This window comes from Podarcis tiliguerta (genome assembly GCF_965153285.1).
Source record: "Podarcis tiliguerta genome assembly, chromosome: 3".
Classification (NCBI taxonomy): Eukaryota; Metazoa; Chordata; class Lepidosauria; order Squamata; family Lacertidae; genus Podarcis; species Podarcis tiliguerta.
In genome coordinates, this window is record NC_139536.1 from 31,358,445 (window position 1) to 31,430,260 (window position 71,816).

Below are 71,816 nucleotides of genomic sequence, written 5' to 3' on the forward strand. Positions count from 1 at the left end.
GATTTGTTTGGCTTTTAATTTATTATTATTATTATTATTATGTAGGATAAAGGCATACCCTCCAATATTTCTCTAATGAAAATAGGGAGTCTTATTCAATAATGCAACATCAAAAAAACGAAGATCATGGCCACTGGTCCCATCACCTCTTGGCAAATAGAAGGGGAAGAAATGGAGGCAGTGAGAGATTTTACTTTCTCGGGCTCCATGATCACTGCAGATGGTGACAGCAGTCACAAAATTAAAAGACGCCTGCTTCTTGGGATAAAAGCAATGACAAACCTAGACAGCATCTTAAAAAGTAGAGACATCACCTTGCCAACAAAGGTCCGTATAGTAAAAGCTATGGTTTTCCCAGTAGTGATGTATGGAAGTGAAAGCTGGACCATAAAGAAGGCTGATCTCCGAAGAATTGATGCTTTTGAATTATGGTGCTGGAGGAGACTCTTCAGAGTCCCATGGACTGCAAGAAGATCAAACCTATCCATTCTTAAGGAAATCAGCCCTGAGTGTTCACTGGAAGGACAGATCCTGAAGCTGAGGCTCCAATACTTTGGCCACCTCATGAGAAGAGAAGACTCCCTGGAAAAGACCCTGATGTTAGGAAAGATGGAGGGCACATGGAGAAGGGGACGACAGAGGATAAGATGGTTGGATAGTGTTCTCGAAGCTACCAGCATGAGTTTGACGAAACTGCGGGAGGCAGTGGAAGACAGGAGTGCCTGGCGTGCTCTGGTCCAGGGGGTCACAAAGAGTCAGACACGACTAAACGACTAAACAACAACAACATTCCATAATGACGACAACAGCAACATTTTTATTATTTATATCTCAATTGCTGCAACCACTCTGGGCAATTTCCAACATAAATAAAAGCATAATAAAGTATTAAACATTAAAAAAAGCTTCCCTATACAGAGCTGCCTTCAGATGTCTTCTAAAGGTTGTATAGTTACTTAGCTCTTTGGCTCAGAGGGTGGGATGCATCACTCTGTACCCTCCAACATTTCTCCAATGAAAGTTTGAGACACCCTAAGGAAAAGCGGGACATTCTGGGATCAAATCAGAAACCGGGTGGGCTTCTGTAAATCTGGGATTGTCCCTGGAAAATAGGGAAAATTTGAGGGTCTGTAAGTGGAAACTTGGGTAAATGGCTGAGAAAATATATGTAAGGTAAAGGTAAAATGTAAAGGACCCCTGGGCGGCTAAATCCAGTCAAAGGCGACTATGGGGTGTGGCGCTCCTCTTGCTTTCAGGCCGAGGGAGCCGGCGTTTGTCCACAGACAGCTTTCTGGGTCATGTGGCCAGCATGGCTAAACTGCTTCTGGCGCAACAGGATTCGAACTGCCGACCTTCCGATTGGCAAGCCCAAGAGTGGTTTAGACCACAGTGCCACCTGCATCCCTTAGAAAATATATGTACATGTTTGCATCAACAGTTTCTGGGAATAAGATGAGGCCAATGTTATTGCTTGCTGTTCTTATATTTCCCTTATTATAGTGGAACAAAACATTCTTACCAATAGGAAAGAAAATAATACGAGATTATTATTATAGTTATTATTAAAAGAATTTGTAATTTCCTTTCAAAAGGCAGAGATAGGTCTTCTTTTTCTTGACAATACTGGGACTGCTGCCGAGTACTTGAGGCAGTTGCTTTGGTTACCACTCTGCTGGGCACAACAATCATCCTGACCCACCCCACTCTACCCCACCCACTCACCCTTTGCTTGCCTCATATCCAAAGAGAGAAGCAGAGGCAGATGCTATTCCTCCTGTTCAGACAGACTGTAATTGTACAGGTTGCTCTCTCTTCTCTCTTTCTGAGAACCAACTTGTGCAGCCAGCAATGAGTAATGTATTGTACTGACTATAAATGGTATGAATTGTGGGAGCTCTGACCATCCACTTTCATCCTCCTGGTTGCATCCTGAACAGTTGAGGGAGGAGAGTTATATACAGTGGTACCTCAGGTTACATACGCTTCAGGTTACAGACTCTGCTAACCCAGAAATAGTACCTCAGGTTAATAACTTTGCTTCAGGATGAGAACAGAAATTGTGTTCCGGCGGCCCGGCAGCAGCAGGAGGCCCCATTAGCTAAAGTGGTGCTTCAGGTTAAGAACAGTTTCAGGTTAAGTACAGACCTCTGGAACGAATTAAGTACTTAACCTGAGGTACCACTGTACAGGGGATATGTTTTCAGATAGTTTTAATTTATATATTATTTTGCAAGCTGTTTTGAAAAATTGGGGTAAAATGCCGACTAATTAATTAATTTGTTGCCTTTTACATATGTCTCACAAGGCAGGAGGAAGAGGAGGAGGAGGAGGAGGAGGAGAAGAAGAAGAAGAAGAAGAAGAAGAAGAAGAAGAAGAAGAAGAAGAAGAAGAAGAAACCATAGAAAATAAACACTAATATAAAGGACTTTTTCTCCAGCCATAAGAGACACAGAAATGATTCTGTTCACCTCTCATTGTATACAATATGCAAACTAGGAGGGATTCTGTTATCATCATCATTACTCATTGCATTTTTATACCACTTTATATTTTAAAGAAAAAAATGCAAAGTTGTTTACAACACATTAAAACGTCAAATGACACAATCCATAATGAAACAAATTCAAGTATCAAGAAAAATATTTCAGATCCATCTCTAAGTGACATTTTCATCCCCCATATTGATTTACCTACTTAATTTATAGAGTGCCCCATATCTAGGAAGCCAGTGTGGTGTAGTGGTTAGAGTGTCAGATTAGGACCTGGGAGATCAGGGTTCAAACCTCTATTCAATGTCATGATTCTTCATTCTCATGAATTCCTCTGTCATGGAAGCCCAGATCCATCTCCTTTGATTGGATGTTTTACTTGCAATACTGGTCATATCTCTTATCTATGAAATGTGGCAGCTTCCATCATAATTTGTTTCTGTTAGTAAAATCCAGAGCTAATGACAAGCAAAACACAGCAGCCTGCGACACTGCAAACACGTCTCCCAGTGTGTTCTTCTTTTTAGCTGTGCTGCTCAAAAAAGTCAGACAGAGGATTTACATACACACCAGTAAATAAATGGCTTTAATTCAAATTAGTTTCCACCAGTTAGGCACCCCCCATCTCAATCTGAAGTTGTATAGCCGTATACAGTGAACAGTTTCCTTGTAAAAGCAACTGCTGCATCTGCAAGATTGATTAAAGATACTTAGTAGGTACAGTCTGAATAATAATACAGGGCTCTTGTAATTGCTCACAGAGGCAGGACTGCAAAATGCCAAGTCTCAGGGCCTCTGCCCTCATTACGCATTGCTTGGGGAAGCCCTTAGTGGCACAATGGCCATGCCTGGCAGCTGCAACTGTCAACAGCAAAGATATTTCCCTACATTCAAAGGAGAAGATTCATCATTCTCCCTCTGCAAACAAAACAGGCTCACTGCATCTTCAGGGATGGAAAGGCAATCCCAGAAAGCATCAGGAAGGATTAGAGGTTCACAGGGAAAGTTCCAGGGAACTGTGAGCTCCTTTTTCTGATGCATAAGAGATTTAAACTAAATGTGTGTGTGCATGTATGTGTGAAAGTCCCTTTGAATTCTCTCCCATTTAGGATTGCCTTCCTTTTGAGAGGGAATCTCATTCATTTAGTACAGCAGTGTGGGAACTTGTGGTCCTCTGGATTTTGTTGGACTGCAACTCCCACCAGCTTCATCCAGTGTGGCTAATTGTGAGGGGTTGTGGAATTTGTAGTCCAGCAACAACTGGAGCCTCAGAGGTTCCCCATCCCAGATTTAGAGGTTTGCAAAGTTACAATAACACACACGGAAATGAAAGAAGGCCGTCAGTGAATCAGGTTCATGGATCCAGGATTGTACATCACCAGCAAATTAACAAAGCTCGAGATCCAGCATTATTCAAAGATCAGTGCACGTGTATAAGAGTTCTCACGTTACAGCACACTTGACTTCAACGCAGGAGATGAAGGCCCTGTTTGGGCATTCAGGCAACACATTCCTGTCCAAGAGCAATGCCCTGATTTTCCCACATTAGGCAGGGAGGTCTGAAAGGGTCCTTTCAGTGCATTCAGATGAGCACACTTTGCCTCCATGTGACTGGGAGCCCTGATCTCTTGGATGATTCGATCGATACCTAGCTGAACAGGGTTAGAAGCCCCCTTCAGGTCTTGGTGCTCAATTTGATAAGTTGTCCTGAGGGAATGAAGACACTGAGGGCTGGGCTTGTACACTGCCCCTTATCGCACATCACTTTGAATGCGTGAAGAGGGCTGTCAACAGATTATTAAGCCTCAACAAGGAAGGCATTGTGTAGACCAGGGACTTTCCACCAAAGTTTAGCTACTATGAAACTTAATTGCTGCTCTAGAACAAATGTCCAGACTGTGGGTTCACGAAACCAGTAGTGACTGGTGACTATTTTATTAAGAGGCCTAGAAAGGTCTTCATCCGGCCCTCCAAACCTGGCACAGTTTCACACAGAAAGTCAACAAAAGGACATTTTATCCATGTTCCAGTTTTAAAATAGAGCAAGATGAGTTTTTCTACACACTTTAGAAAGGTTAGCTAAGCAAATCCAAATGCTTGCCATATCATGAGTTGCTTTGACTTTTAGCTTACAGGCACTAAAAGGGACAGAAGGTTGCAAATGTAATGGAAGTAGATAACATGGTGGCCAAGGATATGGAGCTTTCCCTCAGCACAATACTTATCTGTCCTAGAAATGACTGCAACACTAAAATCAGAAACAGATGCAGAAGGCACACTTGCCAAGAAATCCCCTGTAACTAACTCATTTGGGTTTTAAAATCTTGCTAGAAGGCATAGTGTGTGCAAAGAGAGCCAGTGTGGTGTAGTGGTTAAGAGGGGTATCTCGTAATCTGGTGAACCGGGTTCGCATCTCTGCTCCTCCACATGCAGCTGCTGGGTGACCTTGGGCCAGTCACACTTCTTTGAAGTCTCTCAGCCCCACTCACCTCACAGTTTGTTGTGGGGGAGGAAGGGAAAGGAGAATGTTAGCCGCTTTGAGACTCCTTAAAGGGAGTGAAAGGCGGGATATCAAATCCAAACTCTTCTTCTTCTTCTTCAAAACCTTCAAATGATAGAGAAAGTAAAAGGGCCTGCCTTGGGGAGAACCTCAATCTATATTTCAGTCTTACATGCCTTTCAGAGACTCTGTGGAGACTAGTCTATTGGGGAAAACAGGGCACTGCCCCAACAACCTCAGTCTGCTCTCAGCTTGCCTTCTTACTTGCAAGCAATCCAGAGAGGGGCACAGCCTGTCAGCTTCCTCCTCTTTGGACTCAAGTGTCACTGTTTGGGAACTCAGCAGGGACAAAACGAGAATGTGTTGGCTCCGCCTGCCATTAACTCTGAGGACCATCCACCACTGAGGGCCTTTCTGTGCCCTTTCCCCCAGCTTTTTGTTAATTTAAATATTTATAATCCACACTTTCATAAAGTACATCTGGTTGGCTTACAACATACAAAAGGTAATAAAGTCAGACCATAAATACCCATAAAACACAAGAACACCAATAATATTTTAATGTCCTTGGCTCCCTGTTTCCTTTGTATCCTGCCTCTTAGCACCCTAGCCTCTCTGAAATCCTCTGAATTATGTGAAGACATAAACATGGCAAGCATTAGACCCTGTCAAAACTAAAACAATATACTGTATACAAAATTGTGCTTTGTATAATTTATTTTGAATGCTGGAGATTTGCTTTTTCTGTTATAAACATCTATTTTTAGATACAGTGCTCCAGAAGACTTGCCAACAATACATTGTGTTTGTGTGTGTTTTTCCTGACTGGCATAAAGAATTTTAATAAAGGGCTGCATGCTTTCTACATAAATCAATGTAAGCCTGCTGAAATGTGGAGCACTCCAGCTATGATGCACCAAAACATGTAAGTTTATTTGTGGTTGATTTTCACTACAGAAGTAATCCCATTAAAAGCAATCTAATTATTCTGTTTCAGAACCCAGCATCTGCTTGCCTACGTTTACAGAACCTGAGCAAAAAGGAAGAGCATGTAAGTTATTTTACACACTTCTGCGGATTTCTACAAGTCTCTAGACCTCATGAGGCAGCCAGAGTGAACCTACGAGGGCTTGAAGCAGAGGTGAGAGGTGCTTTTGCAAAACATGCTCCCAGTGCCTCCATATGCACTGGCTCTACTTCAGACCTTCCTAAGGTTCAGTACCAAGTGCTGAGAACACACACAGAATCCTCTCTGCAATTGTTATCCCCTTATGGGGAGATTCTAAACACACCTAGGAACCATTTTGCAACAGAACCTCTGTTTTGTTAGGATACAGTTTCCGTTTATTGGCCTGATCCTACATTTGAATGGCGCTTCTCATTTAGAATAGAACTGAAAGATGGACTTGGGTGTCACATTCATATGGGTGATACTGGACACCAAATCCGCAGCTCCTAACAATTTCATATAGGTATTAAAGAACGTTAGAGACATGATGTTGCCTTGCAGAACCCCATAGTAGAAATACCATGGGGCTGTGCAACAAGGACATAAGCAAGGAGCCTCCCTGTGCAACTCTCTGGTCCTGCAGATAAGAAAGGAAGCTTGCAATGCAATCTAGAAGGACACTATAGTCAATGACATCAAATGCTGTGAGATCAAGGAAAATCAATAGGGTTGGCTTCCCACTCCCCTTTTCCCAATAAAAGTCAACAAAAGGGAGTTATTTATTTGTTAAATTTGTAACCTACCTTTCCACTGAATGGTACTGAAGGTGGCTAACAGCAACTTTACAAAGACTGCATAATACAATACAATACAATACAATACAATACAATACAATACAATATAATACAACAGCAATGAAGAAGAAGAAGAGGAGTTTGGATTTGATATCCCACCTTTCACTCCCTTTAAGGAGTCTCAAAGCGGCTAACATTCTCCTTTCTCTTCCTCCCCCACAACAAACACTCTGTGAGGTGAGTGGGGCTGAGAGACTTCTAAGAAGTGTGACTAGCCCAAGGTCACCCAGCAGCTGCATGTGGAGGAGCGGAGACGTGAACCCGGTTCCCCAGATTACGAGACTACCGCTCTTAATCACTACACCACACTGGCTCTCGAGCCAGTGAAATTGACAGTGATAAAACAAAGGCAGGTAAAACATCAGTAAAAAACCCCAAACCCAATTATAACACATTTCCAAGTGGGCCAAAAGCCTATGTAATAATAATAATAAAATTTTCTATACAGCTTTGTTGTGTGGTCTATTCTGTATGAGGCTAGGGGGTTGAATTCAATGGGCTTCCCAGGAATACAATTTCACTTCAAAGTAGTTTTTTTATTAGATCCTGGAGCCACTCATTATATTATACATTGACATAATATTTTTAATGAGTTGAAAACTTAGAAAAACTCCTATAATAAATATGTTCATATGGAACCAGGGGGTGGGGGGAGGGAACTGCTGTCCAAATAGTCTAGCAAGACTTTTAAAAGTGTTGTCTCTAGCAGGGTGGTGTTACTTCAGGCAACGAAATATCTTAGCCTTGTGGTTGGGTGGAGATTGGAACGAGAGTCCCCTCAGGTTTAATCTAACAGTCTAACCACAACACTACACTTATAATTATTTCCTCAGGAAGCTTGACAATTATGAATCAAAGAACGACTAGAAACAATAATTAAGTTTCCTCCAGGGTCAGCTGCTTGGCATGTGATCTATTTAGAAAAGTAGAATGTGAAGGGAGATTCCGCCTGCAGGGTTCTTAATAGCTGCGGTTAGAAACAAAATCCTGAAAAATATATATCCCTTCTCACAGTGTGAGCAGGCACAGGAAACTGTTCAAAAAGGTTCTTAATAAAACATAAGCTAGTAGAATAGTTTGTTCCTTGGCTGGTTACATTTATTTATTGCATTTATATTCCATATTTTTTCTCCAAGCTCAAGATGGCATACATGGTTCTTCCCAGGGGGGGTTTCTGCCAGAACTCACCACAACTCAGTTCCAGCACCTCTCAGGTGGGCACCATTGCCATTATAACAGAACAAGGGAGGTGTTCATGGTGAGTTCTGGCACTGGTTCTTCCTTTCCTCGTTTAAACCCCACAACAACCCTACGAGGTGGATCAGGCTGAGAGGCAGTGACTGGCCCAAATTCACCAAGTGAGCTTCATGGTCATCCAGGTTCTCGGCTGGCACTACACAGTAAGTTGATTTTTTTAAAAAATTAAGACAGATAGATAAAACAGAAGCCATGCCACTGTGTAGCTGTAAGAGCGTGTGGGGAAATTAGTTTGTGAGTGAAATCTTCAACAAACTTGCAAGGAAAACTCGTTGTAACTCTCTGTAATTTACTTCTGAATATGCATGTTTAGGGTTGAGCTGTTCATCTGGGGAAATAAGTATCTGCCCAGTTTTTAAGGAGCAGTGTTTTGACCTCTAAGGCCTCTAGATTCAAATGCAAACTCAGCTTGCTGTCCTAAGCATTATTACTTGGAAGCGATAACATACCACCCTTTTAATTCAGTCCTCTGGGCAGTTTAAACTTGTCCTTAAAATACAAAATAGAAGGTACAGTAAACATGCGGCTTGCTTTTGAGCAAACATGGCTGAGATTTGCCCCGCATCCCTCACAAAACTGATATCCTCACAATTAGCTTATTGCATATCCTTAGGACCATACAATCAATAACTTTGTGACTGTATGCACTACATACCTCAACAAATACATCTCTCTCAGCCACGTGAATATGTTATTAATAGCATGGTGCAGTGGTGAGAGTGTTGGACCAGGCCCTAGAAGATCAGGGTTCAAATCAGTCGCTGCCTTTATGCCCAGCCTACCTCACAGGGCTGCTGTTGAGGACACGAGGTGAGGGGGGGGGCAGAACCAGGTTTTCCACCTTGAGCCCCTTGGAGGAAAAGAATAATAATAATAATAATAATAATAATAATAATAAATTTCATTTATACCCCACCCTCCCCAGCCAAGGCCAGGCTCAGGGCGGCTAACAACCAATAATAAAAATAAGTTGATTGAATACAACTTAAAAACAAGATTAAAATACAACATTAAAACATTAAAATGCAGTGTCATCACAGGAGGAGAAATGCAATCAACCAGCAGTGCTGATTTATAGACAGGAATTGCAGAAGGTGACAAAAGCATTGCATTCCCTTCTCATGCATCCGTAGCCGCGAGCCACAGATTCGGCCTCATTTCCCTACTGGGCTCCCAACGCGCTGCTGTTTATTTGCAGCGCAGACCTTTAAAAACGCACACACCCCAACAGAGGAAATACTGACGAGACTTGCTTCCCATTGGTCAGTTGCCGCCCTGCCCATCTTCCTCATTGGGCAGAAAGCTGGGCATTTCCTGAGCGGCAGCCGCCTGCGTCAATGAGAAGACGCGGCATTCCGAAAGCAGCCTTTCGAGAAAGAGAACGCGCCGGAGCCAATCAGGAGCGGAAGAGCCGTCGAAGGGGTTAAGGAGCCGGGCGGCCAGGTGAAGAAGTCCTGGAACTCGTGGCTTCGGGTCGCGGCAGAATCCGGCCGGCCGGGCGGCGCGACCCAGCCAGGTGAGGGTCTCGGAGGCGCGGTGCAAGCGAGCGCTTTCTGCCCGACAGCTCCCGACTTCCGGGCGTCTCTTTGGCTTTCAAGGATTACAGCCTTGGACTGAATCCGGTGCAAAGGGCTGCGGGCAGCAAAGTAACACCGCGATGCGAGTGGGTGGGAAGAAGAGGTCGCCTTAGGTAAGAGGGGAAAGGGTGGATCTCCCAGGACTCTCTCCCTGAGGGTGGATCCCTGCTATGGGCCTGGAGTGGGGAACGCCGGAGGGAACTGTGCCCTGCAGACTTCCCCTTTACCAGGGAGTGGTAAAACATTTAAAATGCCTCCCTGCTTTGAATATACAGTACTGTAGTTTGTGAAAGATGCCCAGCAAGCTCTTAGTGCAGAAAGATCTTCAGTGAGGGTGTTATTATTTCTGCCAGGCATAATCAAACTCGGGCCCTCCAGATGTTTTTGGGACTACAACTCCCATCACCCCTGACCACTGGTCCTGTTAGGGATGATGGGAGTTGTAGTCTCAAAACATCTGGAGAGCCAAGTTTGCCTATGCCTGATTTCTGCCATCAGTAATCTTTTGGGCGTTTTTGCATTGCCCTTTTAAATGAGCACTCCTGAATTCATCGTTTTATGTTTTTGTTTTCCTGTTCAAGGAAAGTGAAAAGTGTATTGCTGGCTGTTGTCTTAGAGGCACTTATCTGATCACAGTTATGGTACGCTATAGAAAGTGTTGTCTCCAGGGTGGCGTATGAGTTTAATTAGTTAATAGCAACAACAACATTGAAAATGTGAACTTAACTGCTGCTAGCCTATGACCAGGGTGGGTGCTTATCATTAGGTCAACTAGGCGGCTGCCTAGGGTGCAGACTTCAGAGGAGTGCAGTACTGTACTGACTTTTGAGGGGCACAGTTTTCTACAAATTAGTTTTTGTTATAATTTTCTGGTAAGATTTTCCTTTTACATTTTGAAGAATTTTATCATCTTTGTAGTACAGTAATTCATACATTAGATTTTAAAAAAATGTATATATGAAATAGATACAGTATATAGTATCAACAAAAAATCTACTGAAGCTGTACTTGAGGCTTGCAAAAATTGCAGAAATCATGGATGCACAATGGAAACGAATATACTGATGCTGAAGAACTGTGTGGTGAACTTACAGCAATAGCTTGAAGTCTTTCATAGCCTGTGCTGCCATAAAGAGTAATGGATGATGTGACTAATGTTTCTGTTGTTCCAGGGATCCTTCTCAAAATTCCATTGCCAGTGGCAAGTGGTGAACATAGTTTCTCATAGCTCAAACTTATAAAAACTTACATACACTCAACAATGTTGCAAAAGAGTTGGCTTGGCATGCATCAGCGCTTGACCTGAAGGAATTAGTGACAAAATGTGCAAAGAAAAAGGTGTGCACAGTGAAATTTTGATGTGCCTGAAATAAAAACTTTTAAGAGACTTTAAATTTTAACATCACAATTCACAAGCGTATTAAAAATGATTTGTGTGCTAAAATGTTTTCTTTTGTATCTGAGAACGATAATCAAAAGATAGTTGTATTGTTTATTCTTGCAATTTAAATGCAGGTCCCAAGGCAGCGTAAATTGAATTCATCAGTAACTGCATGCTGAGTTTGATTGTCATGGGATTTGGTACAAGAAATGATTTCTGTACTGCCTTTCTGCTCAGGCACCCAATGTGGTGGTTTATAATTTTAAAAATATTAAAACAAATACATAGTGTATAATGGGGGAGCTAATGGCACAAGCTCCCTGACCTCAGCTTTCTTGCCTCTGGGTATACAGACTTACTTTCTTAAGCAGGCCCAAGGAAGGTTGTAGGACTCAAAAGGTGTGGGGGAAAGCCCTGAGATATGTTAATGCTTTGCCATACTGGTCCCTTAATACCATGGCTTCAACTGAAGCAGCTGGATGCTTTGCCTTTGTCATTTAAGGTACTCTAAACAATAAACAAGGAAAATTGCATATTTAATCCTTACAAATTATAGAAGAAGAAGAAGAAGAAGAGTTTGGATTTGATATCCCGCCTTTCACTCCCTTTCAGGAGTCTCAAAGCGGCTAACATTCTCCTTTCCCTTCCTCCCCCACAACAAACACTCTGTGAGGTGAGTGGGGCTGAGAGACTGTGACTGGCCCAAGGTCACCCAGCAGCTGCATGTGGAGGAGCGGAGACGCGAACCCGGTTACCCAGATTACGTGACTACTGCTCTTAACCACTACACCACACTGGCTCTTATAATAGCTTTAGTTCTAGTATCCCTTTGTTAGGTTGAATAACTAATTGTGCTTAATAGTTCCGTTTTTAACTGAGTAGATTTCTGTTTCATACTTTTAAAAACATAATGACAATTGTGCATGTATAAGCTACTCTGCTATTCAAAAAACAAACAAAGCTGTTCATTACAAGAGTGAGCATGCACACACACACAATACAACAAGCAATGTTAATACTATATAGCGAGACTTCAGGATCTTTCCTTATTTAAAAGGTCTCTGGTAGAGCATCTGCTTTGCAGGTACTCTGATTCAGTCACCAACATAAAACATCAAGAATCCTGGAGAGGCACTGCTAGTTAGTGTTGACTAGGGCTGGGTGATATTTGGTTTTCAACATAGTGATATATCAGCAGCAAAACATCACAATATACCTATATCTCACAATGTCTGAAATAAGATGGAGTTATATAGAGGCATTGGCTGGCTTCATGTATTTCCCACATTGTGATTTTTGCACAGCATACACACACATCATGATTCACGATACAGTCATACCTTGGAAGTCAAAATGTTCGGAAATCAAAGGGTGGCTTCTGATTGGCTGCAGGAAGCTCCTGCAGCCAATCGTAAGCCACAGAAGCCCTGCCAGATGTTCAGGTTCCGAAGAACGTTAGCAAACCGGAACACTCACTTCTGGGTTTGCGGCATTCAGGAGCCAAAACGTCCCGAGTACCAAGGTGGTCAGGATCCAAGGTATGACTGTATATTGCCAGGTCAAAACTTCTCAAACCAATATCACATTATGGACTTCAAACTGGTTTCCGGCAATATATCAATATATAACCCAGCCCTAGTGTTGACAGTGATGAGCTGGATAAACCAATGGTCTGACTTGGTGTAAGGCATGTTCTTTCCCACAGGGCAACGGGGGGGGGGGGGGGAGGTGATTCAGCTTGTGCAGGTTGTGATAATTTCCTTGCTTGACCTTCATACTCTCATTTTCCACCTAACCTTGAGAATGTTTCCTTGGGTGTCAATCCTAACCATTTCAGGGAAAGCAAAGTACCTTTTAGAACAGTAACCTTGGCTCCTGACTCTCTAAAGATTGCATTGTTCTCACCTGGCACATTGTAAACAAGATGCCTTTTTTTGTTTTATAATGATATGCCAGCCGGTGTTGTGGGTAAATTAGCAGCTCACGATCCCAGCTGGGGACATAGCATGAAGTAGGGCTAAAAGTATGTAGATATAAAAGTTTAGCAATGGTGTGCAAGAACACCAGAAATTGCAAGTTGTGCAAAGGTTACCCAGAACAGATTGTGTTTTTGGGATACTGTTAATAATAATAATAATAATAATAATAATTTATTTATACCCTGCCCTTCCCGGTTCAGAAAACCGGGCTATGGGCAGCTAACAACAAATTTAAAACACTTAATTGATGCAACAAAAAACAGCATAAAACAATTTAGGTGGAAAATCCATCCAATAAACATTAGATGATCACCAGGGCTAGCTGGCTAAATTAGTCCTGTTTGGGCCAGCGAGGAGACCAGGGGAGAATTAGCTGTGGGATCCCAGAGCGGGGAATCTTCATAAAAAGGGGAGAGGGAGGGAAGGAAGGGGAATAAAAAATCAGGCTAAGTTCAGATTGAAAGCCAGGCGGAATAGCTCTGTCTTACAGGCCCTGTGGAAGGAAGTTAAATCTTGTTCTTAAATTTTGTTCTTAAAATTGAAAGGTGCTATTGTTGAGGATTTCCTGGGAGCCTTGTCACCTGCCCTAGGAGGAAGCCCTGTTCCTTAACTGTGTGGGAGTAGATTGCAGGAGCTCAGTGTGGAGGAAAAAGACTCCATTCATGCTTAGAGGTACTCATTTAGTCATACGCGTTTTTTCTTTTTTAAGGATGCATAGTCAAAGATGAGATAGGGTAATATTAAAGGAGCAGTGGAGAGAACTACAATATATTTTTTTCTGTTAAAAGTACTGGTAAGAAATGTGAGGACTGGCACTCAAAAAGGCCTATAAAGGAAGTTGGAAGTGGAGTGCCTAACTGTACAATCCATGCTTGTCTCACAGTTAGACCTGTTTGCCATGTGATTAGAGGAGCACAAGTGCTGGAAGAAACCCCCAGAGCCTGTAGATTTAAAGGACCATGTAAGTTCACAACAGGAGCAGATTGTGTCTACTTCTAAAATAACCACTCTGTAGATGAGCCCTTTTCATGCTCCACTTCTGTGCTAGTGCAGCAAATCTTGTCATGTTTGTTTCAGTCAACCTGCCTCCAGTGCGCCTTATAATCGCAAGCCACATGGGAGCTTGTTGGTCCCCTTGCCAATTGCTGCTAGTCCAAACAAACGCACATCATCAGCAGTGCGACACAACACACGCTTGAGCTCTTTAAGCATATGTTCTGCGGAGATATCATCTCACTTTTTGTTTTCCAAAGCTGAAGAAGACACAGTGATAGAATTGCGATGCAGGAATCTCAACTAAAGCATCCATGGCAGATAGCCATCCAACCTCTGCTTAGAAATCTCCAAGAAAGGAGAGTCTGGAATCTTCTGAGGGGGTCCGTTCCACTGTCAAAGAGCTCTTGCTGTCAGAAAGTTATTCCTGAGGTTTAGTCAGAATCTCCTTTCTTGTAACTTGAAGCCATTAGTTTGGGTCCTACCCTCCGGAGCAGGAGAAAATAAGTTTGCTCCATCTTCCATGTGACAGCCCTTTAGATATTTGACGATGGCCATCATGCCTCCTTTTATTCTTCTCTTATCCTGGCTGAACTCCCACAACCATTTCCAGAGCCTTGTTGATCATAAGATGTTTTGAACTAGAGGGGTGCCCTTGTCCAACTTTCCACAGTCCAACTAGACCCAACAGTGGAACAAAATCAAATGCATCTGGACCTGGGAAGGCAAAACTGACTCCATTTGTGAATTAAATGTCAAGCTTCACAACCTAGAAACCAGACTTTGCCAGCTGGGCGCCTTCCCATTGGTTTGGACTACATATCTAAAATAACCCAACACATGCTAGCTAGGGCTGATGGGAGTTGTAGTCCAAAACATCTTGAGGGCACTCATTGGTAAAGACTGCCCTAAGCCATACGTTGACATACACATAAAAGTACAAATTTGCATAGGGGTTAATACAGATTGGATTTGTATATATCAAATTCTAAAACTGGCTAGTAGTCAAGAGCAGCCAGTTCATACTCTACTACATCAGAGGAACTCTTGAGGCTGAAAGAGAAGCAACTAGCACAAGGCCAGCCATGGAAGAGATTTGTTTTTTTTTATTTGCTATTATTGAAGTATTCAAAGTTGGAAACTCTTGCTGGTCAACTGCAAACCATCCCAGTGCCTCCCCATCTCTTCCTTAGAGGAAGCTGAGTGTGAGTTGGGCTTATCAGATAACAGGGAACAAGTGTAAATATTTTATTTTGCTTGCTCTAGATTACAACATGAAGCAAGATAACAGGTAGAACTTAGAATAGAATCGAAGTTTCCTAATTCTAGGTAGATTTCAACCTCTGAAGCCTGGATTTCAAACTTGGGAGGCCCTGCTCAATGTTACAAAAATCCGTATCGAAGGATAGCATCCAGAGATTCAGAACCACTTCCAGCACAGGTGATTTTTCCTTCCCCTTGTGTGTGGTGATTATTATGTTCCAAAGTGTTCTCAGAAAGCTGTTATGAAGATATAGCCACAAATCAGCCTGGGCAGGGCGGATGCTGAACCCTGCGATGGGGTGGAGAGCGTGTATGTTGCTTCCCCACTGGCTTCCACCCTACCTTAGGCTCATAGGCTACTCAGAAGCTGGATCTAAATCCATTGGTGCAGTAGTGAGCTTCTTTCAGGAAACAAAAGGGAACAGCATGATGGCATGAGTGTGGCTGTGTATGGCAGGGGTCGGCAAGGCTTACCGGCCATGGGCTGGATCACTCCCATGGAAATCGTCCATGGGCTGGTCTGGCGCAGCGCGATGCCGGAAATCATGTCTGTGCATGTCCGCGGTGCCAGAAATTGCTCCTGCGCATGCCCAGGCACTGAAAATTGTGCCTGCGCAGGAACGATTTTTGGCGTCTGGACATGCGCAGATGTGATTTCTGGTATCTGCATGTGTGCAGATGCGATTTACGGCATGGCTCAGTGAGTCGCTGTGCTGCATTGCACTGGTTCAGTGCAGTGTGGGTGGGACTCGCTGAGTGGGCGGCTTGTGGCCCGGTAAAATGGTCTTCGTGGGCTGCATCCGGCCCATGGGCCACACCTTGCCTACCCCTGGTGTATGGCTCTGTCCATGCTGGTGCCCTTCAGTCCTGGAGGGCATGTTACCACTGCTTATGTGTATGGAAAACGTGACTGTGAACCATTCTAAATGGCCAACTTTCTTTGCAGTTTACTACTTTTCAGTGAATGAAGGTTTCCTTTCCCCAACCCTTGGTTTAAGTGTGTTTCTTTGATTGCAACTACCCATCCCTCCCATGCTGCCACAGGCATATCTAGGTGAGCATCAGTGGTTTTTCAGCAAAGGATCTTGCTTTTCTCTGAGAGGCAGGTGATCGGGGAAGGGAGATTGGGTGGGTAGTAAAGGTAAAGGGACCCCTGACCGTTAGGTCCAGTCGCGGACGACTCTGGGGTGGCGGCGCTCATCTCACTTTACAGGCCGAGGAAGCCAGCGTTTGTCCGCAGACAGCTTCCGGGTCATGTAGCCAGCATGATTAAGCTGCTTCTGGTGAACCAGAGCAGCGCAGAGAAATGCCATTCACCTCCCCACTGGAGTGGTGCCTATTTATCTACTTGCACTTTGACGTACCATTGAACTGCTAGGTTGGTAGGAGTTGGGACCGAGCAACGGGAGCTCACCCCATCATGGGGATTCAAACCGCCGACCTTCCAATTAGCAAGCCTGAGGCTCTGTGGTTTAGACCACAGCACCACCCGCATCCCTCTAGGTGGGTAGTAGTTAGCACATATTCCCCATCAAGACACTTGGAGCACATCTTGAACCTCCGGGATGTTGTCCGACTTTCCTTCCTTCAGGACATGGCTTATAAGAGCCACAGATGATCATTGCAGTGCAGAAGTGCCATTAATCCTTTTCCAAACCAGCCTGTCTATCTTTGGAACTGTGGAACTCAGAATTCCTATATTCTTTTGCCTTGAGGCTTTTCCAAATTGTTTTCCGTTACTTCTGCCAAAAAATGGACACCTCTCTCTGTGTGTCTTATATTTACAGTATATGTATATATGGATTTTTAAGTGGCACAAAATACAGTTCCAGAGTGGATTAATTTAGCATAAGGTGCACAAGATACCTGGATGCTTCCCTGTCTCAGTGCCTCTGAAAATGGAAAATATAATTTGGCATTGTTAGTTCTCGCTATATCTAAAAGAGTTTTAAAATCCTTTTTGTTTAGGCTGACCTCCTATCTTAGACTCTTAATTGATGAGCTTAAATTTACAATGTTTTTGTATTCAACTAAGTCCTAAGAACAGGTTCATTAATTTTGGTGGGTCTAAGTTAATCACATTCATGAACTTCAGTGGGTCTACTCTGTGTAGGACTCTGTGTTTTTTATGTTTTACTCTGCTGAAACTTACACAGGCGTCTTCCAACTTCGCTGACACCCACACTGAAAACTGTGAGAGGGGGCAGACAGAACAGGGGAACCCCCACTTGTACACCTCCAGAATGGAACCCCTGTGTAAGTGGGGATTCCCCTGAAGCTTTGTGCCGATACGTATAAAATGCCTAGTTTTTCTTCGTTTTAAATTGTATTGTGCTTTGATTATGTGTAAGTAGCCTTATGTGGGCTGTGCTCAAAAGAGATTCGTAGGTGTAATGATTTTGACTTTTTCTTGCCATTATCTCACGGCTCAACCTTTTGTGGGTCTCTGATATAGCACTGCAAGGTTCTCTGTGAAGGAGGAAGCATGATCACCTTCATGAACAACTCTGACAGCGAGGAGGAACCCTGCAACGAGAGAACGTCCTTGATGTCGGCTGAGAGCCCCCTTCTGCCTTCTTACCAAGATGACACACAAACACCAGAAGCAGGAGAAGCACTCACGCACAGGGTAGGTGTATATTCCACTTCTGGGAAGATGGAACACTTTGTAAAACCCTGATCTTGTCCTCTGTGCGGGTTCTTCCTTCATATGCCTTCCTGAGTCACTTATCTGTGTGGGGTTTTTTGCTTGTTTTTAAGCCTTAGAATGAGTGACATAAGGTGGAGACCATGTTCCTGTTAAGAGGAGCTGGTGAAGCTCAAATTCTCTAGAACAGAGGCGGTCTGGTGACCAAATGTAGCCTTCTGGACTCTTCCCCAGGCCACAGCCTTCACTAGCACTGCACCTTCCTCAGGTGTGTTTTTTCTGGCTGGAATGTCACATTCCGAATGTGTAATTAAATTGAGCAAAAGCGTCTTGCTTACCTGGAGCATCAAATTTTGTGTGTGTGTGTGTGTGTGTGTGAGAGAGAGAGAGAGAGAGAGAGAGAGAGAGAGAATGAGACAGAACCTCTGACTGTAGCGTGGTGGGAATGTAGCTTATAGTCCAAAAGGTAAGAGTCCCATCTGTGTTTTGCCTATGCTTCTGCCCATCGCTGTCATGTGACACACCCACCCTCCTCAAAAGATAGCCCACTAGGGAAAATGGACCTTTGTCTGAAAGAAGGTTCCTCATCCCTGTGGCAGAACATAGGCAAGCCCTGTGCACACCAAAGCCTCCTCAACCTCCAATCATTTGGGTGGGTTATTGAATGGAGGGATTGCTGAGGGCAAGGAGCACTGCCTGCTCCTTCTGTTTTCCAAGTTATACCCTGTAGAACAGGCATACGCAAACTCCGGCCCTCCAGATGTTTGGGACTACAGTTCCCATCATTCCTAGCTAACAGGACCAGTGGTCAGGGATGATGGGAATTGTAGTCCCAAACATCTGGAGGGCCGGAATTTGCCTATGCCTGCTGTAGAACATGCTTTCTTTCTTTTCTTATTTACATTTTGTGGGATAAATGAACTTGGGTAGGTTGGCAATTGAGCAGATGAGCAGAGTGGGATGGAGGCAGGGTAACTTGGGCGGACAACTGGTGATCCAGGTATAGGACCTGCCAGCTGCTAACCCCTGTTGCATGTTCTTCCTTTGTAGAAAGGGCGTCCCGGCAGCAGCGGGAGCTCCAACAAAACGGCTGATGGAAACGCGGCCGACACGGAAAGAATCGCCAGAGTGCTCGCTGCCGTGGATAGCGAGGAGGAAGAGCTGACCTTGAAATACGGAGCGAAACATGTGATCATGCTGTTTGTGCCTGTCACGTTGTGCATGGTTGTGGTCGTTGCAACCATAAAGTCGGTGCGGTTTTACACCGAGAAGAATGGACAGCTGTAAGTAGTCCGTGTCTGACTCTGGGTAATGTGATTGCCTCTAAGGCTACATCCAAACAAGCCTCCTTTCTTTTCATTTGATCTTTTGCTGTCCTCCTTTCTCTGCAATTGACCCTTTGCTATTCCAATACGAATCTCAATCCCTAGTTACTGGAAGGGTCAGCTCTGAGTTTAGTTGATGCACCTTGTTTCTGCCAGCTTTTCGTCAATTAGAGTTGGGGATTTGCATTGGCTTAAGTATATTGCTGAACCACAACACAACACACACGAAAAAGACATGCTATGCTTTTCTTGCAGGATTTATACCCCATTTACGGAAGACACGCCCAATGTGGGCCAGCGTCTCTTGAACTCTGTGCTGAATACCATAATCATGATCAGTGTCATAGTAGTAATGACGATCTTCTTGGTTCTGTTATACAAGTACCGTTGTTACAAGGTAAGGCGATGGCCTAAGATTTGCAAGCGATGAAAACAGACATACCATTTTAGCAGTCCTCACAATGGATCTTCTCAATTTGCCTTGTATACCTGTAAGTCAGAAACTGGTCATGTGTTTTTGCTCCTCCATTCAAGTGTATTGCTCCCATATATATATTTTTAAGGCTCAGAGATGTTTTTAAAAGCAGTTTAGATATATTTCTAGAGGTATCATCCATGAACAACTGGCAAACTTTCCAGGGAGGGAAGTGTGTTGGTGATGCCATATGCCAGGGTAGCCAACCTGGTGCCTAATAGATGTAGGATTTCAACTTGCATTAGCTTCAGCCAGCATGGACAGTAATTGAGGATGATGGGAGTTGTAGTCCAATAGCATGTCACCAACACCACATGGCCTGTCTGGTATAATAAGCACTAGCCAATAGATGCCTTCCACAACCAGCTTTTCTTCACTACAAACAGAAGAACATTGAAAACCTGCAGAATCATTTGATTTAGGCACTCACTTCAGGCTCTCCCTATGGTGAGAGCCCTTTCAGACTTTCCCCTTAGCTTTTATAATGCTATTTTAAGAGCCAAAGATGCATTGTGCTATTTCCAAAATTCTGCTATGATATTGCTGGGCAAGTTCTGTGCTTAGGCTCAGAATTAATATGCTAATTATCTTTTCGGAACCAGGCTTACTTCCATAAACGTATCTTTTAACCCTGTCTGCTTATTTCACTGTTTGGCCATAGTTCTGAGTGAGAAGGGTTGAACTGATACTGCACCTTGCATGGTGCAATGGTGATCATGCAGTTCCAAAACTCCCCTTCCAAAAATCTGGGGATTCTCATTCCTTAAATGAAAGGACTGATAACTTGGTCATAGGCAAGGAGGGAGTCCAAATTTTAGATTCAGCTACATGGAATGTATGGTCATCCAATAACTGGTATAATGTGGTTTTTGCTGGCAACCCTACAGATACTAAGAAGGTTGCAGGATACATCATTTTGTGCCTGTCCACAATACTTCAAATCGGTTTGGGTAAACAAGCCATTTCCATGGGATTAGACTGACATGGAGCTTTGAAAGAGTTTCTTCATGGCACATGAATCAATTTTTTTAAAGACAAAATGAAAGACCACTTCATTCCAAAATAGGTCAAGAAACTTGATTGTGTTGAAGCGTGAAATTGGTATTTTTAAAACAGGCCTGCACATTTTGTAACCCATCGAGCAAAGAGCAGCCCACCTGCCATATATGGTGGTCCACAAGGGACTTGATTAAACTGCCTGTCCTTGCTGTCTGCCTGGGATTACGAAAACAGAGCTTGGCAAGCTACAGTACATATCTGGTGGGCTCTGTCCAGCGGGGAGGTCAGAAATTGTACAGACCTCCTCTTTAAACAATCCCAAGTGCATCAAGGAGAATATCCAGCAGTTCATTATGAAGAGTGAGAAGTTGGGAGATGGCACGTCTTCAGAAGACACCAAAGAGTGCTTACGCAACAGCTTTTTCCCCTCTCTCTAAAAGGAGACTGCAACCAGTTGTTCATCTGGTTTATTAGTTATTTTGGATGACCTCCCAAGAACTTAATAAAGCTGAGGCACTTTATTAAAGAGAAGGTAATTGAATGTTGTAAGGATTTAATGAAAGAGCGGGAAGAAGCACTTGGAGAAAGCACAAACGCCTCTTTAGGTAATACATAGCAAATGCATCCCTTTGCAAAGAGTTGTGTTTCAACAGTATCTGGGTGATCCCTGCAGGCTTCCTAAGGGGCTGTGCAGTAAAGTCATATAATAGGAGGTTGACTTAGGCTAGTACAGGCATGGGGAACCTGCGGCCATCCAAATTGGCAAATTTCAAAAGAGAAGGGATCAGATTACCAAGAGAGGTTGCCACCTAGTTTCTATGAATCGGGTTTTGTTTGTTCTTTGTCCCCTGAACCAATAAACCAAATAGGGCATGTCAATTTCAGGCCACATTGGAGAAAAGTGCACCAAAGTACAACATGATGACACTGGCACCCAAGCAAGGAGGACACTAGGGTGCCTCTGAACTGAAGAGAATGTGGTGTGCCAAAGATTCTTGGGACCTGTAATAAGGAGATCTCTGACAAGTACTTTGGAGCAGAAAGATGGGAAACCTCCCAGATGTTGTTGGACTCCAGCTCCCATCAGCCCCCACCAGTGGTCAGGCATGATGGGACTTAGAGTTGAACAATACTTGGAGAGCCACAGGTTCCCTATCCCTGAGCAAGACACTGAAAAAACTCACGAATATACACTGACCTTTCACGTTTTTGCTTAAAGTCACTCTGAGCCAAAAGGTTACTATTCCCACACAATCCAGGGCTTTCTAGTTTCATCTTTCCATTTTTTGCGCTTCCTGATTGCTGCATCAGAAATGTTTCCATAAAGCAAACATGCCTTAAAGCCTGATGGATGGTAGGTGCATCTGTTTCATTGCTCTTGATGTTAACCGTAGCAGCATTTGAAGTCTGATATCAAGGAAGCCCTGGAAAGAGAAGGAACAAAATACCTCAAGAGGGAAGCCGCATGTTCAAAGTCTTTGGCACATAGGTTTAAGCCATGGTGTGCTTTAACCATGGTTTGTCCAAAGCCTGTTTTGTTTTCCAGCTGCTCTTGGCTTGGTGTTTCTGTGGTGTGGCAAGCGTTTGGGATAGGGTGGCCAAATGAACCATGGTTGTTGTGTTCAGGCGTAACTCTAAACTATACTTTGTTCAAGCTGTGGTTCAATAAACACCAAAAAAAGCAATGGCTTCGCATCATAGTCTGATGCTAAAAAACAAAACTATAGTTTTGGGTTGGATTCAGAAATTCAGACAAACCACACTTTGCCAAAACAAGCCATGGCTTCACGTTATATGCAAACCAAGCCATGGCCTGAGAAACAAGCAGTATGGTTAAGAAACTGGTTGAGGAGAGGAGCACTTCTTTGATAGATCTGTGCAAAGCAACCATGTGTACCACTGCCTTCTGTTTTAACAGTTCATTCATGGCTGGCTCATTCTCTCATCTCTGATGCTGCTGTTCCTCTTCACCTACATCTACCTTGGGTAAGTGTGAGTAAGTGCTGTTGATCCTTAGCAACTCAACAGGGCTAGGCAGAAGGTAGAGACCGGCCAATGACTGTCAGTAGATTAGCATGAGTTTCTGACTTCTGAATGTTTGATAATAATGAAAAGATTAGAATCCCTGATCTGTTTTACATCAGGGCAAAATCCTCATTACATTGTTTGTAATGTTGTCTTCAAGTGGTTACTTTGCGAGCCACCCAAAGTGGCTGGAGTAACCCAGTCAGATAGGCAGGGTACAAATAACATCATTCTTCTTCTTGTTATTACTTGTTTCCTTGACTAAACTTCTTTTTCGTTTTGTTCTGCAGTGAAGTGCTAAAGACCTACAATGTGGCCATGGATTATCCCACCCTGTTCTTCTTCATTTGGAATTTTGGAGCCGTTGGGATGATTTGCATCCACTGGAAGGGGCCCTTGCACCTCCAGCAAGCCTATCTCATCATGATCAGTGCCTTGATGGCTTTAGTCTTCATCAAGTATCTGCCTGAGTGGTCAGCCTGGGTCATTCTGGGAGGCATATCGGTTTACGGTACGTCTGTAATGGAAGAGACTTCCGGGTAATGGAAGAGATTTTCCGTTTTCTATTCCTCATCACATTCTTTAGCTAGGAAAAGGGAAACTCACAGGAGCTGGCCTAAATCGGTGTTTGTACCAGCAATATTTCATAGTCAGCTAATGGCCCCTTTTTCATGACAGCATTTTTCAGGGGGATGGCTGAGAGAGGAACCCTCAGGATAGTCCTGTCCACATTGATTAGCAGTGGCTTTCCAGGGTTCAACAGAGGACATTCGCTTTTGCATGCACAGCGAATTTGCACCTGGATGACAATAAAATAATTGACAATTTGTTTTTGTCCTTTTAATGGGCCCGAGATCTCCTTCTTGATACATCAGCTTCCTCTGCAAGCATTGCAGAAGGCTTCCTAGAAAGAAAACTGGAAAAAATATCAGAAAGATTGGTGCAGGGATTAGGGAATCATGATGAATGGAACATGTTGAGAAGCTCTGTTTATGTTTTTGACATGAACTGTCAACTGATACATTCCTTCTATATCCCTCCCCTGTAACTTTCTGTGAATGGAAGTAAAGAGGAGAGACCCATTGCTTTTTTGTTGTTTATTGAACCATGGTTTGAACCAAGTATAGTTTAGAGCAGGGGTTGGCAAGCTTTTTGGGTGGTAGGCCGGTTCACCACACCACAAACCTCCTGGTGGGCCGGAGTGCATGTGTGTGTGCATGCACGGCAAAGGGGGCTTCTCTCTCCCCCAGCCCCTCCCGTCCTCCTACCTACCTAGGGTGCTGCCGAGAGGCAGCGGTAGTGGAGGAATGAGCAGCCCAAAAGGGCTGCTTTCGGGCTGCTCTTTCTGACAACGACAACAGCCTCTGCTGCTCGCAAGGGCAAGCACAGGAGCCGCACTTGGCAGAGCAGCGGTGGCAGCGGCAAACAGCTTGCTCCAATGAGGGGCTGCTGAAAATGTGCTCAGCCAGCTCAGCCCAGCCGCATTCCTCCTCTCGGCCACATGCAGCCACCACTCGCCCATTGGCCAGGGCCTCAACCTTAGCAGCTGATTGGCTAGCAATTTGCTGCGCCAGGAGGAGGGAGGGAGGAGGTTCCGCCGTGGTGAGGGAGAGGGGGGGAAATGTCGGGGGGGGAGGCACATGCACTGCAGTAAAAAAAACACGGAATCCCCATGCCAATCCACAGAAACGGCCTTGGGCCGGTTCCAGGAGGCTCATGGGCTGGAAACGGCCCATGGGCGTTAGGTTGCCGACCTGTGGTTTAGAGTTACATCTGAACCCAACAACCATGGTTCATTTGGCTGCAGCTGCATCTACTTTTTAAGTGTAGGTTTGTCATTGACAAAACTACTCCCCCTTCTCTCCCTCTCCCCTCCCTGTTTTTCATCTACACCGAGTCTGTGTCTCTCTGAATCGGTCCCAAATGTTTGAGAAGGATCCAAGTTGCTTTAGGCTGTTTTGGAGGACAGCCACTTCACCCTAGACAAGGGTTAAATCTCTGAACTAACCCAGTTTCAGATTCATCTGAACCAAATGCTAGCTCCTCACCCCCTGGTTCCTTCCCATGCCTTGAGGTTGTTGTCCAAGGTCCCTTTTTCAAATTCTCCCACCCAATGAGGTTTGGAAAGTGGCCGTGTATGTCAGCACCTCTTCAGCATTGGCCCCGTGTCTGCAATGGTCTTCTTAGAGGTCCGCCCAATAAGTATCTGGCACTAGGTAAATACCTCTTTTGTTTTCCCAGGACTTAGTTTATTTGGTTGGGGTAGCATTGCAGTAGCTCTGATAATTTTTATTTCTCTGCTCTACTTCAATGCCATGGAGTTGTGTTCCTCTGCTTTCTGTTTTTCAAAGTGGTCTTTTTGACTTGATAGCTGTGTGTTTTTAATTTGCTGCTCATGATTTGATTTTTGATTATTTTATCTTGTAAGCTGCCAAGAGGGCATATCTATAAATAGAATAAATAGAACAACCCCTTACACTGCAATGACTGAACTACGTCTGCCGTGCATACTTAAAAACAAAAATAAGTAGGAAAAAATGACCTGCTGCTAAATGGCAGGAAAATGAAATACTTATGAAGTGATTTGGGATCAAATTGATTTCTCTCTCTCTCTCTCTCTCTCTCTCTCCCTCTCCAGACTTGGTGGCTGTCTTGTGCCCAAAGGGGCCACTCAGGATGTTAGTGGAAACAGCGCAAGAGAGAAATGAGCCCATATTTCCGGCACTTATTTATTCGTGTGAGTAAAACAAAGGGGGTGTAGGGGCATCCATTGCAGAATATACCCTGCAGTGTAGCAACATGGACTCAGGACCCCAATACCTCAAGGACCACCTCTTTCCATATGAACCTACCTGGACCCTGAGATCATCTTCTGAGGCCCTTCTTTGTGTGCCTCCTCCTCAAGAGGTGCGGAGGGTGGCAACACGAGAACGGGCCTTCTCTGCAGTGACTCCCCGTCTATGGAATGCTCTCCCCATGAAATTTCACCTGGCGCCTTCAGTATACACCTTTTGGTGCCAGGCAAAAACGTTCCTTTTTAACCAGGCCTTTGGTTGACCTGATTGACATCCTATGCCCTTTTAAAATGTGGCTCTTGGGGGGGGGGTGTTATTGGGTTGTGGTTTTTATTTTGATTACATATATTGTGGTTTTTATGTTGATCTTTTCTGTGAACTGCCCTGAGACCTTCAGGTATAGGGCGGTATATAAATTCAAACAATAACAACAAATACAGGAAACCTTTGATGCTCCAGATATTAGTGAACTACAGTGCCCATCAGCTCCACCAAGCTAATGGCCAGGGTGATGGGTGTTGTATTTCAGCAACATCTGGTGGGCCAAAGGTTCCCCAACTGCTATAAAGAGCCTGGAACTGAGAATGTGAAGTGCAGCTGTTTGATGAACAGGACACAGGTGTGGGCAGCCTGAGGTAGTTCCAACAGACCTTGACACCTGCACATAAGAGCAAGCCCTGCCGAGGGTGGCAAGCTTGCAGCTGCCACCAGAAAGGTGACACTTTCTCGGTTCCCTGGTTTGCACATAATGGGGGGAAATTGGCCTAATGTATGCTGTGCTATTTGTGCTTCAGCTGTTACAAAATGGTCCTGGTTGTCATCCATAGCTTCATAAACCATGGTTTGCTAAAAAGCTTCATAAATGGAATTGCTCAGCTTATGAAACTCTGGATAGTTGTCCAAACACAGCCAGCAGAAGTTCTACTTCAAAATGAAAAATCTGTTTTGGCTTAACAAAACTTTGGAAGCAGAGTATTTCTTCAGTTTGGAGAATTTTTTAAATAACAAACTGATGGATTGGGCAAAAGAGTTCCCACTGCACCCAATCTATGTACAGTGGTACCTTGGTTCCTGAATGGCTTAGTTGTCAAACAAATTGGCTCCCGAACTGCAAACCTGAAAGTAAGTTTGCAAATGTTTTTGGAAGCCGAACGTCTGACGCGGCTTCCGCTTGAATGCAGCCAATCAGAAGCCACGCCTTGGTTTTCGAATGGTTTCGGGCATCAAACGGACTCCTGGAACTGATTAAGTTCAAGAACCAAGGTACCACTGTACTGATGGGTAAATGTAACTACCTGCAACGCATTATATACAGTAATATGGAACATGGAGCTTCGTCATGTAGTATTTTCCTTTCTACTCTATAGCTACTATGATGTGGACTGTGGGAATGGCAAAACAAGACAATGCACGAAGGAGGTCTTCTGAAGAGACATGGGATCAAGGTGACCTATGCACTCTCTGTTTTGTTTTGTTTTTAAGTCTTCATTTGCTTATAAATAGTGTGTGAATTCATTCTGAAATATCTTGTTAGTTGGCAAAAACGGTGGATGTACTTTGCTGACTGAGACTCCTGGCTACTTTTGAAATTAGACGTTCTAAACTTCAGTGAAACAGTTAACACTGGCCATGAAAGGAGGGCCAATTCTGGCACCTCTTACAGCTTATGTGTGAGTGAGAATCTCCCAAGATTTTTCTCGGACCCAGATCTATTTGGCAGTGGGCTCAAGTACTGAGATCTGCGGATGAATCCCTGATTCTATTCCAAATGTTCCGGATGCTAGGATGCTTTCCATTAGGAGCAGGGTTTGCTGCTGTTGTGCTTTAAAAAAAACACAACTGTAGTCCCTTTTCTTTTCAAATGCTATTTCATCAAGTCTTTGTGGAGTTGGTATACCGTATTGGCCTGAATATAAGCCACACTTTCCCCCCAAATTCTGACTGTGAAAAGTTAAAGTATGGCTTATATTCATGACCTTATGGTGTATGGCCAAGAGTGTAGGGCAAACAGCACCAGGAATGTGGGGAAGCTGTGCCTGCCCCGCACATACTTCCCTGTCCTCTCCCCCAAGGCCAGGAAAGGAGAGAGCGAGGAAGGGGAAAGGCCATTGGCAACGCAGCGCAGCACAGCTCTCCCCCCCCCCCCCAATATTCAGCCAAGAGCAGTGAGGATTGGAGCAGTTTATATTTGGGTATTTTCCTTATTCCCCCTCCCCCCAATTTTAAAGCTGCAGCTTATATTCGGGTGCTGCTTGTATTCGGGCCAATACGGTATTAAGGCTGCTGCTTCTTTCAGCCTTCATCGATACAGTTCTGGTGTGTGTGTGTGTGTGTGTGTGTGTGTGTGTTTATGATACTTTCATTATTCTTGGTTTCACTTTGTGCTGTGAACTGCTTCATCAAATTAAGATGATAAGAGTGGTATATAAATATTGTATGGAAATCCTTGCTTGGAAAACAGTGAAATGTTTTGACACATACTGACTCTTCCTTACAACTGACCCGTAGGTAAGTCTGTAGAAGACTCCAGCTTATACGTGCTTGTGTGCATATATATCCAATAATTGTATGTACTGACGTGTTGCGGGTGGCTTTTGGTCTTCTCAGCAGAAGGAGCACAGAACCATGATGATGGTTGTTACACTGAGCCAGCCGTTCCTGACATGAGAAATTCAAGAACAGACCATCCAATTGATCCTCCCTTAGAGGAGGAGGAAAGTAAGTTGAAACCCTTTTATGGCCACTTTGCTGGTATTTACACAAAATATGAATTTGGACATTCTGTTCACCAGCTTGGTGTCTTCCACCTGTGTCTGGCTGATGGGAGTTGTAGTTAGAAACATCTGGAGGTTGGTGAAGCCTGCTCTAGTATATAGTAAAATATAGGAAGCTCCTTTCAGATTGAGTCCATTGGTGCCTATAGCCAAATGCCACCCTTTGGCTAGAAGCAGCTTCCAGGTTAGAGGTCTTTACTAGCCTATATTATCTGAAAGCTTTCAAATGGAGATACCAGCTACTGAACGTGAGATCTTGTACCTAAAGCAGCTCTGCTCTCTTTGGTCCTTTTGTACTAATTTATGCCAAACTACATGCCATGAATTGGAATGGAAAGGTTTGGGGCTATGGCAGAGTTCTTAACATCTCCCCAGCATTTTGAGTGTCAGTTTCTGCAGCAGCTGATAGTATTTTGGGGAGGGGATCATTTTGGTGATGAAGCTTATATCTGGGGGATGAAGGGGCTTGCTTTTATGATAGTGTGTGTGTTTGTGCTTTAAAGGATTTTTGTATTGTGCGCTTTTAGAAATGACTTTGACAGTTTGTGAAAAGTGTCTATGAAACTAAATTAAAAATTATTCCTGGGAGGAGTCTTGGAATGCATCTGCATTCCAATGCATTCCATTGCTTTTTCCACAATAGTTCTGTGTCCTGGAAATGCTACAAACACAAATCATTTGCTTTGTCAGAACAGATGGTGATGTTCAGTTAGGACTCACATGAGGCTGTGACCCCAAGGCTTCCCCTAATGATTTGTGTGGACATAATGTATGCCTGACCATGAACTGGATCAGAGACAGATTCAAAACTTTGGAGAATTGAAATCCACACTTCACTCCCCCCCCCCCCCAAAAGTTGAGTGCAACTCAGAGTAAGGGCTTTCTGTCTCCAGAACCCACCTTTAAAGCAGGAGTCGGCATCTCGGATGTTTTAGCCGGATTATCTTATAGGAAAATACCTTTTCTCTTGAGAAGTACCTCTCTGGCATGGCCAGTAACTGCATTTCTTAGTATGTCTTCTCAGAAGGAAGCCCTACCGAGTTTAGCAAGACTTACTCCAGTGTAAATGTGTGTAGGATTGAAGTGCTGTTAAACAATCTTGCACTGCTTCCTATGATGGCATCCAGTTTCTGGCAAAAGCTAAAGAGCGATGTCCTACCGACAAGCAGAAAAATGCACCCTTCTTTTTAAAAAAATTACCCTTGATAATGCTGGCACAGATCTGAAATGGATGTAAAGTATAAGAAACATGATCCAGTTTCTCTAGATTGGTGTTCTCTTTCCCCACCCACTAGAGAGCTGCCAATGCCGTGATGATTTTGGCCCCGATAATAAGCGGAGAATGGTTGGTGATAACGGCACTGCGTTTCTTGTCAGAATAGCAATTCCGCAGAGCTGACGGAATCCTTTCTTTCCCTCCCTTCTAAACAGGAGGCGTCAAATTGGGCCTTGGGGACTTCATATTCTACAGTGTACTTGTGGGCAAAGCAGCCGCCACTGCTAGCGGTGACTGGAATACAACTCTGGCTTGTTTCGTAGCCATCCTCATAGTAAGTGAAATCGATAGGTTATGTCTTGGTGTTATGCCATAAAGCCAGGCTAGTTGAATCGATTTCAGCTGCGGAAGATGCCTGCCCACACGGGGCCCACCCCCTAAAAGGTGAGAACTCACCCCACAAGAACTCGGCCATGTTGGCTGGGGTTGATGGGAGTTTGGCGATGGTTGATTGAATGATTCTATTTCTCTGTCACTTTTCATTCAAATAAATCCCAAAGCGGCTTACAAACGAAAGATAAAAATAGCATTATGGAACATCATGAATACAGCATAAATCGTATAAAATCTTAACAAATCATCAGTGAAACAATCACAAATCCCAATTAAAAGAATTCCCATCTATGTAACACTATTAAAAAAGCAATTAAGAAAAATAAGCTAAACATCACAGTTACACCAAAAATCATATTATAGGATTCACAAAATACGACAGCATTCATACCTATAAAACAATATTAACAACATTAACAAAGTAGCAACAAAACAAACAAAGACCTGTTGAGTTTGTACACTTGCTCTCCCCTCCACCATGACTCATAAACTTTCATTCTATTCAATGCATCAAAATATTTTCTACCTAGAAATTTGCACATTAAGCAAGGTAAGAGGGGGAGCTGTTGATCTCTTGAGGAGGTTCTCTGCAGTCCACAAAAGTTTATGCATTATAAATCTGTTAGGCCTCGTACACTTAAGCATAGCATAGACCTCAAGTATATGGCGGTGTATAGGGCAGTGTATGAATTGAAGAGAAAAGAATAAAATAATAATAAAATATGTGTGTTGGGATTTTGACCTTAGTCTTTTGAGCTACTGCAAGACACTTCCAATATTTTATCTATTGGTTTTTATCTCTTAAGGGGGCAAATAACCCGGCCTTCTTCTGAGTAACATTTTTCTCCTCCTCCTTAGGGCCTGTGTTTAACTCTTTTGCTGCTGGCAGTATTCAAGAAAGCGTTACCTGCCCTTCCCATCTCCATCACCTTTGGCTTGATCTTCTACTTCTCAACAGATTACCTTGTGCAGCCTTTCATGGACACCCTTGCAGCCCATCAGCTATATATTTGAAAAAAAAGCAAACAAAGCAGTGGTGATCTTCTCTGGAGTCTTTGCTGTGCAACAGGACATTTTCCAATAGATATGGTTTTTACACTTAGTGCCATATATTTTTCAGGAATCCTGGTAATAACACGTGTGCGAGTCTCTCCTGAGACTCAGTAGCCAGGTCCTTCGATTTCTGATGTGAACAATTTGACCGGGAGCAGGACGCACGCAGCCTGATCCGATCTGTGTTTACTACTGATCTCAGTTGGACTTGCTCCCAAGTCAGCTTGCATAGCATCGCAGTCCCGATAACCCTGAGACGCCTGGCCTCCTGCTTTAGTTTATCGTGTAAATGAATGTGAAAATGCATTGGTTATATTAGCCCAAGGTGAAACAAAATTCCTCTCCCAGGAGGTGAGCAGATGATGAATGTGAGATTCCAGTTTGCCAGAGATGTTGCAATCGTAGCGAAGAATAATCATGGTTTCGATGTACTGCTGCACCAGCATGCTTCCACTGGTGTAACAGGGCCTCTTGTTTCCTCTCCCCGCATCAGGTATCTCCAAAATCTGTGCCAGCCCTCCACAGCTGATTTTGAGGGTGAGCAAGGGGTGGTCTGGATGGAACAGGAAGTTCAGTTTCATATGCCCCTACAGAGCTGCAGCCCCATAATAATAGTACAGTATGCTTTTAAAAAATACTACAAAGCATCTAAATGGAATAAATGAGAGGGTATTTTTTTCTGAAAGGGTATTGGTTATATTAGCCCACGGTGAGAAAAATAATTCATCGGCTAGGAAGTGAGTAGTTGGAGAATTTAAGATTCCTGTTTACGCTACTAATTTGCAAAAAAAGAGAGTAATTATCATGGTGGTAGTTGTGCAGCACACTTTTTTTTTTTAAGTCTGTGAAAATGCTCCTTTAAAATAGGCATACAGCTAAAGTTCAGGGATTGTGTGGAGGCAAAACTGCACATGATTAATACGTTGCAGGTTTCCAAATCTCTGTTTTTTCTTTAATTGCAGCCGTGGAGGACGGGGTTGGAATTGCAATAGAGGGAAGTGGGAAGGTAAGGTTTATCCTTTCCCTCCCCAGCCATTATCATGGCAAAATTCAAGGGCTCCATGCGGCTGTAAGGCTTAAGAAAATAATCCCATTGGCACCAATGGGACCTCCTCTTCCTCCTCCTGTTTTATGCTAACCCTCCCAGCTGTGCCAGGGGTGTTTCATGGATTTCTTAGCAAAAACGTATGTGCCGCTTGATTGTAATAAAACCTCTGAGTGGTTTACAGGAAATATTAAGATGACCGTGAAAAGCATTTAGAAATAATTAAAACGAACCGTTAAAATAGATTAAAACAAATCAACATCTACATGTCGAGACATCTACCTGCCTAAACAAACGAAGTTTTAAGCATGAAAAAGAGTGCAGCAGATGCACCCGCCTGATGTCAACAGGCAGAGAGTTCTAAAGTTGTTGTGCGATACTCAAATGGCAGGTTTTTTACAGCTGTGATGCCTGTAGCAGTGCAGAGTCCATAGAGTGAAGTGGTTGAATGGGCACATACAGGGTGAAGTGATCGCACGAGTAAACGGGCCCCAAACCATTAAGGGCTTCATATACCGGTAGTTAAACCTTGAACTTGGCCTGGTGAAAAGGCCCTCCCCAGCAATGACTTTTTCAGGAAAGTCATTGCTGGGGAAGAAAAGAAGAAATCTAATAGCCCTGCTTCTCATGCTACCGCCCCAATAATTGTTGGGACTCCCGCACACCTGTCACTAAAGAAAAGCCAGAACTCTATTCAGTGTAATGTGTAGTTTAGCCCCATGGATGAAGCAAGGGTACAGGGCTTCTTCAGCTTTGCCACCAAAGCCCTTCCAAGGGAAGGAAGCAAGTGGACCTTCAAAGATAACGAGCTGCTTGCATGGGAGTTTCCCCACACTCTGGATTGTACACAGCAGGTCACATCAAGAAGGGCAGGAAGCAAGAAGCACAATAGATGTTTGGCCTGTCTTGCCCTCTTCTCAACTGAGCTGCCTGGGGAATTAGTGCTGGCTGGGATGGGGCTGCCACCCAGATGTCCTGAGCACATAAGTGTGGTGACACACACACACACACACACAAAATCAACATCTTTGTAAGACCCAATGATTTTTGTAGCACTGGTCAATGGGAGCAAGCAGATCAAACATAAAAATTGAGCTGCAGGGCCTTCAGTGGCAATGGGGAGCCTGTGGCCCCCCAAATATTGTTGGGGTGCCAGGTCCCATCATTCCTAACCGTTGGCCAAGCTGGCTGGGGCTGATGGGAACTGGGAGTCCATTCAGTATCTGGAGGGGACCACCAGTTCCCCATACAGCATACGTTTAGAGCCTCTAGCAGAGGGCCCAACTTTAAGTGGAGGCAAGTTGTAAATAACAGGGGGGTTAGTTGCCCTGTTGCTTCCCTCATACTTGAATTGGCAACCAGGCCAAAAAGCAGCCCGCATACAGCCTCTTGCTTTGCACTGTTCAGGAATGATTTGGGGAGAAGCCACTGATTGAGGCCAGGCACACTTCTTTCAGTTGTGTGGGGTGTGTGTTAAATGACTAACTTGGAAATGCTATGAAAATATTTAATGTAAGAGTGAACTATTTGGGGAATAATGTTTGTATCAAAACACAGGGATGAGATTTGAATCTGGTGTGCACATTAATCTAAATGAGAAACAGTTGGTGCTCATAATATTCAAGACTTCTTGCCCCGCAAATAGTTTATTTCTAACTTGGACTTCCTCCCAGGGACATTGGTTGTTTTAAGGTTTTGGTTTTTATTTTAAATCTGATCTGCTTTGCTTCCAAATATCCCCTTCTAAAAACAACGCTACTTACGTGATTTATCTGCCTAAGCAAAAGAAATAGCCTAATGAAGCAAAAGGGACTGAGACAGGTCAGGGGGAGGAGCCAATGTAAGAGACATTAAAGTGCAGCAGCTCCCATTGATTTCAATTTTGGAAGCTTGATGAATTGGATTTGTTTGGATTCAATTCAAATTGAGCTGATCTGAACCTTCCTTTGAAATTTAGAATGTGATTTGTTCTTCTCAGATTTTTGCAATGCAGTTCATAGCTCAAAAAAACTTACCAAAATGTGTTTTTTTAAAATTGTATTTTAGGATGAAATGCATACATTTGGGCAGAATAGGTGTACGCTTGCTCTTTTGTGTTCAATTCAGTGTTGGTTTTTCTTTAGAAATCTAAATGATAATTTGCAAAGGTGTACATTAATGCAGAAATGGGACCGAACAGACTTCTGAATGAATATGTGTAAAGGTGACATGGACTGTTCGTCCCTAGCTTCAGTGGGCTTGAGCAACAGGATTGCTTTATAGGGTGTGCCTGAAGTTTCCTTCTCTAAAAACTATAACAAGATTAAGTTTCAACCATTTTTATTTCCAAAACATATTTTAAATTGCTTACCTTCGAAAAGGCTATTAATTACATAGTAATATATTGATGAATGTTACATTTTTAAGACCGCTTGCAAATCCATACAGTATTTGCTTTTCCATTCATATATAAGCTGTTTCAAGGAACTTTGTAGGAGTTTATGTTTTAAAAAATTGATCTACTTTTTCTGTTTATTAAATGAGCTGCTTCTCAATACTCTGGTGCTGCAAACATGAAGGAAGAACAGTAAGTTGGTCATGAAAATATTTCCACGGTTATTTAATGTATTGATTTCAAGATTATGAAGTATATTCATGGGGCTACGTTTGAGCTTTGCCATGCGCAAAGGTATTGAGCTGATGTTTGCTTAATTGGTCTAGATCCTCCCCCCCCCTTTTTTTTGGTAGACTTTAAGCTGTCTAGCATGTACTGCACTTTTAGGTGCTTTTTGAAATATTCATTAATGCATCTGTCAGCTGTAGCAAGGTAGCAAATATTTTGTGGACTAGAGAAATCTTAATCACATATATGGTATGCACAAGCCAGAAATATTTACTTTCAAAATGTGGACTGATTTATCCCACAATGATTTATTGACTTCAATAGGATTTCTCTGATTATTCTTGGAACTGGAATTGAAATGAATAGTGATTACATGACAGATCTCTTTCCCTTTTATATTGCTTCTGATTTTCTTCATTATTTTTTTATACAGTTTTGCATGGATGATCAGGGGGTGGGCCAACAGGAAAGAATTCTACCTGAAATCTCTTTGAATGTAATTCTAGCAGATTAATTCTCGTCCTGGGACATGTGTGTGGCTGTATGTCTGTGTATTTGGTGAAAGGGAAACAAATATACTGCATATATACAGGAAATGCTTCTAGCTACATTAGGAGAACAACAGCAACCCTGTGTACTTACTGCAAATGCAATGTGTACAATAAAAATTATACTTACAAGGCAGCACTATTTTTTAAAAAGTGATTTACTTTCTGAAATACATCTCTCATGTTATCTGAATAAAAGTTGTGAAGAAGGTGTAGGAATTCTCTGAACATCTGCCAAAAGTTTCTCTCTCTCTCATTGAGCCTGAAGCTGTGGCCAGCAAGAAATTTTCCCTCTTTTGAATAAAGTAAGACAGTTCTCCATTCCACAAGATCAGTAGAATGAGATTTTTGTAGTTGGCCGCCAGAGGGCATTGTAACAATAGTGGATGTTTCTTCTCGGTGCTCGATATATAATATGTCAGATTTGTGTAGCACATTTTGAGCTTGAAGACATTTCACGTGTATCTCAGAAACCCTTAGGGGTAGCCAGCACGGTGCCCTCTAGCTGTTGGGCTTCATCTCCCATCATTATTAACCGTTGGAGATGCTGGTTGGGGCAGATTGGAGCTGTAGCCCAACAACATCTGGAAGGGCACCAGCAAGTTGGTGACCCCATCTTGCGACAACTCCCTCAGGCAGATTGGTGCTAGACTCCTATTTAATTTGGATAGGGATGAACATTGAGATAAGGCTGGGGCAAGAGTGATCGCGTTTGTTTCAAGTTAAAACAACCCGCCATTAGTAACAATGCAAAGCAGTGTCACAGAGATGGGTGGAAAGCATGGAGAGTTGATGAAACAAACGTTTCTAAGAGAACCCTGCACTGCCGATACCATAAAGCTAAATAACCACACATAGCATGACAAAAGGAACAAAGATGGTGGCCAAGGTATGTATGGTACATGCACACTGACAACTGGACTAGAAAAGGGGAAGCATTGTAGAAGGAAAGAACAAATGCTGAAGTACTGCAAATCCATAAGAAATTGCTCCTTGGGTAGAACATGAGACTCTTAATCTCAAGGTTGTGGGTTCAAGCCCCATGTCGAGCAAAAGATTCCTGCATTGCAGGTGGTTGGGCTCTCTCCATCAGCCTACACCTGCACACATTTTTCGTTGGCTTGCTTGCCTACCACCATACAAGAGAAATTTACATCTGCTTTAATCCATTGAGTAGCCTCCCCTAGGGAATGTACCAGTAATTCCTGCTTCCTCTCCTCACATGTAATGTCTTCCCTCCCCCTTGGGCTTTCTGAAGCCCTCAAATGTTATTCTGGTCCAGGTCTGCGTCCTCTCCAAGGAATGAGAGGAGGTGGTTGGAACTGAAGACAACTGAGTACCAGTGGGCTGTTTATCTTCCTGCCACATACCAGCAGGGGAGATAACAACAATTACAGCCTGTACAAATGCGGGCACAGTGTGCCTGCCTCTCTGAAGGTATCAATGCTCCACGCTATTTATGGTATGATATAAAGAGAGATATAAATAAACAGAGCCTCTGAAGTGATGGCAGCTGGAGGCATTTATATGCAGGCCTCTCTGAGCCAGGTAAAGTATTGGGACAACTGGGCTGGAACTTTCCTCAGACTTAGCAAGGCTTGAAGAAGCCAGTGTGGATGGACTGGCAACACAGAAGGACATCTTGGGATAAGGGACACGTCAGCCTGGGGCAAATGAGGTAACCCAGCAATGCTATGATAGGTTTCTTCTTCCTATGTCATACCCTATTTATAGTGAACTGTCTGCAGGGCCCTGTTGGGTTAAAAGGCAGCATATACATTTTAAACAATGTGTAAGCAAGACAACGGATCCCTCTATAATTCCTACAGGATGAACTTCATGTATCTGAAGCATGTATTAGGCAACAACTACATAGTCCATAGGGACGTGGGAGGCGCTGTGGGTTAAATCACAGAGCCTAGGACTTGCCGATCAGAAGGTTGGCAGTTTGAATCCCCGCGACGGGGTGAGCTCCCATTGCTCAGTCCCTGCTCCTGCCCACCTAGCAGTTTGAAAGCACGTAAAAGTGCAAGTAGAGAAATAGGTACTGTTACGGGAAGGTAAACAGCATTTCCGTGCACTGATCTGGTTCGCCAGAAGCGGCTTAGTCATGCTGACCACATGACCCGGAAGCTGTACGCTGGCTCCCTCGGCCAATAAAGCGAGATGAGCGCCGCAACCCCAGAGTCAGCCATGACTGGACCTAACGGTCAGGGGTCCCTTTACCTTTACTTTACACAGTCCTACCAGGTTTAGCGGATTCTCAATCCCAGTTCATATATCCTCCAGCTGTGTAAATCAAAACAGTTTCTCACTTAGAAAAGAGTTGAATAACACATCTAAATTATCTATATTTCCTAAATATATTTGTTGTTTTTAATCCTCTGTGCTACTCTCCACTAGATTTCTCTAGACCGTCCTTCCTTTATTCATCTATTGAAAATAACACCATTTTTAAAAATTATATCCCATGCTACAAAAAGGATTATTCAAGGATGTTTTTACAACACAACCCCTCCAAAATATAACCAACAGAGGTACAATAATATAAAAACTAATAATGGATAAACAGCATCTTAATTTATTCAGTCATTAATTTAATTTATACTAATTCCTTCTCACCCTTTAACCCCTCTTACATTTTGGAAAGGAAAGCATGCCCTAAGCCACTGTTTCTGATCAGACCAGGAAGAAAACATCCAAGACTCCAAAAACCACCTAAAAGTGCCTCATTCCTGACCACATGCTGTAGGGAAAAGGGAGATTCGGGTACCACCATTGGCTCTCACATCTTTCTTTGTTTTTGCTGACCCATTCCCCAGGAGTGGAAAACCTGTGGCTCTGCAGACATTGTTGAGTCACAGGCATCAGCATGCATTAGCTGTGATTCTTAGACTGCACGGAATTGGACTAGATTACCCTTAGGGTACCTTCCAATCTTAAGATTCTCTGGTTTTAAAGCACTCTTATACCACTTTAAGTCACGGAGAATCCTAGGAACCATAGTTGGTTAAAGGTGTTGACTTCACAGAGCTATAATTCCTATATTATATCATTTCTAGCAACCTTAGCAAGCTACAGTTCCCAGGAATCTCCATTACTGTACTGTTAAAGTGGGGTGTTTTAAATGTGTGTTGAATTGCTGTAGCCTAAATTCTTTTGAACTACATGTCCCATCAGCCCCAGCCAGCACAACCGATAGGAATGATAGAAAATGTACCGTAGTTCAACAACAACTGGAGGGCTACAGGTTCCTTAGCCTTGCAGTAACACAAACTGTAGCTTAACCCAGTTTTTAGCAGATTCTATTTTATCTGTAAAGCTGCCTTGAGTCACTGTGGCGCACATGAATTTCTGATGATCTGGAAGCACAGATGTGAATGTCCTTAGTTCGTCATTGGGTTGAACAAGGTTTTACTGTATTGAAACATGCAAGGTTTTCCCAGCATGTATGCAAGTAGATGTGCACATTCAGCATCCTAATTCATATAAATGATGTGTCAGTCAGCTGCAGGCAAAAGGGCAACTGTCTCACCCCCTTGCTGATTCATGCCACACACACAGTGCAGATTCATAGATTCCATTATGCCCAATATATATTTTCTTTATTTAAAAAGAAGGTCTTATTAACTTCCAGGTCACAATAAGCTAAACATAACTTACACCAGCTTGAAATGCAAAATCTGCCAGAAATAGTAGTGGCAGGCCAGGGATTTAAATGCCCGAACGACCAACTCCTCTGATTTCTTTGATATTTTAAAACCATACAATTATAGGGTCATCTAGTAGTCCAACCCTTTGCAATGCAGGAATTGATCGCAATCAGTGGATCTTTGGGACTGAAAAAACCGATTACAGCAGAATATTTTGTATCTGCGCGTGGCTTCTGGGCACAGGCATGTATCAAATGTTTCACAAGGCTTCTGCAGCACTTTGTTCAAAGTTCATACCAAGTCCAAACCAGGGGTGGGGAGAAGATTTACTTAGCATGTTAATAACCAATTTAGTATTTAGTAGTTTTGTGGATGCAAAAAACTACAACACAACTGGCAATTTGATGAGCAGTTGGGGTGGAGTGGGGAGAATCTTGACGAATTTCCTGTTCTGTTAAAGCTGTGTTCAGGCAGGAGTTTATTTTGGGGTGGGTTCCTCTTCACAACTGGATAGCTCATTCGGTTAGACTAGAGCAAGGTGCTGATAACACCAAGGTCAGATTCAATCCCTATATGGGACAGCTGCAGGAGGTTGGACTAGATGATCCTCAGGGTCCCTTCCAACTCTTCAGTTCTATGATTCTATGCATTTACCTGCTTTGCAGCATCTACATGACACTGTTGGCATTAAAATGCCAGCCTCCACTTTAATCTAGATTTACAATGCTGGGTGGAAATCCAGCAAAACAACAACCACAACTTGTTTCCAACTCCCCATCTGTGATCTGGCCCTTTACAATACAAAGTCCTTGTCTAGAATCCTCCTCAGAGCCAACCAGGTCAAGCTGGATTTATTTTGGAACATACAGATCTAGAGCTCAGCAGAAATGTTGTAGCTGGACAGAAGATTAGAGCTGTGAACTCTTTTTCGACCTTTGATTCCCTCAGGGGGGAAAGTTCAAGGTAAAAGGGGAGGGGAAAAACACCTGCCAAGATTTAGGACTTAGATTGGATTTGCAAAGGTTATCTCTGGAAGCAGCAGCTGTTGGCTTTGTGTCTTCCCCTTCCAAGAAGACTGACTTGTGCTAAAAAAACAGAGAAGTGGACAATATTCTTCAACGTGCAAAAGCAACCACAGTTTCAGTTCTGCTTCCCAAATCTTCGTAGGGTCGACCAGAACCTATTGATGACATATTTTGTTATATTCTGTCAAATGTGGCTTCAATGGACAGAGCTTTTTGCTCAGATTTACTAAGTTCCTTTCCGCATAGTCTTAAACTGTGCTTTAAGTTTATGTGTGTGCTGATTTTACCTCTGCAGCCAATCTATGCTGCAGTGTTGCATCCTAAAAGGAGTGGTTCCCTCCTTTGTTGTTGCTTTTGTTTGATGCAAACTACAGAAATCGCAGGGGCACAGATGAAACCACAGTGGGATAGCTGCAGCCAGACAACTTTTTTTAAAAAACTACACTGCAAGCCTGCATCAAACTCAAATTCCTATTCAGGTCTCTTGCACACTCCTTGTCTGCCATACCAGACCAGACCTCCTTGGCAGAATGTATGACTTATTTCAGATATTTGGAACTGCTTATGATTCAGTGTTCTCTCATTGGACCATGCCAATTCATGCTCAAGAGAGCCAAATCATAACAACCCCATCATGACTTCTCACCATCATTTGGCCAGCAATTCACCCCAACATTCCAACCATTTGGAAGTTTCTTAATGAATTAGCTGCCTAATGCCATGGTTGTGGAATGTTTCTCATCATCAGATAAACTTAAGGAGGACTAGTCTAAATACCACTATGCAGTAATTAGAGCTCCCCTTTCTCTTTTTATTCAGCTGCCAGCATACTTTAAGAACCTGTGACCTTGATCAAATCAGTTTGTGGCCAACTCATCATAAAACCCAACAGGCTTTCTTTCTCAATAGAACAAGCTTTGTAATGCAAAACTTCTGATTCAGCTCATCCCATCCGCTTACTGCTTCTCTCAGCCCACAACCAGCTACACAATTGCTGCTTTAGATTCATGTTGATAGGACACCACGGAAGCAAGCTGTTTTGTTATGATAGGAGAAGGCTCCAGCCGTGTGGTCTGTGTGTGTTTCACAGCATGGCCTAGAATTACAGGGCAAGATTTAGCATCCACTCCAAGCGCAGGTGGACTTAGGATTCAGGGTGGGCGCTTTCATATGCGTTAATACAACATCTCTCCCTTGCATGCCTAATAACAATATGGCACTTCCTCCCTCCTAGATGGTATTCCAACTCCAAGATGAGAGCTGATTGATATGGTCTGACTACCTTTCCAAAACCTAGACAGCATCTTAAAAAGCAGAGACATCACCTTGCCAACAAAGGTCCGTATAGTTAAAGCTATGGTTTTCCCAGTAGTGATGTATGGAAGTGAGAGCTGGACCATAAAGAAGGCTGATGGCCGAAGAATTGATGCTTTTGAATTATGGTGCTGGAGGAGACTCTTGAGAGTCCCATGGACTGCAAGATGATCAAACCTATCCATTCTGAAGGAAATCAGCCCTGAGTGCTCACTGGAAGGACAGATCCTGAAGCTGAGACTCCAATACTTTGGCCACCTCATGAGAAGAGAAGACTCCCCAGAAAAGACCCTGATATTGGGAAAGATGGAGGGCACAAGGAGAAGGGGATGACAGAGGACGAGATGGTTGGACAGTGTTCTCGAAACTACCATGCAATTGCTAAAGGCTTCTCTGATTACCTCCCTGACAGGAAGTTGCCAATGCTCTTTGGCAGATTTTGATGAATTTAGCAATGCTGGTGCTAACTCCTTAGCGCCACTGTGCCACTGTGTACATTAGGTGCGTATACAAAACAGAGTTGGCTTTGGAGCCTGCTCTGAGTTGCACATGTTCAGAGAGAAAGATAACATAGGCATGCAAAACAAAAAGGATCTTACTGGAACCAAGGCATTACACGGATGACTTACGTCATTATTGAGGTTTTCTTTGTCTATTTCTGGGTCTGTCCAGTCTAAAATTTAAAAGCAAAACCCACAGGCATCTAATCTAATAGAATATATCGTCAACAGAATGTTGGACTAAGTGGGCCCTTGGTCTGATCCAGCAGGGCTTTTCTTATGTTCGTGGGAACCGTGGGACATATGGAAGGGGGTTTAAGCAGGATCCCACTGGGTTTCTGAGGCGGCATATCCTGCTGCTGCACCCGTCACTGAAGATGTAGCTTGAATATGTTCTGTTTTGCCTCAGGCGGCGAAACAGGGTGGGTCGCCCCTGGATTTAAACACTTAATTTTGCTCTGAAGTTCTGATGAAAATTGCCTCCTCAGTAACTATCATTAGCCCCAGGGAAGTAGATCCCACTAACAAATGAAGCTCCCCTCAGGGCTAATAACAGCCCCTGGAATATGTATGGGGCGCCAGTTTAAAACTTCGCATTGAGATCCTCATTAGAAGTGGCTATATTTAATAGTTATTTAAAAATAAAAACTAAAAATGTAACTTCAAGCAACACATATAGGATCACAGCTAATTTGACTGTTTGCTACCACTTGTATTTCATCAAAATGTCTGCCCCCCTACTCTCCATCACCAGCTGGTCTTCAAATTTGGATCTCATGATGTGTGAGCTATTATGAAAGAAACTCTTCCTCCTCCCACCAGCTTAAGTGGCTATTTATTGTGGTATAGTGCCTGGATCTTTCCCTGTGCTTAACAATCACCACCACAACAACCACAGGAGGTTTGATCACAGGGAAGGAACATATCTGTCAGTCAGTGTAGCACTTCTGAGATTGCTGGACCCAAAGGCCTGACACAATATAAGGCAACTTCCTAAATCCCTAAAGTTTCTCTTTTTTTTAATGTATTGGTCATATGATGAATGTACTTCAGTTGGATCAGAGAATTATAAAAGGACCCTGAGGATCATCTAGTCCAACCCACTGTAATTCAGGAATATGCAGCTTCTCCCATACAGGGATCGAACCAACAACCTTGGCATCATCAGCACCACACTCTAACCAACTGAGCTATCCAGATATATTGGTTGACTCCAACATCTTGCTGTTGTGTTCTTATTTATGGATTTAAATAAAGCACTTACAAATAGACTCTTCTTTCACTCCAGAAAATCCAGTTCCAACCACCCTAGCCCTGCTTTAAAAAGAAAAAAAACACCAATGTAAACCCTCAGAATTCAACAATGAGTGTAACATTATAGGACAATAAATGTTGATGGTACACATTTCAACAGACTGTGTTGCAAAATGCTAAATATGTGGAACCTCCTTGTTTGCTTCCTTTGTCAGCAGGAGATGTGTTTCTGCCCCAGACTTGCTGTGGCTTGTTGTCTTCTTCATCTAGACTCACTTGTGGTCTCTCTTGTGTCATTCAGTTTGTATTATCCTGGGGTAAATCATCATGTGCCGAGAATATTGCAAATGCATGGGTGCATCCAGTTTGGAAGGAGTATGCATCCACATGCAACACATCAGTGATAAAGGTAAAGGTACCCCTGCCCGTACGGGCCAGTCTTGACAGACTCTAGGGTTGTGCGCCCATCTCACTCAAGAGGCCGGGGGCCAGCGCTGTCCAGAGACACTTCTGGGTCACGTGGCCAGCGTGACATCGCTGCTCTGGCGAGCCAGAGCTGCACACAGAAACGCCGTTTACCTTCCCGCTAGTAAGCGGTCCCTATTTATGTACTTGCACCCGAGAGTGCTTTCGAACTGCTAGGTTGGCAGACGCTGGGACCAAACAACGGGAGCGCACCCCGCCGCGGGGATTTGAACCACCGACCTTTCGATCGGCAAGCCCTAGGCGCTGAGGCTTTTACCCACAGCGCCACTCAGCTGGTGTCTATTGACACTGGTAGGGCAGAAGACCAGGATGCCTACTGTAGGTAGAGCCAAAGCCCATAACTGGCAAAGACAATAAATCAGGGGTCAGCAACCTTTTTCAGCTGTGGGCCGGTCCACTGTCCCTCAGACCTTGTGGGGGGCCAGACTATATATTGAAAAAGAATATGAATGGATTCCTGTGCCCCACAAATAACCCAGAGATGCATTTTAAATAAAAGCACACATTGTAAAAACACACTGATTCCCAGACCATCCGTGGGCCAGATTGAGAAGGTGATTGGGCCATATCTGACCCCCAGGCCTTAGGTTGCCTATCCCTGCAATAAATCCTAGTTTCATCTCCATCCTCCTTCCTGTCGAGGTCTGCAAGTGGTTACGCTGAGACAAAGAAGATGCTCACAGCCAGGGCCACCCCCTGGGCTGGTTCTTTGGGAGAAGGCAGGCACTTCTGGTTGAAGTCACTTTGAGTTCACCTTTGTGAAAAAAGCAAGCAAGCAAATAAATGGTATGAAAATCCAGATAGGAGAGCTGCATCAATTGAATACCTGAAGGAGCGTCTCCACTTCCATTGTTCAGCCCAGACACTGAGATCCAGCGCCGAGGGCCTTCTGGCGGCTCCCTCATTGCGAGAAGTCAGGTTACAGGGAACCAGACAGAGGGCCTTCTCAGTAGTGGCGCCCACCCTGTGGAACACCCTCCCTTCAGATGTGAAGGAAATAAGCAACTATCCTATCTTTAAAAGACATCTGAAGGCAGCCCTGTTTAGGGAAGTTTTTAATATTGAATGCTGTACTGTTTTTAACATTTGATTGGGAGCCGCCCAGAGTGGCTGGGGAAACTCAGCCAGATGGGCGGGGTATAAATAATAAATTATAATTATAATTATAATTATAATTATAATTATAATTATTATTATTAAATTGGGAATTATTGGATTTAGGGACAGCAGTAGTTGGAGGAGGGGGGCCTAATGGATGAGGGCGAATTAAAGTATATACAAGGGGTTCACTATCCACATTAAGCCAAGGTATGGATAGGGCCCTTTGACAGCCTTCTCCATGAATTGGTCTAATCCTCTTCCAAAGCTACCCAAGTTGGTGATCATCGCTGCCTCCTATGACAGCAAGTTCCATAGTTTAAGTATGCCCTGTGTAAATAAATTATTGTTTTCTCTGTCCTGAATCTTCCAGCTGCCTTGGATGTCCATGAGTTCTGGCGTCATGAGAGACGGAGAAAAGCTTTTTTATTGTTATCATGAATTATCAGTAATGTTCCATCTCAGAAACCATTTCCCTGATTTGCTTGGGACCTGCTGGGAATTATTTCTGGTAACAAGTTCATACCAAGCTTGACTGTTCAAGTATGACATATGTAAAACAATAACTTTATGGAAAAATGAACCAGTGCTTTAGTACATGAGATGGACCAATTAAATCTGCAATCCTCAAATAATATTGGATAATATATTCCACAAAGATATGTGGGACTACTCTTTATGCAAATAGTCTCAAGCCTGATGCTGTACAAATGAAGATCCAGCTGTTGAAACTCAGCCGTCAGGGTAAATGATCTTATGAACAAAGACAATACAAAGCTAAAGTCCAAATTCAACACACCAAAAGGTTAAGAAAAATATCCACTTAAAACAAGATGTCTGAATAATATTGATTCCAGCTGGGAGAAAAGAAAACCATTCAGCTATATAAAATACTGGAAATTAACTTCAAAAACCCTGACATGCAGCTCTGTGGATACAGAGACAGATGGGGAAACTTGGTATTTAAAGTTGATCTTTCTGAATGAAAGTTCTTTATGAAGTATGTCTAACCTATTGCTCTACAAATATTCCACTTAACACATGCATATCACACATACACAGAAAGATTGACAGAGGTGCATGACAACTCTCTATGGTTTGTTGTTATTTCTAGGCTGCAATCCTAAACCAACTTACTTGGGTGTAAACCCTGCTGAGTTCAAAGGGGGTTCCTTATGAGTAGACATGTACAGCATTGTACTGCAAAAATGTAAATGTTTGAATATTATTAAATACAAACAGTTTGAGATATAATGGCTTCTTGGATATATATTTACATTCAATCACAAAGGAATACAAACCAATATAACTGTAGGCAGAAGACACAACTGCTCTGAGATCATAAGCAAATTCCTTGTGTTTACACGTATTCTATAATAAAAGAGCAAATACACAAATACATTGTCCAACTTCTTATAATTCTAGCATATTGCTCCACAGCTTGCCATGTGTTCGTGGCAGTTTTCTCATTTGGTTGTCTCTCATTTGGAAAATGAGAATACAATGGTACCTCTGGTTAAGAACTTAATTTGTTCTGGAGGTCCATTCTTAACCTCAAACTTCTTAACTTGAAGCACCACTTTAGCTAATGGGGCCTCCTGCTGCCGCCGCACCGCTGCTACACAATTTCTGTTCTCATCCTGAAGCAAAGTTCTCAACCCGAGGTACTATATCTGGGTTAGCAGAGTCTGTAACCTGAAGTGTCTGTAACCTGAAGCGTATGTAACCCAAGGTACCACTGTATGCCAACCTGCATAAAAAGAGTTGGGGTCTGCAGTCATTTTAGCGACTTTGATTGGGCATATCAATTTATCTGCTAATGCAGGCATAGGCCAACTCAGCCCTCCAGATGTTGTGGGACTACAACTCCCATCATCCCTGACCACTGGTCCTGTTAGCTAGGGGTGATGGGAGTTGTAGTCCCAAAACAGCTGGAGGGCTGAGTTTGCCTAGGCAATGGTCGAAACATGACTATACTGTGCATCAGCTGAGAGTCTTTCAAGTATTCACCAACATCACACCATTTTAAGCCTGGCAGCAACCAAAAGGAAAGTTAGTAGTTCCTTACAGTGTTCGCTGATTAGTCTTTTTATTTTATTTTATATTTTCTAATTTATTTAGCTAGCTGACTGCCCATCTGAGTGGGTTAACCCAGCCACTCTGGGCAGCTTACAATCCTACTCCCGCCTGCCTACACCTGTGTGTGTGTGTGTGTGTGTACGTGCAGCTAAGGATTACACTTCAAGCATCTAATGAAGTGGATTCTGGTCCACAAAAGGACATGCTATTATACAATTATTTAAGGTGCCACAAGACTGTTTTATTTCAGAGAAGAGAGAAGGCGGCCAATGATCAAAACATCCCTTTGAGAATAAGACTGAGATACAAATGTAACAAATAAAATTAAAGTGTCGACTTTTATTTAGCTGTTGCAATCAACATGCTTTCCGTTTTAAACACGAATTCAGAAGCAGGGTGTTTGATAGCCCCAATAGTAGAGACCCAAAGGAACAATGCAATATTGACTTCATGTTTACTCAGAAGTAAGTCCCACTGAATTCAGTGGTTCTTGCTCGCAGGTAAGTACGGTCAGGATTGCAGCCTTATTTTATTGGCTGCCTGCTCTAAAAGTAAGTAATTGGCAAGTGTGGCAGAGAACTGGGAATTCTAGGTCGGGGCTGCATACTTTGGTGGCCAGCACGCTGGATGTCAAGCAGGGAAACTGATATTTGCTTCTTTCTGTGTGGCTATTTGTTTACGCTTCTCTGCGAAATGAAAACGAAGGGACTGCCAAGTCACTTTGTATACTTTTAAGCGATTAGTTGCAACATACATTTTTAACCCTTTTTAGGATTATTCTAAAAAAAGAGATTTAAAACCCAGGAACCTTTTATCTTTGCCTTTTCGCACCACACCATTTATCTTGCAAATTATCCGCCCTGCAGTTAACCCCATTAACACAGGAAACTTCCAAGCGTCTCCCCCCTTCCCTGTACCAACAAGCACTGCACTGAAATGCCCTGTGCAGATACGTGCAGGGAGACACGTAACTTCAGGGTGGCAGACAGGAGCTTTTGGGAAGGCGGCCTTTGTTAGACAGGGAGTCCGGGAACCCCAGCTTTGTCCGAGGGCGGGGACGACGCAGCACAACCCCGGGGGGGGGGGGAGGAAAGACGCGCTCGGCGGCAACAGCAACGTGCCCCGCTGCACATGCACACCGACCCTCCTCTCCGCTTCCATGCCCAGCCCTCCCGCCACCGCGTCGGAGCGAGCAGCGCAACAAGGACGGGATGTGCGAGAGGGAACGGACGAGAGGACACGCCGCCTCGGGATTGGCGGAAGCTCCGTCCGCCCCGGCTTCCCATTGGCCAGAGCGCGGGCCCCACGAGCCGAACACGCTCCCGGCGGCTTGGCAACCTCGGCTCTCGCGCTAATCCCCGGGCAGGGGAGGGCGGTGGTTTCGGCAGAGCCAATAGGCGCGCCAGGGGCGGAGCCTGGCCGCGGGGGTCTCCAGCCGACGGGGCGGTGCGGGAAGGTTGGGGGGGGGCGGAGGGAAACGCGAGTTGGTAAACAAGCTCGCGCACCTCGTGGTGCCGCGGGGCGGAGGCGAGCGGAGTCGCCGAGCGGGCACGACGCTGCTGTTGCTGCTGCGAAGCTCTCCTGCCCGGGGAGGTAAGCGAGCGAGGGCTACGTCGGGGAGCGGCCCCCTTGCATTTTGCATGGCGGGTGGGAAAAGGGGGAGCGGTGAGGGGCGCGCTTGCGCCAGCGGGGAAAGGAGGGAGCCCAGCTTTTCCTCAGCGCGGCGCCCGTCCCCATGCACGAGGCCCAAAAACAAGGGGGGGGGAGCCCTTTCCAGTGGGCGACCTCTCCCTCTAAGCCAGGGGTCTGCAAACTTTTTCAGCAGGGGGCCAGTCCACTGTCCCTCAGACCTTGTCGGGAGCCGGACTAGATTTTGAAAAAAATAATGAATTCCTATGCCCCACACATAACCCAGAGATGCATTTTAAATAAAAGCACACCTTCTACTCATGTAAAAGCACGCTGATTCCCTGACCGTCCGCGGGCCTTAGTTGGCCTATCCATGCACGCACCCCTCCCCACGCAAGGTAGGGCGGGATCCCGGCGGGGAGACCTTAAGTGGCGCCGGGCCAGATGCGCTCGGTTAACGGGGGGGGGGCTTTTTGGCTCCCCTTTGCAGCCGCGCTCCGAGTCGCCCTCTCAAGTGCTTGCGGGCGAAGCGAGCGGGACGACCCCGGGGCTGCACGTCGGTGCCGCTGCCGCTAACGGGGAGTGGAAGGGCCGCAGCTCGCGCCGGACACGGTCTTTGCAGCGCCGGAGCTGGAAACGGGAGGCGTGGCGCTCTTTCCTGCTTTTCTCGTCCGTGGCGCGGCAGCAGCAGCAGCAGCTGCTGCAACCCCCATCCGTGTACCTTGTATTTGTTAATGTCCATCATCCCGATCTGAAGCCCTTCCCCAAATCTCCCCAGGACTGCTCTTTTCTTTTTATTGGACGGCGTTTTTCACTGTTAAAATATATGTAGCGTATTTCAAATTGTCTGGTTGTCAGATGGAAGGGCTCGGTCTGAAACCATTTTACGCCCTCCAAGGAAATGCTTAGAAAGCGTCGATAGAAACAAAGAAGGCAAAACCACTAGATCTGGAGGATTCAAGCTGTGCAGGCCAGTAAGTAGGGGCGGGGAGAGAGGAGGAAATTCTCTTTTGAAGTCCCCTTCCAGAAAACTATTAGTTTGGTTTTCAGAAGCCACATGCTATGTGGCAGGCGATCCTGAATGCAAAAAGTAGCTAAATTTCCCCCCATAAACATATGGAACCATTTTTCCTTGCTAGGTTAGGTTTCTTAATTTTTTTATGCATTCCTTTCCACCAAAAAGGCCACAAAGTGATTTGCAACTAAAGTAAAAATGCTATAGTAAACTCACATAAACATTACTGTAAATAAATTTAACCATACAATATATTATTATAGTGCAATATAGTAATAATGATTATATCAAATGTCCTGATGATGTCCAAATGACCTTGAAAACATAAATGTATTTGTCACAGGCCTCCTTAAGCAGTGGGCCTTCTTAAACAGAGGCTACTTCCATAATCAGGGCCTACTTCAGAGAAGGCCCATTTTCTTGTCACCCTCCAGTTGTGGAGGTGGCATGTAGAGAAGAGCTTCAGATAATAACCTCTGGGTCCTGGCAGGTTCATATGCGGAAAGGTGGTCTTTTAGATATAGCAGACCCGAATTGTATAAGGCTTTAAAGGTCAAAACCAGCAATTGGTCCCAGAAACAAATTGGCAGCCAACACAGTTGGGTCAGAACTTGTGTTACATGTTTCCACCTTTATGTTTTGGTTAACAATTTACCTCTGCCAAATAGTCCTGCACTAGCTGTAGCTTCTGACCTGTCTTCAAAGGCAGTCCCACATACAGTGCATTGCAGTAGTCTAACCAGGAGGTAATCAGAGCGTAGACAACTGAAACCAGGTTATCCCTGTCCAGGTAGGGTTGCAACTGTGCTGTTGGTCAAAGTTGCTAGAAGGCATTCTGTGCCACTGAACTTGCTTGTGCCTCCACTGATGGTGTTGGATACCCTTTCTCACTTCTGGCCTCTCCCACTCCCCCAACTTCCCACACTTTTATTTGGGTTGTTCCCCCACCCCCATTACTTGAGTGTCACAGATTTGAATTTGCCAGCTGTCTCTGTGCAACATGTCCATCTTGAGCCTAAAGATAATATGCACTAAGGCAATCCTCTTTCCAGTCAGCCTGATTAACCTTGCCTTGCTCCTGAGGTGAGCCAGCTCTGTACCACTGACCCAGAGCTGCTTGTATGACTTGGTGGCACAAGCCTAAATACTCTGCATTGCAAAAAGCCTCAGACAGAAAAATGAAAGGTTTCTTTTGGTATACAGTGGTACCTCGGGTTACATATGCTTCAGGTTACATATGCTTCAGGTTACAGACTCCACTAACCCAGAAATAGTGCTTCAGGTTAAGAACTTTGCTTCAGGATGAGAACAGAAATTGTGCTCCGGTGGCGCGGCAGCAGCAGGAGGCCCCATTAGCTAAAGTGGTGCTTCAGGTTAAGAACAGTTTCAGGTTAAGAAAGGACCTCCGGAACGAATTAAGTACTTAACCCGAGGTACCACTGTATTGAATAAACGTATACTTAATAAATGTAGTGAGAGCACAACATAGTTCCCCATTGAGAAGAAGTGAAGAAAAGCACAATTTACCTGCTGTGTATTAGCGGCAATGAGATGGTGACTGAACATTTTAAGTGAGTGTTGTCAGTGTTTGTTTAACGCACCTGCTGTGTAGGTTGTGGCTCTTGCCGGTTGCCTGATGTACACAGTGTGTCTGCCTGGATTCCAGACAAGATGAATTGGTGTTCCTTCCAGTGATTAGGGTAAATTAGGGAGAGCCAATGTGGTGTAGTGGTTAAGAGCGGTGGACTCGTAATCTGGTGAACCGGGTTCGCGTCTCCACTCCACATGCAGCTGCTGGGTGACCTTGGGCCAGTTACACTTCTCTGAAGTCTCTCAGCCCCACTCACCTCACAGAGTGTTTGTTGTGGGGGAGGAAGGGAAAGGAGAATGTTAGCCGCTTTGAGACTCCTTAGGGTAGTGATAAAGCGGGATATCAAATCCAAACTCTTCTTCTTCTTCTAAATGCGAACATCTAAAGGGCTGTGATTCATATTTTTCTGTGTTTGCTGTGGATATAGCTCCTTCGTCTATGCTCTCTTGATCTGCTTAATACTTAGTATCCCCCTTCTTGCAAATCCTGCATTCTGTCACTTGAGCAAGTGAAAGGGAAGAGGGAGGGGACTTATTTTGTCTCAGGTGTTCATAAGAGCTTAGGAAGAGTCCTACTGAATCAGGCCAATGGAACGTCTAGTCTAGCATCCAGTTTTCGCATTGGCCTGCCAGATGCCCATGGGAAGCTTGCAAGCAGAATATAGTTTATTACCCAGAGGAATTGAAAACTTCCCTTAACTTCATGTGCACAGATCTTGGCTCTACTATGACCAGCCTTGCAGATAGGTGTGCAGAAATGACTACTGCACAAACATCTTACTACCTGTCCCAGATGTGTTTGTGGCATAAATGGACTGCATAGAGGAAAAAGATCCTAACAAAGAAAAAACCTGCCTGTCTGACGATCACCTGGAGGCAAGGGTGTTGCTAGGTACTTCAAAGACTTTGGTCACATACCTGCACTTGCCTCTGGGAGAATTTAGTTGGCTGGCTGAGTATTTTTTTATTGACTTGACTTGGTAGTCTTAGGTGTAACTTGCCCTATAAAGACATGTTTATAAACAGTAAAATGAAACAAAGCAACAACTTTTAAATCCCTTCTTCCAGTACAAAAACAACAGCAATAAAGATAGCATTATCCTATATAGTTACTTTACAGCAGCAAACAGTTGAACAGTAGATGCTTGCTGACATAAAAACATTTTTGGAGGTCTCTGAGGCTAATCTTAAAGCTCTGGCAGGCTTCTTTGAGGGGAAAGTACATAGTTCTTAAGATAAAATGGAACTTGGAAGACAGAGTTATCTACCATCTTGATTGGTAGAAGTCAGTGGTTTTGTTTTGCTTTTTAACAGCCTAAGAGGCTAGCCTTTACATGCTTGCCAGGAGAGATTAGGACTTTTCTCTTCTGCGGCCAACATAGAATCATAGAACCCCTGAATTTTGTAGGACTTGATTCTGAGTAGGGATTGCATTGCTCAAATGCAACCTTTATTGGATCAAAAATATAAAGCAGCCTCACCATCTTTGAACTATAACTGCTGGCTGAGGCTGATGGGAGTTGTAGCCTCAAAAATCTGGAGGAAACCTGCGGGGAAAATATGGGGCATAAGAACAACAACAACAACTGGGTTGGGGAAGGCTGATGTTAAAGTTCATTATTGGAGTCTGTTACTGTATTGCAGGGGCCAGCAAACTTTTTCAGCAGGGGGCCAGTCCACTGTCCCTCAGACCTTGTGGAGGGCCGGACTATATTAGAAGGGAAAAAAAGAATGAATTCTTATGCCCCACAAATAACCTAGAGATGCATTTTAAATAAAAGGACACATTCTACTCATGTAAAAACACGCTGATTCCTGGGCCATCCACGGGCCGGATTTAGAAGGCGATGGGGCTGGATTCGGCCTCCAGGCCTTCGTTTGCCTACCCATGCTGTATTGTTCCAGCTTTTATGTGATGTGTGCCAAGTTGTAGAACTCTGCTTAGCATCACCTTTGTGGAAAGCTGCTTGTGCTCGTAGTTTTTGTTCTAGAGGGAAACCAGATGCTGCTTATTAGTCTTGCAGACTGACAGCAGTTGAACTTTTAAAGTCTTAAGAATTCAGCCTTTCTGCTTCATTGATGTTACTACGTTAGATACGCATTCACCAGCCATGGGCAGCCAAAGGGGTTTCTCTGTGTCAGAGAGTTGTGGGTCCTTAGACCCCAGGCTTAAATGTGCCCATCTGAACATTCCAGTGTTAGAAACTCAGATATATAAGCTAGGCACCAAATGGCTACTTAAACTAGGGCTACGGTCGCCAAAATGGAATGCCTACTTGCCTCTTTGGGGCCAGACGGCTCAAAAGTCATATTCCACAGGGCGGGTGCCACTACCGAGAAGGCCCTCTGCCTGGTTCCCTGTAACCTCACTTCTTGCAGTGAGGGAACCACCAGAAGGCCCTCGGCGCTGGACCTCAGTGTCTCGGCTGAACAATGGGGGTGGAGATGCTCCTTCAGATATACCGGGCCGAGGCCGTTTAGGGCTTTAAAGGTTAGCACCAACACTTTGAATTGTGCTCGGAAACGTACTGGGAGCCAATGTAGGTCTTTCAAGACCAGTGTTATGTGGTCTTGGCGGCCGCTCCCAGTCACCATTCTAGCTGCCACATTCTGGATTAGTTGTAGTTTCTGGGTCACCTTCAAAGGTAGCCCCACATAGAGCGCATTGCAGTATTCCAAGCGAGAGATAACCAGAGCATGCACCACTCTGGCGAGGCAGTCCGTGGGCAGATAGGGTCTCAGCCTGCGTACCAGATGGAGCTGCTAAACAGCTGCCCTGGACAGAGAATTGACCTGCGCCTTCATGGACAGCTGCGAGTCCAAAATGACTCCCAGGCTGTGCACCTGGTCCTTCAGGGGCACAGTTATCCCATTCAGGACCAGGGAGTCCTCCACACCCGCCCGCCTCCTGTCCCTCCAAAACAGTACTTCTGTCTTGTCAGGATTCAACCTCAATCTGTTAGCCGCCATCCATCCTCCATAAAATTCCATAGAATGTGTTGCTAGTGTGTGAAAGCAGTCCAGATCCAATGATCCTAACTTCCAGATGGTGAAGACATCAGGTGCCATTCTGCTGCTTGGACACCTTCACTTGGTCGCAAGCGGCTGATAGCCGGGTTCAAAATGTGCCTGGTGAATTTTGGAACGCTGGAAGCAGCTCTGTCTGGCTCTCAGGACTTTGACCTGCCCACTACTCTGTACATGCCCCCCTCTCCTAGGTCAATGGCCTCACTGACCCTGCTTTGCACCCTCCATGAGTCTGTTTGCCTGGCTGCCATCGCTTGCTTGAATGGAGGATTAAAAAAGAGTGTGTGAGAATATAGAAAGCAGCCAACTGTACAGAGTTTGAACTTCCATTTCATTACTCCATCCACATTTGCCTGCGGCCTTGCCCACCACTGACACGTGGCCCCTGGAAAGTTGCTCAGAAGAAGACTCTGGCCCTTTGGTTGAAAAGGATTCCTCACACCTGCAGTTTGTGGCCTTGTTGATGTGGTCGAAAGGAAAGCAGAGCAATATGTTTGGCACCAGCTTGGCTGCAGGAGTTGCTGGAAGGAGGAGTACAGGGACTCCACTCTGGATTGTGTTGGGTCTACTGCTTAGACTTTGTCTCCTGACGATATCCCCCAAGGCAGTGGAGGTTTAGGGTCAGAGTTTTTCTTATCCTACATGGGCTACCTTCCCAGGCTGACGAGCCCTGTCTGCCCCTCACTTCAACACCAGCTGCTGGAGACAGAAAGGGGAAGGCCCTCACCTTCCCTTGGTGAGTTTTATCAGAGAGAGACCGCAAAGGTCAGGAAGGCAAAGACAGAACTGTTTCTTTCAGAGGGAGGAAATGATAATGTAGAAGACTGTGGTTTCATGTCTTTAATCTAAGAGACTTCAGGGTTGCTCACGTTTCTTTACAAGGATCCCTTTAATCACTGTTGATAGTGCGACTCTTACTGCAGGCCAAATCTGCATAAATAACACGCATGTATTTCTATGGCTTGACCAGGGTTGAAAGCCGTGACCCTTGTGACCTTGAAAACTTAGATAAAATATGTTCGAAGTCATTTATCTTACGCTGTTTGCGTGTGTGAGCAAAAACCGATGACCTTGGAAAGCCACAATAACCAACAGTGTTGATTCTTTATCTTATTTGAATTCAGTGATGAAATGCAGGAGATGGGGAGAGCAGTCAAGGGTTCCCATACAACCATGTTAGCTGTTCCATTTTATTCCCAACTTACTATTATTTGACACACTGGAGATATGTATCGTGCCTGTATATATAAAAGCAGATGCCAGATGCTTTTCTTTTCCATGTGCTGTCACAGGCAACTGCTTTCTTTGCAATATTTAAGAGACTAAGAATAGACCTTGAATCTTTACAGCAAGAAGAATTCTTTTTGGCCCTCTCTCCCCCAAAATAGGCAACTTAAAGGCAGATGGTTCTGGGATATTATTTCACACCATGCCTGACAGATTGAAGAGCTTGGAGGTTTCTACTATTTTAGCCCTTGTTGTTAAGGATTGTGGAGAATGAAGATGGGAAATATGGAGCTGTGCTTTAAAAAAAAAGTCCCCCCCCCCCTTGTCCCTCCCAAAGTTTCCAGACTAGTAAGCTTCTTCCTATAAAAATATGCTTATGCTTTCTATTTAGTAGAAAATCACTAGGAGTTACGGCATGAATCTAATGTAATGTAATGTGCACTCGGCTGTTACTTTTGTATTGCTTATTAGCCATTATTAATATAGCATTTGCGTTGCTGTTAAATTCCTTCCAGTCGTTTCTCAGCTTTCTTTGCACAACATCTCTGAAGTTGCCTGGCCCCTTTGTGCCCATGTTACTAGTTGCAAACAGGTAACAGCCCAGTATGTTCTAATGTTACTGAATGAAGCTTTAAAAAATAGGTCAGACCTTCCTTGGTCTCCTTATTGGTCTTAAAATTTTCTGGAACTCCAGAGTGCATGTATTTCTTTGGGGACTTTGTGTGGGTAATATTTCCTGTGCTGGCACAGGTCTTCCTGTCTGCAGTTCTGGTTTGGCAAGAGTGAGAACCTACCTAGATGATGGGTCAAAGGGAGTCAGCTGCCCTCATATAATTGTTTCAGGACGCTGAAGGAGATATTCCTATACAGTGGTACCTCAGGTTACAGACGCTTCAGGTTACAGACTCCGCTAACCCAGAAATAGTACTTCGGGTTAAGAACTTTGCTGCAGGCTGAGAACAGAAATTGCGCGGCAGCGGGAGGCCCCATTAGCTAAAGTGGTACCTCAGGTTAAGAACAGACCTCCAGAACAAATTAAGTTCTTAACCCGAGCTACCACTGTATCTCTGGCTACGAACTCTTCTGGTTACGAACGCTTCAGGTTACGAGCTCCGCTAACCTGGAAGTAGCTGCTCCTGATTGCGAACTTTGACCCAGGATGCGAACAGAAATCGCGCACCTCTGGTGTGCATGCAGCAGGAGGCCCCATTAGCGAAAGTGCGCCTCAGGTTAAGAACAGTTTCAGCTTAGGAACAGATCTCCGGAACGAATTAAGTTTGTAACCAGAAGTACCACTGTACAAGGCAGTAGAAGGTAACTCTCTACCCAATCTTGTTGGAATGTAAACTACTTTCCTTTCAAATCCACATACACATCCCTACCTCTCACCTTTGCTGCTCCAGCTCTCCCATTTTTCCAGTCATATAAGAGCTCCTGCTTCCTTAATTTTTTTTATTTTCTTGCTTGCTGCCCCGTAGACTTGGAACTCTTGCCAGAATATTTACATGATGCCATCTCTCCCTTCCTTAAAAAAACACACATTTTCTGTGAAGCCTTTGGCTTAGTCCCCTAGTTCCTGTACCCCACTATAACAGATCCCGTATCTAAGCCTAAGCACATGCAACTGAAACAACCACTTCCCAATTTACCCTACTTCCCACTTCATCTAGTTTCCCTCTGTTGAATTTGTTGGAGGAACCGGACATGGAGGAAATGGTTAATTTCCTTCATGAGCACAATTTACTCCATGGTCTGAGTTAAGCCAACAGGTGTAACGTCAGGCAAGCCAGTTGCTATGGCAACAGCCCGGCGCTGTCTATATAAGTGATTAAGGCATGTCAGCTCTTTTGGTCCAGGGTTCTTGTGTAGTGTGTCTGTGTCAGTCTTCAGAAGTGAGTCGGAGTCTGTGTTATGTACTGAATTGCTGGAGCAACAGAGATACTTTGTACTTGTATATATCTGTATCTCTGTCTGAAAAAGCCTACAAGCTGTATGTATATATCAATGTCCATAGCTGTATTACTGAAGCCTAATCTTCTGCAGCAGTAAACTATTTTGGAAAGCAAGTGAGTATTGAGAGGTTGAGATCCATGCATTGTGGGGACTGGAAAGAGAAGGCCTCTTAGAAGCCAATCTGTGTGTGTGTTGTAAAGGTCACTGAATATTTTGAGAGTGAGTTAGCAACTGTAGGATCGGGGCTTCACTATGTAAAAGGTGTTTTGGCCCCATGTATAAGCAAGTGAGCTATATGGTTCAATACTATGGCTTTTTGTAAGGAAACACTGCATTTTCATAACATGATTATTCAGCATACTTGTCTTCCCATAACCCGTGTGTAGTTGTATAATGACCGTTGAGGGGATATGGGATAAAACCTAGTTGGTGCTTTTGTGCTCATGGAAGCGGGTGCCTTCACTAATGAAGAGCGGGGGAGGTGATTCATCCCCCCACTTCCTTCTCCTCCCAGTACCCCTAAAACTGGTTCCAGAGAATTAGTTTCAGAACAGGGTAGAAGCTGCCATGCTAAAGAGGCAAGAGCACCAGTTGAATTTCACCACATGCTGTTAAGATGACAAATCTTTGGCTGGATACCTAATTTGCATGCGTGGAGTTAGGAATGCAGTGTGCTATATACTTACAATATTCAGCATAGCTTGCATCTCTTATTGGAAAAAAAAAGGTCTGTTCTGGCTGTCTCTGCAGGTGAACAGTGTGGCCACTTTAAATTGTTCTTATATGGTGAGTTGTCAGTTGGAAGCGACCTGCCAGTTGGCAAAGTCCGCACTCATTGTTCTTGTATGTTTGTTTATGCAGAAATTTATATCTGTTTCTCCTTCTCTGAAGGAGATGCTCAAAAGAGGCTAGCAAAGTATAAAAGCAGATCACAAAAATAAAATTGGATAATAATCCTATCCCCAAGATAGCTAGATAAAATACCGTGAGTCAGATGTAAAAGGATCGTTACAGAAGAGATCCAGGGATAGCAACTGAGAAAATTAAATAGCAACAGAATCAAAGGCTTATTTAAAAAGAGTTGTTTTCAGGGCTGGCGAAACCTGGGGAAAGAGGAGGAGGATTTAACGTTGATAGTCTACATTTGGATGTCTGCTAATGTTAATTGGTGAGTCAGTTTTCAAGCACTCAGACAATTTGCTTGAATTATTATCGCTTGCCATTATTGTTGACAAGTAAATGTTGAAGTTCACTAAATTTTAGACCTCCACAGTGATGTATTTGTGGCTGCTGTTGTGAAATGAACTGATTATCTAACATGGGGCCAGTTTGTGTGAAAGCTCCCCTTGACTCTCTTGCCTGTGACAGAAAAAAAATATTGCATGTTGAGAATTCTCTCTATTGGGCCCTCTGCACATAATTGAGCTTTGTTTGCTACTGATGGGGAAGCTAAAACTTTGATAGAAAGTAATGCAGCAATTGGCAGACTTGTGACAGTTTGTATAGAGTGGTCTTGTCCTATTAAGCAACTGATGTTATGAGAGGGATCTTTTGTTCTTTATAGCTTTTGTAGAAACACAACTCCTGGCTTTAACGAAGTTGAAATTCTCTGGGAGGAAAAAAAAGGGTTCCTACTTTTTAAAGGGAAACCTTGGGATTTAACAGATTATAAGTGTTATGAGAAATGGTCTGTAACAGTGCACTGTCAATTTTGAGGCACAAGTTGAAGTTGGGTTTTCCTAGCTTCACGGTACAGAACGTAAAATGGTAAAATCCAAATGTTCACCTCACTTTTTGAACAACGTGAGCAGTGGAAGAGTCCTGGGGTTGGAGCTGGGATAGGCTTCCTGTTGTCTTCCATACGTTGTTGCACTGCAACTCCTATCAGCCCCGGGCACCATGGCCAAGGATGGTGGGAGTTGTAGTCCAGCTATATCTTGAGGGCTACAGGAACCTCCTCTCTGTTTTAGAAAGAATGGGAGGCAGTGCTGTACTGAAAGGTGAGAGGGGTCATGGACCCAGGAGTCTAGCAGGAGGACCCAAGTGCCTTCTCTGTGACAGAGGAGGTGCTGCTGCTCTGCTATCTTTCTCCACTTCAGCACTAGCACTTCTACTGATAGCTAAAGAGCCATGTTGCATCTGCTGGCTGAGTAGGAGTCAGGTGACACATGGAGCCAATAGGGTTCCACCTAGTTCAATAAATCAGCTGACTAGGGTGTGGCTCCTCAATCTGGTTTAGGGATTGTGCGAACATGCAGAATTTGTAGCCCCCTTTACTGTACCTCCTGGTCCATTTCACTGCTGTTTGACTTAGTGATTCATCAGAACCGGACTCATGCTTAAGCGCTCTCCCTTCCAGGCATGAGCTGAGAACAAACCCCATGTCTCACTGTCTTCTGCGGACAATGCCTCTAACAAACTCGTTGCTCAGGCACAGATTGAGTTCTTAGTGCCCATTCCCACTTCTGAACTCATACTTGGGGATGCCCCCTGCCAATTGATTCATACTAGTTTCTTTCTTTGGTCTGTTTCTGCTGCTGAAATCAAGGGACTGATGCCAATGTTTCCATCAGAGTAAGTAAGCTGTAATTGGCTTGTGGACATTATCCTAGCAGGAGCATGCTGGCTACTTGTTTGGAGCGGGTGGCCGGTGATGAGTAGGCTGCAGTTTTGTAATACTGAGCCTAATTGGGTGTAAGTGAATTATTTCTAGATCCATGACTAGCATAAATGAGGCTGCATTAATTCCAGGCATGCAGCTGATGGCTACAATTTTGCATATCCCTAGACAATGTCTGACCTAATCATGATGATGTAAATAGAGTTGCCGGTCCAGAACATTCATACTTACTCTACTGATGTGTCTCTGCCTAAAATAAAGCAGTTGGCGTGCTTCCTCCTGGGCTGGATTTTTACCCCAATCTTCCTGTTGCCTCAGGCCTTTTAAGGAGAAAACTTTGTTGGCAGTGGGCTTGGGTGTTTTAGCAGCTTTGGGAAATAACTCTGTGCTCTAGTTGAGTACCCGGAATGAGTTAGGTTCGTAACCAGAGGTACCACTGTACCCAGTTACAGGCAACTTTATTTTTGTTGGTGGTTTTAGAAAAATGATGGTAACCCACCCTATTTTATAATATTTGTAACCAACCCCATCTTGACAGCTTGGTAATTGAACCCAACCATAAATCCCATTGCAGCAGCCATTGCACAACCGTATCCCAGAACATCTGGAGAGCCACCATAGGTTGGCCCCCAATTGGTGTCCTTGAGCTCATGCGTGGGCTCTTGATTCAGGAGAGTCAACTGTCAGCAGAAGTATATGGGGGAAGTATATGTCAAATGAAAGGATCTGGTTTTGCTATGCACTGGTCTTTGGTCTGTGATCAGAGTTTGAGGATAGAGGGAAGCCTTTGCTTAACTTGGGCTCTTCTCTGCCTCATTTTATGTTTGATTTGTTCCAAGTGCTCCAAACATTGATGCAAATGAAGTAGGGAAAGGGCAAAGTGATTGTGTAACCCAGCCTACAATGGGGCGCATGCTGCTCTTTTAATGATAATGTACCTACTCTTCTGGAAGGAAGAAAACCTTCCAACATACCCTTGTCTTTCAATATAGTAAATCTCCATAAAATACTGTACAGCATACTTCATGCTCAATAGTTGCTGGGAATCAAAAGTCTTTTGCTGCTGTATTTCTTGATAACAGCCCACAAGAGTTCAGTAGGCTTTGAAATTCAAGGCACAGCAAGGAGAATAGTCTGCTGCCCTTTAATTTGATGTTTTCTTTCTTTTTTAAAAGATATGCCTTTTACAGTGATTGGTACAGATCCAAGATCTATTATCCTGTGCAATCTGCATTCATTCATGCTGAGATAAGGGGAAGCATTTTCAGCATTGCTGAAAAAGATGTGAAACGATAAATAGCCCAGATATGGGGGAGGGGGGGGAGAAGAGAAAGGGCAGGCTGTGCACTTGGAAAACAAAACCTGCTGTTGAGCTCAGATGGGTAGGAGGAGGTTAGAATCTTCCTGATAATATAAACAGGGCCAGTTTGTCAGCAGCGCTCTGTTGATAATGAACCGATTGTTTCCTGCCCACATAGAGATGGGTTTGTCAAAACTTCTCTGAGGGTCAAAGATCTGCTGGAAGAAGCTGAGTCACTCTGTTTTTCTCTTTAGGGTCGATGGTTTGCTTAGGGAACTGCATGTCTGCTGTGCAGCGCTTCTGTAGCCTTAGCCCTGTTGCAAGCCAAGGGTGTCTAAGAGATTGTGCTGGTTCATAATAACCACGTGCTACTGGCTGCTATGGTGCTTGGTCTGTTGCGTATAAGAGGGAGAAACTGGCATAGAATCATAGAACTGTAAAGTTGGAAGGGACCTTGCAGATCATCTAGTTCAGGGGTCAGCAAACTTTTTCACCAGGGGGCCGGTCCGCTGTCCCTCAGACCTTGTGGGGGGCCGGACTATATTTTTTGGGGGGAAATGAACGAACTCCCATGCCCCACAAAACATGCTGATTCCTGGACCGTCCGGAGGCTGGATTTAGAAGGTGATTGGGCCGGATCCAGCCCCCGGGCCTTAGTTTGCCTACCCATGATCTAGGTCAACTGCCTGCAATGCAGGAATATGCAGCTGCCCCATACAGAGATCAAGCCTGCAACCCTGCTGTTATTAGCACCATGCTCTAACCAACTGAGCTATCCATGGTGGTGGAAATTCAAGGTTTGCAGAAGGACAAAAAACGTTTTTGGATAAACAACCTCAAGAGTGGGGATCCCCAAACAGCTCCCTGAGCATCTGCTGTGGCCACAGGATGCTATTTGAAATGGGCGAAACAGAAAACCAGGGGTTGGAGAAGGAAAGGAATGAGCTACTCTTGAAGAGAACCCTGGAACAGGAGCACTCTACACTACAGCATTTTGTTGTGAGTCCAAAGGCTCAGTGGATATTTGGACCTCGATTTTCCCAGTCATTCATTCATTCATTTTATTTGTGTGCCAAATATTGCTCAAAGCAGCTTACAACAAAGAAACAGGGATGCGTTTCAAACACAACAAAATCAATTTCATAATAGCATACCAAAACAATAGTGAATATAATAACATACCAAAATAACACATACCACTGCAGCATGTCAGTACAGTATGAGAAACTTAATCTCAGGGTTGTGTGTTCGAGCCCCACATTGGGCAAAAGATTCCTGCATTTCAGGGGGTTTGGACTAGATGACCCTCTTGGTCCCTTCCAACTCTTCCGTTCTACGATTCAGTGAAATAATAAGAAGATTACTAAGACAGCATTCGGCACCCAATAGCAAAAATAACAAGGGAGCTTCACAGTTTCACCTTAGTCCTAGAAAACACTCCTCCTATGATGTTGCTCAGTCCTAGCTCTGCACTCTAAACCACTACATCTCACTGGTTCTCATAGCTCAGGGAAGAGTTTAAAATATGTGTGAGAGTTGTAAAAGGCTTAGGTTAGCATCAAAAGAGCCCTTTTCACACATTTGCCTGGTTTAGACATCTGACTAAGTCAGCCATTGCAAACCTAGTGCTTTCCAGATGCTAGTCCAAAACATCTGGAGGACACCAAGTTGGCAAATGCAGCGTTAAAGCATAGGTGTTGTTGTTGGTTTTAATGTGAATGGATTACAAACTGGTGTGCACTGTGCCGAGTTCCTACTAAGTTCCTCCCCTGCTCATCCGATCGATGTGAACTCATGGTTTGCATCATGCAGAGTGAGTTTTTGATTTGTTTCCTTCCCTAGCGTGGCAAATGGGTTAGCAGGGGCTGGAACAAATTGTGAACTTTTGAGCATCTTTCACATTAAACCATAGTTTACTATCAACATGATGTCTGAAGCAGGCCATTAAAGTCCTGTGCTGCCCACTGAATCTTCCTCCTTTGGTTTTGGAATGGTATTCATCAATCCCAAATGTTTTGTGCATCCTTCTTTAACTTTTCAAGGTAACAGAATTGGGCCTCTCTGTGAACGTAAGATAGAGCCTCGTTTCTATGACATTTTCATTCCAAGGAAGCATGTGGAATTCTGCCAGCCCTGAGCTCGGTCCAGTTATTTATCTGCTTCACATTTAAAACTAACAAAAGGGAACTGGCCCTATTTCCTCATCGATATATTTAGCTGGTGGAGAGCTGAGTACATGTTGAGCAATAGAAGATTGCTACTTGTTTCCTTTGCAGCTTGCCCGTTAACTTTATTTTGGAAAATGGGTCGTTCTGAAAGATCTATTCTTTCAGTGTGGCTGTTTTTTCTTCTTCTGTTGTTTCAATGCCTTGCTTGTTTTCTTCCTCCTGATTTTGTTATGCTCAGTGGAGTGTTGCTGGCAATGTATGCCAGTGAGGCTCCTTATACAGAGTCCGATCACTGGCCCATCTCTTCCAGTGCGGGCTGCTCTGACTTAAAGTGGCTCTCCCTCGCCTTGTGAATGGCTTAGTGGTTAGAGTGTTGTACTAGGACTGGAGAGACTAGTTCAACACTCTACCCAGCTATAGGAGGTCACTGGGTTTTGGGCAACCTTGAGCCTGTCACTGTCTCTCAGCCTAACTAACCTCACAGGGTTGTTGTGGGGAGTGAAATGGGGAAAGGGAACTGTGCAAGCTGCTTCAAGCTCCTTTGAGGAGAGGCAGTGCAATGAATAAAATCAGTAAAAGGCCTTTCCTAGTCCTTCTTGTTGTTCTTTAGTCGTTTAGTCGTGTCCGACTCTTCGTGACACCTAGTCCTTCTACTGAAGAGCAAAACAGAGAAATGCTCTTTGGACCACTAGCACTCGGAAACAAATGAAAAGGCAGGGGAATAATGGTAAATTTTTACTAACACATACATATACACAAAATTTGTTAATGAATTAGAGCAGTATCAATGCAGTAATTAGAACACCACCCACATGTTGAGTGCTATTTTAAGTGATTTGATCCATTTTAATGCAGCCACTCTGAATGTTAAGAAATGCCACAAAAGAAGACTTATGAGTTCAAACATGTCTATTTTAAGCAGTTATTCTGATTAGGGTGTTTGTAGCTGGTCACAGTATATCATTTAGTCTTTATGCTCTCTTCCAAATACTTGTGAAAATGTCATGTGCACTTGTTAATTCATGCTCGTACTTTGGCTCTTGAACAGAGGTTGTTGAAGACTGACCCTGGGACCTCCTGCAGTCAATGCATATGCCCTTGAACCTGTAGCCTCTTCCCAAACCAAGGTTGGGTGTATTTGTCCTTCGGAAATGCTGGATTTTTATACCTTAAGCAAGAGGTGCATGGATGCTTTAGCTGAGATTCCTGCCTAGCAGAGGGTTGGACTAGATGACCCTCAGTGTCCCTTCCAGCTCTACTGTTTTATGATTCTATGATCATGATTGCTTGTGGGAAGGGCCAAAGAGCTATGCAGGGTGCATAGAAATCTGGGGGTATCTTCTCTGGCTTGAGAAAGAGAGAGAGAGCTCCAAATATTGCTTGCGCATCTTAAGGATAGCTGGACCCAAGTTAATTCAAAACCTAAATGGAAGCAAATAATTTCCCCTTAATTCCTCTTTGCTCTGTGTTGCAGACAGAGCCTTCTTTGTATCCAAAGTTCCCTGATGAAAGGCCAATTGTGGCACTAAGTTGTGTTAGGTTCTGTTTATTTACTAAGATATTCTTCTTTCCACTGCTGTGCTTTAAATTTTTGCATAAGGGCTACATTTTTTAAAAAACCCCAAAGAGCTAAGATTCTTCAGGATCCTGAATTCTCTTCCCAAGACCTACTTTCTTTGCCAGTGAGTTGTTTGCCCAGAATAAGCAAAGCCCCTGAACATGACAAAATCGTGCAACCATGGAACAATAATTTCAGGTGAAAGAAGCAGGACTCGGGAGTAAATCCTTACTTACAAAGAAGAAGAGTTTATGTTCCTTTTGCTGAATTTGTTTGTCAGGGTGTTCCTAGAACAGCCCCCCCCTTCCTTTCTAGGAAGCAACTCTATGGTGGCTGTTTCCTGTATATTGACAGTGACTGCTTGCAAGGAATCATGGGAAGGATTTGAAAACACAGTAAATAACTGTATGAGGCACCTCTCCTTGACGTCCATTTGGGTGCGAGCTGTACTTCATAAACCTTAAAAAGGAGAAGAAACGGGGGTGGGGGGGAGCTGCTGGGAGAATAAGGGCATTTGGATTACCACAAGTCATGTATGTGGTATACAGGAACTCCTCTGTCTAGGGGAAGCCAGCCTTCATGAAATGCCATCTCCATTCTGAAGTTCATTTGGCCCCTGTTCTGGCAAACCTTTGGAATAATTTGTGAACATGGCCAAACTGGTGATGCTTGTAGACTGAAGAGAGATCTGTGGGTGATCTAATATTGCGCACAAGTGGATTTCCAGTTGCACCAACAGAGTGTCCCTTTCTTAAAGTCCTGCCTCCTACTCCAGAGGGTCTCCTAATTTACACAGAACAGATTTGGGGGGTATGTTTGAGGGCATTGGGGAAGTAGATGCCTGTTCTGTCACTGGGTAGGCGCAGTTGATCTGAGTTTAGGCACTACAGATTTTTGTTGCATTTCTGTAAGGGCACTTGAATCTGACACAGAGGCTGCCTTTACACCATACATGTAAAGTACTTCCCCCTGCAAAAGAATCATGGGAACTGTAGTTTAAGGGTGCTGGATATTGTAGTTCTGTGAGGGTTAAACTACAGTTCCTAGGATTCTTTTTTTTTGTGCGTGTGGGGGGGGGGGTTGCTTTGTGGATCCACACTGTGGATTTAATGTTTATTTCCTTGGAGTGCTTCAGCTAAACTTCCTAGGACAGTTCTCTTATCCTGAGGCTTCTACTCTTTGCAGATAAGTTGGGGTTCATTAATTTGTGGAATGGCCCAGGTACCCTTTTCGTTTTCAATTTGCCATGTTTCCACATATCTAACATCTGTATTTGTTAAGAGGCTTTCTTTCAGCTGAGAAGAGGGCTTTTGACTGGTCAGTTTTGCTAAGCAAACAGCTCCTCTGTTTGTAAACTGTCCTTGATATTTTTTCAGGCCCTGGCATTCCTGCTCTGCTGTTCATTGTCTGCCATAAGCCTCTCATGCTGCCTATACGTGACTGATAAATCACAACTTTTTCAAGGTAGTTTTTTCCACTTCCACAGAATGTAACTGGACCAGCTTATTTGTGCGGCAGAACAAAGGCTTATGACAAACCAATCTTCTAATGTCAACAAGCAGTGCAGACTCTTAAAAACGGTTACCTGGAGAATGGTTGAAACTCTGGCAGTTTCCAGGTTAGGGTGTAGCCAGAATTCTAATTGCTCAGTGTTGACTTTTCACAAGAACAGTAGCTGGTGAATTCACTTCAAAGGGGGCCTTTAGCTGTAGATACAATTTCTGCCAGCTAGAGCTGTTGGCTTGCTGGGGAGAACTGCAGAACAGTGATCTGCATTGGGATAGTGAGGGGTTTATGCATTTTGCAAATGCCACTTTGTGGGTCCTTAGCAATTCCCTTGTGTCTCTCAAAACTGCAGCAGATAAAAGGGACTGAGCAAAAGTTTATTTTCAATAGTCCCAAAGACTGTTGAGTACAACTTCTAGTCAAGGTGGCAGGTGCTTATTATAACATGGTTAAATAATTGCTCATTTTAGAGACCAACATGTTTCTTAAATATTAGTCCTCTGAATGAAAGAACAATCCTGGTTTTTGAGACAAGTTTAGATAAATTTCAAAAGGATATCCTTCTAAAGTTTTTTTATTTGGTGTCTCTGCACGTGGCCTTTTTCTTTTTGTGCTGTTTCCTACCCACCTAAAATCCTCTGGGCTGCAGTGTTGAAGGCTCCTCCAGAGGTGGTTTCCAGACAACTTCTCAAGCCCAAATGCAGTTTTCTTTTACATGTGAAGTGCAGACCCTTGTGTTGTGGCATAAATTGCTTTGTAGATGTGTCCCATTTTCAAAGGGGGGTTGCTGTGCCATGTGAGGAAACATGATGGAAAGGCAGTTTGGCTACATTTCCACGTAGCTTGCTTTTGTGAAACACAAAGTGTTGAGTGAACTTGTCAAAGCTTTGGGGACAGGGTTGAGGACCCACTGACTCATAAGTACTTGGAAGATCCCTGCTCCTGCCAACCTAGCAGTTCGAAAGCACAAAGTGCAAGTAGATAAATAGGTACCGCTCTGGCGGGAAGGTAAACAGCGTTTCTATGCTCTGCTCTGGTTCGCCAGAAGCGGCTTAGTCATGTTGGCCACATGACCTGGAAGCTGTACGCCGGCTCCCTCGGCCAGTAAAGCAAGATGAGCGCCGCAACCCCAGAGTCTTCCGCAACTGGACCTAACGGTCAGGGGTCCCTTTACCTTTACTTGCAAGATAGTCCTTTGGTTTTGCTGTACTGCATATAACTGTTGGTTATAAGTGTTTGGGGGTGGGGAGGAAGGCTCATTTAATTTCATTGTACACAGGTTGTACAATGACAATAAAGGTATTATTATTATGGTTCTGTTTTCCAGCACTGGAAGTGGTCAGTCATGGCAGGCGATGCCATCATGGTGATGCGAGGACTGGCAAAGCTCAGCAAGGCAGTTCTAGAAACACAGACGGTACAGCTTCGGCAAGTTGTCCTTGGTGGGGATGCAGTAACCATGGTCAGGAGCTTCCAGGCCACTGCTGAAGAGCAGTTCAGTGCTGCCATGGGGAAAATGAAGGTAAGAGAGTGTATGTGTGTGTGCGCACCACCATATCAATAAGCATTTAGCCTGTTTTGGGTATCTTTCCCAGTCTCTTGTCAGTGAAATGCATGTGAGGTTGCAATCATATAAACATTTAACTGGAAGTAAATTGAGGACTGCAGCCTGTAGCAGTTGTCAATTTATGTGTCCCTCTAATCCAGGGTAGTTCTGCAGATGTTGCTGAGCTACATCAGAAAGCATGGCCAACAGACAGGGGTCTTGGGAGTTGTAGTACAGCAATAACTGACCAATGGCTGCTGTAGTCTCACTACAGTTGTACGAACACTTCTGGTTACACACACTTCAGGTTATGAGCTCCGCTAACTCGGAGGTAGCTGCTTCTGGTTGCAAACTTTGCCCCGGGATGTGAGCGGGAGGCGCGCGTGCAGCAGGAAGCCCCGTTAGTGAAAGCTCGCTTCAGGATAAGAACGGTTTCAGCTTAAGAACGGACCTCTGGAATGAATTGAGTTCGTAACCAGAGGTACCATTGTATTCTAGAAAGTTGAAATAACTGAAGGTGCTGTTGTTTAAAGATCTGGCGAAACCTTTTGCACGCTGTGAATTTGGGTAATTGAAATGGAAATATCTTATTGCTGGATCGTTTGTTTCGTTTGTTTCTTAAAATTTATATCTCACATTTATCATCCCACAGGCTTTCTCGGCATCATACAACCCTAAAAACAATATTTAAATAAATCACATGCCCTTTTGAAAGTACATATTATTTTGATTTCAGGCAAGTTGATATCAGGAAGGGCAAGAATCAGAGAGGTGGATTAAAGTAGAATAGAAGGTGACACAAGGAGAAAGAAATTGAGCAACAAGAAACCCTAACCTCAGTGGCTATGTCTGTCGGTGCCCCTTTTGATGCGGGTTCTGCTTGTGCTCTCCGTAGCAGCTGGCTAAAATTTAAAAAGTACACATTGATTATGTGAAACGCAATTATCGTCATGTGTAGTTCAGCCCTTGGTGGCCTATGTATTATTTCTCTTTAGCAATTGCTTAGAGAAGAGGGAAGCTGCCTTTTCCATGGATGTGCAATGTCTGCCTAAAAAACCTGTAGTTATTTTTGTTTCCTACTGGGGGTGGGGGGTGGAAATGTGAAGTGTTTTCCAGTAAATTACTCTTTGTTTTTAGTGGTGTTCCTGCCAACTTCTGATACTTGTAGCCTTTTCTAAACTATTTTTTATTAATGTTGGAAGAGAAGTGTTTCCATTGTGTTACCTCTGTGGCGGTGTAGTTAAATCGGCCAAGAGGTGTCGTTAAATGGCATTCTGGAAAAATCTGTTACCGGGACACCTAGTTCTCACAATGTAGAATATAAAGACCTTTCAATTTATTATTACTCTTCCTTTTTTAAAAAAAGGCTTCCAGCTTTCAAATTTTCAGAGAGATCTTTGCCAAAGGTTTGGAAAAAAAGAAACTGGAGAGAGTCTCCTATTGTGAAAGAAGTCTAGGTGGTGTCTGAATCATGATACAAATCTTTGGAAGCAGTGAACATGTAACTTGAAAGCAAATGTTTTATAAAATAGGTGTCCTAATCAACACTGCTCAGTGCTTGTCTCAAGCACATTAACCAGCTGATACATGTAAATATATTATTTGTTGTGTGCGTGAAACATACTAGATTTTTACACCAGTGGCCCATGGTCACAGGATAGGGTTAGCCTATGTAGACTGAAAGAGAGATATGAAGGGGAATTGCTAGGCTAGACTTCCTCAACTCAATGCCTTCCAGATGTTTGGACTACGGTTTCTTTCAGCCCCAGCATCATACAGCTGTTCTGGTTGGGGCTGGTGGGACCTGTAGTCCAAAATATTTGGATGCACTAGATTGGGAATGGCTAGGATGGCTGTTCCCTTCATAGCTCTTTTTCAGTTGGGATTATGCCTGTTTCCCGGCATTATGCGGCCCACCCAATCCATTGATAAAACTGCTGAGTTCTACAACGTCTCAAAATAGTAAGAATAGCAATTTGTTGTTGTGCAGTGGGTTGAATCCAAAGTTTCCACGAGTGCAGTTCTGTTTGATGGATTCTCTGCTGAAGGAAGGAGGTCAGGAGGGAAGTGACTGTTTCTGATTCCTCCTTCCCACTGCCCCCCCCCCCGAAAAGCTGCTCTGAAAAAATCCAAGGCCCCCTGAAACTGTGCAAGAGGTGATGTGGTGGGTGGGACTGCAGGGGGAATGGATAGCAGATGATTGCCTATCTCTTTCCTCAAGCAGAAGCTTCCACTGAATCACAGAAGGAGCTGTCTGGATCCCACTCATTATAAACATAGGTTGATGTACGCCATTAAGCACATTTGTGCAAAACGGTTTCTGCTTCCAAGGAGGTATACCAACAGGAATGGCACACCTGGTGCTGTCATGCCGTGGGATGAAGCAACCCTGCTTCAGGAAGCATCCGGGAAGTGAGGGATAAATGAAGACAGGAATTGGGGTTGGTGGAGTACAAATACCAAAAGTGTTGGCTGTAGAGAAGGGGTGGTGGAGGTGGCACCATCACTGGGAGTGAATTATCAGCATATTGCATACATTTTGGTTCCTTTATATGTAAGTCTATAAGCTACTAAATGTTACAGATATCAAGACACTGTATTATAATCAGGATTATAAAATCATTACTATGAAAGTCTTAATTATAAAATCATAAAATACAGGAATGACCAACACTGATTTGGATCAATTCTCTAAAAATACTTGTTGATACAAACAAGAGTAGTTATTATTATTATTATTATTATTATTATACCACTCATAGATCCTGGGGCTGTTCACAACACAAGACATTGAAATATCAGAATTTGTAGGTGTGTGGAAAGTGTTTTGTCTTTTCAAGAAGGGAGCAGTGTGAGTGACTGTGAGAGCAGTTTACACCTTATTTTTTGGCTGAGGAAAAACACCTTTCAATGTTCTGTTTGCAGGATCTGGGCAAGCAACAGGAGAACTTGAAAGATATTGGTGAGGACTTTGGAAAAGACGAGAGCTTCTCTGAATCGGAGCTGGGAGGTGCTGCAAAGGACTTCTACTCTCCCCCTCTAGAACACCCTCCCAAGTCTGGGGGTGCAGAGGGCCCATCTCACTCGTACGTTGCCAGAGGACCTTTACCAAATGTCGGTGAGAGCGGAGACCCTAGTGTGGGTTGGAACCCCATCTCTGCCAAAGTGAATGCAAAGCTCTTTGGAGGCTTTAGGGACCCTTGGAATCCTTCTGCTCCTGCTTGGGGGCAAAGCCGGGCTTTTCACCAAGACCATTCCTCGGTGGGCGGACTCACAGCCGAAGATATTGACAAAGCCAGGCAGGCGAAAGCAGATCCACAACAGAAACCATACAAACAGATGGTACGTAGGCTGTGTAACACCACTGGAAAATAGGAGTCTTGTGTTGTTGTTTTTTAAAAAGTGGGTTATCCTTTTTTAAAAAAACAAAACAAAACCCTGCCCTACCAAACTTTTGTGTGATGAACATGTCTGGGTAGTAGTGGGAGCATTGCATTATTTTCCTTTGTTTTTAATTATCTTTGAGGCATGTCTGCTGCTCAACTGGTAGCCGCATGGGAAATGTGCCAAGAAATGCAAGTTCCTTTTCTTCCAGGTCACTTTGGGAAACCAGGCCACGCATTTCAGTAACAATACTGAGAGGACACTCTTTAAATTTAATCTTCCCATTTTAACAGGTGGGGAAACTGAGTAACTTGCCAAAGCCTGTGGCTTTCTTAACCTATTATTTTCCTTGGAATAATCTCAATGTGGTACATGCCTTGTATGACACTCAGATGGGCTTCCATTTACTGGAGGGATGTACAGACTCCCAAGATTAACACCAGGTTAATCAGAGAATGCTGAATGTGTGGAGATGTCTTTCCTCAGTAGGTTCTCTTTGCTCCCTTTCAGTTACCGTATTTTTTGCTCTATAAGACTCACTTTTTCCGTCCCAAAAAGTAAGGGGAAATGTGTGTGCGTCTTATGGAGCGAATGCAGGCTGCGCAGCTATCCCAGAAGCCAGAACAGCAAGAGGGATTGCTGCTTTCACTGTGCAGCAATCCCTCTTGCTGTTCTGGCTTCTGAGATTCAGAATATTATTTTTTCTTGTTTTCCTCCTCCAAAAACTAGGTGCATCTTATGGTCT

General features: G+C 44.0%; 2 protein-coding genes across 6 annotated transcripts in view; both read left to right on the plus strand.

Moving 5' to 3' along the window:
* The first annotated feature begins 9,372 nt into the window (after window positions 1–9,372).
* PSEN2 (presenilin 2) lies at window positions 9,373–35,275 on the plus strand. Of its 5 annotated transcripts, none has more exons than XM_083434518.1 (11): window positions 9,373–9,565; window positions 17,698–17,871; window positions 18,940–19,172; window positions 19,470–19,611; window positions 22,607–22,674; window positions 23,004–23,224; window positions 25,352–25,450; window positions 26,876–26,953; window positions 28,116–28,226; window positions 29,714–29,832; window positions 30,750–35,275. In XM_083434518.1, the coding sequence occupies exons 2-11, from the start codon at window positions 17,728–17,730 to the stop codon at window positions 30,903–30,905; spliced, it is 1,371 nt and encodes a 456-aa protein (XP_083290644.1). In that variant the 5' UTR covers window positions 9,373–9,565; window positions 17,698–17,727; the 3' UTR covers window positions 30,906–35,275. The 5 variants fall into 5 exon arrangements, with proteins under 5 accessions (XP_083290644.1, XP_083290646.1, XP_083290645.1 ...); XM_083434520.1 differs by having other exon boundaries at window positions 9,402–9,565; window positions 28,119–28,226; XM_083434519.1 differs by having other exon boundaries at window positions 9,433–9,739.
* Window positions 35,276–47,984: 12,709 nt separating this feature from the next.
* The window catches only part of COQ8A (coenzyme Q8A), a 60,909-nt gene continuing 37,077 nt past the window's right edge, over window positions 47,985–71,816 (plus strand). The window contains exons 1-3 of the mRNA XM_083432328.1: window positions 47,985–48,141; window positions 67,469–67,663; window positions 70,613–71,053. Coding sequence (XP_083288454.1) covers window positions 67,487–67,663; window positions 70,613–71,053 — 618 coding nt within the window. The 5' untranslated portion in view covers window positions 47,985–48,141; window positions 67,469–67,486. The remainder of the gene's footprint in view (window positions 48,142–67,468; window positions 67,664–70,612; window positions 71,054–71,816) is intronic.

Excerpts from the sequence above, each read along its gene's own strand:
- PSEN2 (XM_083434518.1), top strand. The coding sequence starts at position 17,728 with ATGATCACCTTCATGAACAACTCTGACAGCGAGGAGGAACCCTGCAAC. Across the intron at positions 26,954-28,115 it reads TGAAGAGACATGGGATCAAG|CAGAAGGAGCACAGAACCAT; the intron begins GTGACCTATGCA and ends TGGTCTTCTCAG. Across the intron at positions 28,227-29,713 it reads TCCCTTAGAGGAGGAGGAAA|GAGGCGTCAAATTGGGCCTT; the intron begins GTAAGTTGAAAC and ends CCTTCTAAACAG.